At 39.9% G+C, this 60,948-nt stretch overlaps 2 protein-coding genes, 1 non-coding gene and 1 pseudogene across 3 annotated transcripts; 1 reads left to right on the forward strand and 3 right to left on the reverse strand.

Moving 5' to 3' along the window:
* Positions 1–6,724: 6,724 nt before the first annotated feature.
* LOC103695791 (beta-glucosidase 13-like) lies at positions 6,725–19,784 on the reverse strand. The gene is made up of 13 exons (XM_017847026.3): positions 19,487–19,784; positions 19,325–19,394; positions 10,780–10,838; positions 10,589–10,664; positions 10,417–10,494; positions 10,246–10,333; positions 9,465–9,720; positions 8,958–9,073; positions 8,624–8,841; positions 8,501–8,532; positions 7,478–7,580; positions 7,258–7,366; positions 6,725–7,088 (listed from the first exon to the last, which is right to left on the reverse strand). Exons 1-13 carry the CDS (start codon positions 19,661–19,663, stop codon positions 6,917–6,919), a joined length of 1,554 nt encoding a protein of 517 aa, XP_017702515.2. The 5' UTR covers positions 19,664–19,784; the 3' UTR covers positions 6,725–6,916.
* A 6,798-nt stretch (positions 19,785–26,582) lies between these two features.
* LOC103695787 (beta-glucosidase 12-like) lies at positions 26,583–34,906 on the reverse strand. The gene is made up of 13 exons (XM_008777200.6): positions 34,712–34,906; positions 34,559–34,628; positions 30,477–30,535; positions 30,289–30,364; positions 30,057–30,134; positions 29,870–29,957; positions 29,437–29,692; positions 28,876–28,991; positions 28,525–28,739; positions 28,391–28,422; positions 28,038–28,140; positions 27,735–27,843; positions 26,583–26,866 (listed from the first exon to the last, which is right to left on the reverse strand). The coding sequence occupies exons 1-13, from the start codon at positions 34,877–34,879 to the stop codon at positions 26,698–26,700; spliced, it is 1,539 nt and encodes a 512-aa protein (XP_008775422.3). The 5' UTR covers positions 34,880–34,906; the 3' UTR covers positions 26,583–26,697.
* A 9,311-nt stretch (positions 34,907–44,217) lies between these two features.
* On the reverse strand, positions 44,218–47,376 carry LOC103695790 (beta-glucosidase 12-like; annotated as a pseudogene).
* Positions 47,377–58,902: 11,526 nt separating this feature from the next.
* Positions 58,903–59,008, forward strand: LOC120106152 (small nucleolar RNA R71). The gene has a single exon (XR_005508377.3). It is a non-coding gene; the product is annotated as a small nucleolar RNA R71 (small nucleolar RNA).
* Positions 59,009–60,948: the final 1,940 nt, after the last annotated feature.

A 60,948-nucleotide genomic window follows, 5' to 3' on the forward strand; every position in this document is an offset into this window, starting at 1 on the left:
TTTCTTAAATACTGAAAATGCTTCATCTTTATGAGCTAAGAACATGAGCCATGTGTATCTAGAAAAATCATCTACAATGACAAGTCCATACTTGTTTCCACCAAGACATGTGGTTTCAGTTGGTCCAAATAGATCCATGTGTAGTAGTTCAAGGGGTCTAGTAATAGTGACACAATTTATGGATTTAAAAGAACTCCTAGATTGTTTACCATATTGACATGCTTTACAAATTTTATTTTTCTCAAATTTTAGTTTTGGCAAACCTATTACAGAATCTCTTTTAACTAGTTTTGATATTGTATCCATACTTGCATGATCTAACCTACGATGCCATATCCAACTTGCATCATTAACCTTAGTATCACTAGCTACTAAGCAAGGGTTATTTTTGGCAAGATCTTCAAGATCTACTATGTATACATTTCCACGTCTTATTACTTTGAATACTAAGCTATTGTCAATTGAGTTGGTTATGATGCATAGGGTTGGCTTAAACAGAACATCAAAACCTCTATCACATAATTGACTTACGCTAAGTAAGTTATGCTTAAGACCATCTAGAAATCGTACATTATCAACAAAGGTTGAAGAGGTGATTTGTACTTTACCTATACCAACAACGATGTGACCTTGGTTATTGTCCCCAAATGTCACAGCACCTCTCCTTTTAGGCTCTAGGGTGAAGAATTGCTCCTTGTCGCCCGTCATGTGTCTTGAGCAGCCACTATCCAAGTACCAACAGTTTTTGTCGACTTTGGCTGCAAGACACTCCTACACAAGGAAATCATACAATTTTAGGTACCCAAGTTTTCTTGGATCCTTCAAGGTTAGTAATGTTGGTTCCTTTTGGAACCCAAATCTTTTTATTTTTTTTTTAACTTCTACTTTCCTATGGTCACACACATTAGCTTTATGTCCTTCTTTTCCACAGCAAAAACAGGTTATATTCTTAGTTTTACTTTCTCCTGCTTTCACAAAAAAGTTTCTAAAGAGCTTTTGCTTATTCTTAGGTTTATACCCTAAACCAGCTCTATTAAACACAGCTCGTTGATTATTAAGTATCATTTCTAATTTTTCAGAACTATATGTAAACTTTTCAACAATAGGTTTGTATCTTTCAAGTTCTTTTGTTAGCTTTTGTTTTTCTGTTTTTAGTATATTTAAGTCTTTTATGAGATTATCTTTTATAGTTTGTTTACCATTTTTAAGTTCGAAAATTTTCTTGGTTAGTTTTTCGTTATCTTTAATTAAGGTATTAGTTTTTTGAATTAACATTTGGTTGTTTGTCTTAAGTTCCAAATTTTTTTTAACGATAAAATCCTTGTCCTTAATTAATTTATCGTATTTATGTAAGTGAGATTGATTAGTTAGTTTTAGTTCTTTATTCTTAAGATTTATTGACTTATATTCATCCATTAGTTCATTAAAAACATCATACAATTCATTAAAGGTAAAATCTAAATGCGTTTCAGATGTTACCTCATTTTCATTCGCCATAAAACAAAAGTTGGCCTTTTCCTCTTGTTCCTCATCTGATGATGATGATGATGAATCGGAGTCCGTCAAAGTGGAGACGAGGACTTTCTTTTTCTTATATTTGCTGCCCTTCTTCAGTAAGGGACAGTCAACTCTGAAATTTTCCGGCTTCTTGCATTCATAGCATCCGATTTCTTCATTTTCCCTTTCCTTATCTTTATCCTTGTTGTAGGAACTTGAGGGACCTCTCCTCTGATGAAAGGACTTCTTCCGGTTGATGAATTTTCTGAACTTTCGCACGAGAAGAGCCTCATCATCGTCTCCCTCATTATCTTCTTCTTCGCTGCTGCTACTGCAAGATGGATCTTTGTTAGAAGAAGTAGATTTGAGGGCTATTACCTTTTCTTATGAGAGGATTCTTCTTCGCTGTGTTGTTTCATCGTGAGGTCATGCGTCATAAGGGATCCAAGAAGCTCCTCAAGTGGCAGCTTGTTCAAGTCCTTGGCTTCTTGGATTTCTGTTACCTTGGCTTCCCATGACCTTGGCAAAGATCGAAGAATTTTCCTGACAAGGTCACTGTTAGCATAGCTTTTGCCAAGACTTTTTAAACCATTGACAATATCAGTAAATCTAGTAAACATGCAAGTGATAGTTTCATTAGAATTCATTTTAAATAGTTCATACTTATGAACTAGCATGTTTATTTTAGATTCCTTGACTTGATTCGTGCCCTCGAGGGTCACCTCAAGTCTGTCCCATATCTCTTTTGCAGAATTGCAAGTAGAGACTCTCTTGAATTCATTGCGGTCTAAGGCACAATAAAGCACATTCATTGCTTTGGCATTTAGTTGTGCCTTCCTTATATCATTGTCATCCCAATCTTTTTCAAGTTTGGGCATAGTAATACCATCTACAAAAATTGAAGGAATGAATGGTCCATTAACTATGGTGCTCCAAATCTCATAATCTTGAGCTTGGATAAATATCCTCATCCTAGCCTTCCAATAGGTGTAGTCGGTTTCATTGAAGAATAGAGGTCTATGGGTGGATTGCCCCTCAATAAGAGAAGATCCAAATGGGGTTGTCATTTTGATCTTTTACTCTTTTGATATAAGAGTTCCTGCTCTGATACCACTTGTTGCCTAAGAAGACAACCCAAGAGGGGGGGGGGGGGGTGAATTGGGTTTTAAGTGATTATTACAAATAAAAAGATAATGAGTAACTATTTAAACCTTATTGCAAGCGGATTAATTAGTTTGCTATATGTAGTGAATGAAGGGGATGGAGGAGACAATGAACCAATCACAAACACAAGAGATTTTATAGTGGTTCGGAGCTAACCCTTACTCCTACGTCCACTCCCCAAGCTTCACTTGGGAGTTCACTATAATCCCTCGGATTACAGCCGGTTGTTTTACAAGCTCACAACCCAACTTGTTGTTTTATGAGATCACAACGAACTCGGTCGGTTTTCACAGGCTCACCGACTAGAACCACCCGATTGTTTTTCCGGGATCACAATCGAACCCTTACACCATTGGTTTTACCCTCGGCTCACCAACCAACCTTAACACCCTTGATTCAATTTCCTGATTGAATCAAGTAAGAGAAATAGTTTGGAAAGAGTACAAGGATAGCTTCTTAAAAAGCAAATATGAACAATATGAATAAAGTAGAGTTAGAAGCCCTCAAATAGATTTTTGAAAGGGGAAGAAGGGGCTTCTCGAACTCTGAGACTCCTCTTTGAGTGTGCTGAAGATTTGCTGTCAGAAGGGGAGCCTTGAATGCGTGGAAAGCGTTTGTAGGATGGAGTTCAATGCACTTCTTCCTTCTTTTTCTTGTATTTTCTCTTGAGAGCCTTTGGTAGGTGGAAATCACTTTTTCTTTGAATGGAATCTCTCTCTTGATGTCTTTTACTGTTCACTCTGGCTATTTAAGCAGTCCACTTTGAAAACTAGCCGTTAGACACCAATTTAGAGCCGTTCTGCACAATCTGCAACTCCTGATAATGTGTCCGTTGGGATCGGAGTCGACTCGCTCGATCTGGAGTCGACTCGGCTATCGCTGGAGACGACTCATGATTTACTGGAGACAACTCGCCCACTGTTCAGGATTTGAATTAAAGTGCTGTCCCGTTCTGGAGTCGACTCGGCCAAACTTGGAGTCGACTCGCCAGTATCCGGAGATGACTCGGCCCTCTGGAGACGACTCGTTTTCAGGATTCCAGAGATCTTTCTTTCAGGTTTACTTCCTCGAGTCGACTCGGATTCTCTTGGAGTCGACTCGCCTCTCAGAGACGGAAAAATCGATCTTCTGTCTTTGGAGTTGAACTGCCTCGAAGTCGACTCGGATCGTCTTGGAGTCGACTCGGCTCTCAGAGCCCAAAAACTGATCTTCTGTCTTTGGAGTTGAACTGCCTCGGAGTTGACTCGGATCGTCTTGGAGTCGACTCGGCTCTCAGAGCCCGAAGTTGGTTCTCTGACTTTTAGTCTTGCTTTCCTCTGAGAGTTGACTCTTGCTTGTTTAGGAGTCGACTCCCCAAGCGTTGGAGTCGACTCGAATTCTTCTAGAGTCGACTCGGTAACAGGGTCCAGAAACCACTTCTCTGTCTTTCTGTCTGTTACTCCTTGGAGTTGACTCGGAACTATCGGGAGTCGACTTGGCAAGCATCGGAGATTCATCTTTCTGTCTTGCTGTCTGTTCTCAGTCGGAGTCGACTCGTAGTGTGCCGGAGTCGACTCGAGCCTGTGCCAGAACATCTGAAACACTTGGAGTCGACTCGTAATCCTCCGAAGTCGACTCGAGTTTCAGCCTTTGACTTAAGCTGATTTCCATATGCACTCAAAAGAAGATTCTCACAAATTTTGCCTGAGATACTGGATTGAATTCATTAGTATAACATAAAATATACTCAATTGCTTTGTGCTTATCAAAATCAAATAGGGTTATGATCAATCACTCCACAGGCTTAACTTCTGGGAGACCGCAAAAGAACTGCCGGTGGTCTGGCGGTGGGTGGTAGAAGTGTTTACAGGGTGACAGATTGTGGGAAGGGCCCGCAGGCAGGGGTTTTCCCTTTGCCTCTAGTGTGAACCGAGAGAGAAAGAGAAGCTAGATTCCGGGCATTGGCAGATAACCTAGCTCGCGGCTTTGGCAGCAGGGGCAAAGTCGACGGCTCTGATACCAAGTTGATGTCGAACCAGGAGGGAGAAATGGCTGCAGTGATGAGAATGTACTATTGGGGTTGCTGTACGTTGTAGCTTTAAGAAGGAAACAGAAGAAGAGGGAGAAGGGAATGAGGAGGAGGAGGAGGAGAGAGAAGAGAAGGAGGAAGAGAGGAGGGGACATGGGAGAAAAATTATAAAACCTTCATTAAGCCCTAATTATGAAAATAGGTCCTTATATATAGGGCCCAAATACACAATTTGCATAAATCCCCTTACACAGAAATAAATCCTAATAAGTCCACAAATAACACAAATAAGCCCTAAAATGCGAATAAACCCAGAAATAAAAATAAAACAAATATGCAAATAAAATGATGGCCTAGCTGATGTCTCCATCAGCCTGTTCAAAAGCTTCATCTAGGGACGACGTGGGAGTAGTAGAGGTGTTCACTTGCTGGCGTGGGAGACGATCTGTTAGCCGACCAGCAGTGGTGGGCTGGGGATTTACTTCCTGATTGAGTGGCAAGAGATCCTCGCTACCAAGTTGGCAGTTAGATTTCTGTTAGAGCCGACGAGTCTCTCGAGCTCCCTGATGAGGACCAAGTATGGGGATCCGGTCTACCTAGCAGTCTTCCGCATTGGTCGGCACAGCTCCTTCATTTGGAGAGAGATTTGCACATGTGCCCCTCTGGTTATTTTGGAAATCACATGAGAGATTGGTGACATTGGAGCTATTGACGTCTTGGGGGATAGATGGGTGTTTGAGGTGCCGTCGTGCAGTTGACCCACTTTGTTTGGCCCCGGATGGCTGGAGGGGCGTAGAGTCTACGATCTATTTGCACTAGGAGAGTGAGGTTGGAACGAGGACCTCGTCCGGTGGGGCCTTTAGGGAGCAGGTGGACAAGCAAGTCTTGTCACTACTGATTCCTGCAGGAGAGGGTGAGGATAGGAGGGTTTGGAGCGAGACTGGCAAGCCAGAAGTGAAAACTAGGGACTTACTTAGGCTGGTTAGGAGGATGTCAGTCTGGCAAACTGAGGGGGCTTGGATCTGAAGGTTGCGCATCCACCCTCGAGTGGCCATGTTTGTTTGGAAGATTATCTGGGGCTACTTAGCCACTAGAAGCATACTGGCTCGGCAAGAGGTAAGCATCCCCCTAGGTTGTGTAGTCTGCCCGTAGGTGGAGGAGTCTATCTCCTATGTTCTCTCGGATGTCCGCAGGAAGCTCAGATCTGGGAGTGCACCTCGGCCTCCTTCAACACGAGTCTAGGGTGGACGTTGACCGAGGATTTTTTGATCTTTCTGGAGGATTCCTCATGGAGGTCCGGCCTTAAGGAGTTGGGGATCAGGGCGGCTTACTTGGCTTTCTACCACTGGCTGGATAGAATGCCCAAATCTTTGAGGATAGCAGAGCGCACCCGAGGGTGGTGGTAGATAGAACTCTCCTTCATGCGGCGAAGGTCATCGACATTACTGTGTCATTGTCCCTTGGGGTGGCTAGAAATATCTAGGTCTCCCATTCTACTCCCGTAGCGTCCAGAACCTTGTTCATCTCCTGGGAGCCCCCACCCTCTAACTTTCTTAAGGTGAACTTCAACAGCAGTGTCGACAAGGGAGGGAGTAGCAGTGGTGTGAGGTTTATCATCAGAGACCATGAGATCAGATTGATAGCGGCCGGGGGTCGGCAGATATTTAATCAATCTGTCGATAGTATCGAGTTCAGAGCCGCATGGAAAGGCACCACCTATGCGAGGCATATTTTGGATACAAATCGTATTCTCTTTGAGGGGGACTCAGCTACGGTGATTGAGTGGATTCAGGGTCGGGGTATGTTGCCGGCGGGTTGTGACTGCTACACGATATATGCAGTCTTTTGGATCAGTACGTCTCCTATCGAGCTACACATGTTTACAAGGAGGCAAACAGTGCTACAGACCGGGTGGCATCGTATACGGCTCATCACTCTAGAGGTTTTTTTTTTTTGAGAACCACGCGTTTGTCCCTTCTCCTTTGCACTATTTCTTTTTTTCTGATTTTATGGGCTACACCTACACTCGTTGTGTGTGAGTCGACATTGTACCAAAAAAAAAAAAGAGATTGGGTTTTATTTCAAAGGCTCCCATGCTCAAATCAGTTTATTGAATCAGCAAACAATGATGTCTTTCAGCAAGGAAAAACTTAACATACACTTTATTGCAGCATCAACGATCTTCTGCACTCCTAATGAGGAAAATGACAGTAAAATGGGATGGAATTTATTTAACCGCAGACAATTCTATGTTCTTTTGAGGAACTTGCGAAACCAGTAGGCAGATTTCTTGGGGTACCTCTTCAAGCCATCTTTGTAGTCCACGTAGTGGATGCCAAACCGAATTGTGTAGCCGGAGTTCCATTCGAAGTCATCCAACAAACTCCACGCAAAGTATCCTCTCACATCTGCCCCTTCCCTGTCAAAATAGACCAAACGTTATTTTTTTGAGGCGTTTGAACACCAACCATTAATTCCAAGCCTATATAAGTTCCCCAAGAATTTTAGCAGTCCTTTGTGCGTCAGGATATGTCAACAGAGCAGATCTTATGAACAAAGAGTACCCAAGTACGGCTCATAGTACTGACCTTATAGCTTTGTTCACGTACAGCAGATGCTTACGGTAGTAGTATATCCTGGTATCATCTTTGAGCGCCTCCTTGAGTGATAACGTTCCATTGTTGGCCTCTGCAACCCCTGTATGTCAAGAGACACGTACTTAGATCAGCTCTCAGTTTCATAATTTCATTACGTGAAGCAGCAAAGAATGCTGATCACCAAAAAAACCCATTGGACGCCCAGTCTTACCATTCTCGGTGATGTAGACGACTGGGTTGTTGTACTTGGTCTTCGTGTACAGCAAGAGATCTCTTATTCCTTTTGGGTAGACGAAGAGCCAACTCAACGCAGTCTGTGATGCACGTCTTGCACGCATTACTAACAGGAGATATAAATAATGTGCATGTTCGTGTGTCATTTATCTCTTACAATATGTATGCCCACTTTCTTTGCAGATTTTGTAGCTTTTATAGGAGCTGGATGTTTTAGCTTATCGCCTAAAACATGCCATATATAAAATTGTACCATATTTTTTATTCTCTTCGATAGTATTTAGTTTTATGAATAATGTTCATATTTAGTCCTACTTGATGCGAAAATATTAGACACCTAGACCTCAGACCAGATCGATCTTCTTGACCTCGGACATAAATCGAGGTGAACAACTTCAGGCCCAGCAGAGGAGACAACTAGCCAAGGAAAACAATCAACGCGTGTCGATAAGGACTGACAGTCTTAACAACCGATAACCTTATCCGCCCACAGTCGTGGCAGCACCACGCTCTGCATCAGACCTGCGCTACACGCTGCCTACACGGGCTAACTTCTACATCGCGGTCATATTACCGGCCATTACCTAGCCATCAGTGCAAGCCATGTCAGCCCAGATAACAACAAATCCGACCCTCCTATATAAAGAGGCAGTCCAGGGGACTTCATGTACACATACAATATTACTCACAGAGTCACCCTCTGCTGAAACCCTATCGCGTCTATATTGTTGCCTCATTATTCTGACTTAGGCATCGGAGGGTCTCTGCTGGAAACTCTCCGGCAAATAGATTTCTTGCAAGCTACCAACAGAGGAGACCAGCACCCGACACGTCAACCAGCCTAGTCGAATCACCTCTGGCCGACCTCAGGATCGACCGAGCTGCGTTCCGACTTTAGTCCAGATTCGGCCTCAACACTACCAAAGCTACATCCCTATGTTTACTCAAGCTTACTAAATCGAATTTTGAAGAGAGAGTTGTGCATTGTGAAGGCAATTACCGCTGCACCAATGGGGACTCCATCACGTACTCCTGTTGAAAAGGACAAAAAAGTGAGAGAAAAAAGATTGTTGGATATTAGGGAAATAGCATAATTTAAAACTTTGGTTTAGTAGGGGCTCACCGGTCGTGTTAGTGTAGGAATCCGCATCGTAATTTTTGGTTGCACTATTAGATATGGGAGTGCTATATACATAGCTTGCTGTATAGTAATTAAGTCCTATAAAGTCGAATGACCCTTTAACCAATTCTGATTGCTCTTTAGAAAAATTGGGTAACCGGTCTCCAACAAGCACCCTCATGTTGAAAGGGTAATCACCTTGAGTTAAGGGTTCCATGAACCTATACAAGTCAAAAGAGATATAGTCTTAGTATAATGATCAACTTCAATTATCTTGGTTTAAAATCTTTAAAACATTTTGAGAGCTCTAGGAGGACTTGGTTCGCCAATAACTTACCATCCATATGCGAAATCTAGAGCTCGTTCCGCTGCATCATAATTAGTCTTGGTATTAAATATTGGCACAAACCATTTAGTAGTCAGGGTTATACCTATTTTGCCCATCTGAGGCCCCTGCATGGTTAATGTAACAAGGTTAGGTCTTATAATCAAAGTTGCACTGTTTGATAATTGTGTTTTCTTTTTCTTTTTCTCTTTTTGAGGAAAAAAATTGTGATAGTTGAACCCTCTCTAGGACAAAATAAAAAAGATGGGGGTACGAAAGGTAAGGGCCAACATTGGTCTTAACTAGGTGGCTACTTACGTGGCCAATTATATAGAAACTACACTATGCGACACTACTTCTGCTCTCTCTCTTTTGTCCAGCTTATGAATTTTATGTATTCTGACTTTTCATGGATGTGTGTATATATATATACATATATATATATAAAAGGAAAGTATAATATCCTTTTTATCATAAAAAAAGAAATAAAAAAAGAATGGCATGGACCAATCTCTTCACCTGGTACTTGTTTTTGTATAACTTCACTGTAGCAGCATGGGCAAGGAGCATGTTATGTCCCACAATATAAGGTTCCCTGCCTGAGTCCCCTGTGGGGCAATTGCCAACGATCCCAGGAGTACAACGCCCTGGTGCAAATGTGCCGGACGCGTAGCCCATAGCCGAGAAAATAAGTGGCTCGTTGAAGGTGATCCAGTGCTTGACACGGTCTCCAAACTCCCTGAAGCAAACCTCGGCGTAGTCAACGTAGTCGTTTCTGTAGAAAAGAGCATTAGTGCGCACCATAAATTTAGGCTATATATCAGCCATGACCACATTTTAATCAAAAGCGCTGTCAATTCGAGCTGAAGTTGGTGATAGTTAGGGCCCATAAAATTTTGTAGGCCTATCAAAAGGTGCAAGACTCCTGGAGAGATTGAAATCTTGGGGTGGTATAGACCTTGATCAAATTTAGGCCAAAATATGTGGCACAGTACTACTGCTTCTGTGAAGCAAAACATTTATATCAATCCGAGAGAACTAATGATTTTTTTTTGTTTGTGATGGTTTGCAAATTTTGTAGCATTTACAGATGGCTGCAGTGCAACACTAGGGAGAAAAAGCTTAGGTTAAAGACTTGACAGAAAAGCTCAGGTACTTGGCACCCCTCTCTACTTAGAAGTGTAAGGTTTAATTAAATCTTGATGGGTTTTAATATCTTTATTTTAAAAAATAATAATGAAAAAGACATGAAGATAAAAGCCTTGCTGTCGAAAGAAGGTTGGTGGTATGTGAAAATCACATGATATTAGAACTTAAGAAACCGCCATCTTGGTCTTCTAGGCTTTGAGGCAAGTCCCAATGGAAGATAGTCACAAAGGGCTTCAAGCCTGCCAATTTAGAACTTTTGATCAGAGAAGGGGAGCATGGAAACAATAACAAAAACTAGAAATAACGTTGATGAGACTATGACCATTGGATATAAGCTCGTTGATGAGGTTGTTGTAATACTTGACACCCTCATTATTAACTCCCCCGCTTAGGCTTCCATCTATCGTAAGATAAAAATGAACAATTAAAACATGATAAGAGAAGAATTTATGAGGAATATAATCTTGTTACATTTGAAAAGTAGGCATTATTACTTGGTAGGATTCTTGGCCAAGAGATACAGAACCTGTAGGCATCTAGTCCCAGCTCCTTCACTATTTTTACATCTTCCTGTAACACAAATCAATCAATAACCAAAAGATAACAACGAAGAAGAAAGACATACACGCGTTAAAAAAGCGTTCTAAAAATGATTAAAAGCAGAGAACCGAAGGCCACAAGTTACCTTATAACGATGGTAAGAGTCCAGTGCTACATCCCCATTACTTTTATCAGCAATCTTATCTGGCCAACAAACTCAAACTTTGTAACTGGCTGACAAGTACGATTCATAATAATTGCAGTTTTTTCTTCTGAGAGATATAAACTCTACGTACTTAAAATTATTTATTTTAATATTTAGGAAATTCAATATTTGATTATTCTTTTCTTCTGTTTCTTTCCTAGCACCTCACTATTAGCTCATCCACCATGTATTCGCCCAGCACGGTTACAACGTTTCAAACTGAAACGTTTCAACAGTTACAACGGATTCTGGTGCTGTAACTGTTAGTTCACCAGAATCCGTTGGGAAATACCTCACTGTCCTAAGCTCTATATAAACTCATGTAACTCAATGATTCTGGGGTGGAACGCGATACAGAAATGATTACTATCATTCTCCCTTGAGTCTTCTCTATTCAACCTTCTTCATGGTATCAGAGCTCAAGATCCTGTGAGCTCTCTCTATTATTCCCATATCAGTATGAAAGACATCTAACAACGGATGTCAGAGAAATCAATCGACCTTGAAGTTCATCTACCCATGATCTCTCCCGGATCTGTGCATGCCACAGGAGCTGCTGAAGACTTCCAATCTCAGGATGGTCAAGTTATCCCTCCAAAGCTCAAATTCTTGCTTAATCAGATACGATCCTTAGTACCAAATCAGCTCACCTCCGACAACTACCTCACATGGAGATCTCAAGTCATCAGGATCTTCAAAGCCAGTGGTTACTACGGCTTCCTCGATGGCTCATCTACACCCACCAGAACATCTGGTACCTTAGAGTCAACAGTATCCGAAACATGGTTCTTCACGGATCAATTTCTTGCCACAGCACTGAACTCCATCATTTCCTCCTCTGTTCTCCCATATGTAATTAATCTAGAGCATTGCTATCAAATCTGGGCAGCCTTGGATTGCAGATTAAACTCTGCTACTAGAACCCACATCATCCAGCTCAAAAATGAGCTGCATAATATCAAGAAAAGAGATCTATCAATGTCTCAATATCTTGACGAAATTAGATCCAAAGTTGATGCATTAACTGCTGCAGGATCACAGATTGACTCAGAGGATGCTGTCCTCTATGTTCTCAATGGGTTGCCATCTGCGTATGACTCCTTTGCAACTGCTATTCGGACTCGATCTTCCTCAATCTCCCTGGATGAACTCTATGCACTTCTCTGTAGTGAAGAGATTATCATATCCACGAGGGACAGAGATCAACCATCTCCAGATTCCACGTTTGCTCTAACTGCTGTTCAAGGACAAACACACCAACCAGACACTCTTCCAAGGACGCTGCACTGAGGGACTGTATCCGATCCCATTCACCTTTGCTCAGCAGTCTTCTCAGCCTTCAGTTCCACCCAAAGCACTTCTATCCACCACTTCTTCCATCAATCTATGGCATTCTCGTCTGGGTCACCCGGCTGACTCTGTCATCTCTCATATTGCCAAACACTCCGCCGTTCAACGCTCCAGGAATCCCGCTGCCGTGTGTCCCACCTGCTGTATGGCCAAGAGTCACAAACTCTCGTTTCACTCCGTCGGCATTCTCTCTAAACATCCTTTGGACCTTATTCACTCGGATGTATCCTCTTCTCTTACACCAACCTCTGTCACATCCTCACCCTCTCTTCCTGGTTCTATTCCTTCAAAACAGCCTGCTTCAACACACCACATGGTTACAAGATCTCAAACAGGCTCTCTTAAACCCAAACAGATATTCTCCTTGCTCAGTCACTCCACTGATTCAGAACCTACGAGCTTCACTTTGGCTCATACCAATCCTCAGTGGCGCTCAGCTATGTCCGAGGAGTTCAATGCTCTTCTTGAGCAGGGGACTTGGGAACTGGTTCCTAGGCCTTCGAATCAACAAGTTCTGGGCTGCAAATGGACATTTAAAATCAAACGTCACTCCGATGGTTCCATTGCTCGCTATAAAGCTAGGCTTGTTGCTCAAGGTTTTCATCAGCAGTATGGCATTGATTATTTTGAAACATTTAGTCCAGTGGCCAAGTTCCAAACTATTCGAGTTCTCATTGCACTGGCAACTACACTCTCCTGGCCCATTCGACAAATTGATGTGTCTAATGCCTTTTTACATGGGAAACTAGATGAGACTGTATTCATGGAACAACCAAAAGGATTTCTTGATCCTCTTTACAGTAATCATGTTTGCAAATTGAAGAAAGCTCTTTACGGGCTCAAACAAGCTCCCAGGCAGTGGTTTGCCACCTTCACATCCTTCCTGATTCAGCTTGGGTTCACAATCAGCACAGCTGATCCTTCGCTTCTCTTATTGCATCAGGATTCCATCTCTGTCTATGTCCTCGTATATGTCGATGATATTCTTATAACAGGAAACAGCAGCACTGCAATTACCAAGCTTCTTCTTCAACTAAGCAATCAATTCAAGATTAAAGATCTTGGAGTTCTGTCCTACTTCCTGGGGATTCAAACTCTCTACTCGGATGCTGGAGTTGCTCTCAATCAATCCAAGTATGCTCAGTCTCTTCTGCAGAAGGCTGGTCTATCCGACTGCAAACCTGTGTCTACTCCTTTATCAACCAAGCAACATTCTTCGGTGGTCTCTGCCCCATTTTCTAACCCAGAGCTCTTCCGTAGCTTGGCCGGTTCACTTCAATATCTCACTATCACTAGGCCAGATATTACCTTTGCCGTCAACTACATCTGCCAGTTCATGCATTGCCCTCTTGAGGTTCATTATCAAATGCTCAAACGGATCCTCCGTTATATCAAGGGGTCAATAGATCACTCCCTTCATTACACGCCCGGCTCTTTCGATCTCTCTGCATTCAGCGACTCTGATTGGGCAGGGGACTCCTCTGATCGGCGGTCCACCACTGGTTATTGCATATTTCTTGGTTCAAATCTCATCTCATGGATCGCTAAGAAACAACCCACTGTTGCACGGTCTTCTACTGAAGCTGAATACCGGGCTTTGGCAATCACCACATCCGAAATCATCTGGCTCCGACGTCTTCTTCATGAGCTGCAACATCCGGCCACTACATCCACAGAACTGTTTTGTGACAATGTCTCCGCCTTATCTCTAGCTACGAATCCCGTCTTCCATGCTCGCACGAAGCATATTGAGGTTGACTACCACTTTGTGAGGGAAAAAGTTCAGTCCAAGGAAATTCGTCTTGCTCATATCTCCACTGAGGATCAACCGGCAGACATACTTACCAAAGCTCTTCCTGTTCAGAGGCATCTCCGCCTCTGTACCAAGCTTCGAGTTCTACCTCCGAACTCAGCTTGAGGGGGGATATTAGCTCATCCACCATGTATTCGCCCAGCACGGTTACAACGTTTCAAACTGAAACGTTTCAACAGTTACAACGGATTCTGGTGCTGTAACTGTTAGTTCACCAGAATCCGTTGGGAAATACCTCACTGTCCTAAGCTCTATATAAACTCATGTAACTCAATGATTCTGGGGTGGAACGCGATACAGAAATGATTACTATCATTCTCCCTTGAGTCTTCTCTATTCAACCTTCTTCACTCACTACTAGTCTACTCTAATGTAATATGGCATACATCTAATCCACCTATCATGGCTCATGGGGCGACATATGGTGCACATTATGAAAAAATTTGAATTCGAAAAAAATTGAATTCTTGATGGAGATCTAAATGAGGAAGGAGGTTATGATAGATTTGAATTTTTGCTGGGATCTAAGCAAGGAAGAAGATTATGGCAATCTCTTAATGTCCATCTCGAAATTGCAATGGATCCATACTCCCTCCTCCATATAAATAGGGCTAAGGGGCAAGGTAGAAACAGCCAGAGGCTCTCAAGCTCTAATGTCAGGAGGCTTTCCAGGAAGTGGATCATAAGCTCTCATGGTGACAAGTACTTATAGTGACGAGCTCCCAAGAAGAGGCTCTTAAGCTCTCATAGTGAGAGGCACCCAAAGAAAGACTCTTTAAGTTTTCATGACGAGAGGCTCCCATGGAGAGGCTTCTTTGCGCTTGACTCCTCTTCCACTTAACTGCCCCCGAGCATCACCTTCCCTTTGTATGAGATGCACATACTTGGAGACTAGGACGCGAGTTCCTAGAGGCCGTCATTCCATGCCACCTGAGTCACGGGCACTGTGCATGTAGGACGCACGACGTCCTTGGTGACTAGAATGTGAGTCACTGGAGGCCTCCCTTCCGTGCACCTAGAGATATGAGCGTCTTGCGCACGGAACACGGAACACGTGATCGCTGACTAGAAGGCCGACCCGAACCAGGCCGAACTCTCCAGGTCGAGCATTCCAAGCCAAGCACTCCAAGCCGAGCCCTCCAGGCCAAGCATCCCATGCCGAGCCCCCAGGCCAAGCATCCCAAGCCAAGCAATTTAAGTCAAGCACTCTAGGTCCAGCAATTTAGGCCGAGCTCCCAATGGCCAACCCTTCGATGGCTAAGCTCCTGATGATCGAGTCTCCGATGGCCGAGCTGCCAAAGACTAAGGCCAAGCTCCCAGGATGAGCATTCCAGGCCGAGTACTCCAGGCCGAGCATTCCAAGCCGAGCACTCCAAACTAAGCAATCTAGGCTGAGATTTTGATGGTCGAGCCTTCAATGGCCGAGCTTTCGATGGCCGAGCTTTTGATGGCCGAGCCTTCAATAACCGATCTCTTAATGGTCGAGCTTCCGATGGCTAATCTCCCAAAAGCCAAGGCTGAGCACACCAGGCTAAGCACTCTACGCGAGTCCTTAGAGGCCGCCCTCTCATGCAACGCAAGACACAAAGCCTATACGGGAAGCGAGACCGCCGACCAGAAGGCAAATTAGAATCAAGCCAAGCAATCCAGGCTGAGCAATATAGTTCAAGCACTTCAAGCTGAGCACTCCAGGCTAAGTAATTCAAACTGAGCAATCCAAATCGAGCACTCAAGGCCGAGCAATTCAAGCCCATCAATCCAAGCTAAGCAATCTAGACGAAGTACTTCAGGTCGAGCAATCCTGACCGAACACTTCAGGACAATCAATCTAGGTTGAGCTTTCGATGACCAAACTGAGTCTTCGATGGTCGAGCTCCCAAAGGCCGCATCCAAGCTCCCACGCCAAGCACTTCAAGCCAAGCACTCTAGGCCATGCATTCTAGGTCGAGCTTTCCAAGCCAAGCACTCTAGGCTGAGCAATCTAGGCGGAGCCTCTGACGGCTGAGCTCCTGACGACCGAGCCTCCGATAGCCAAGCTCCAGATGGTCAAGCCTCCGATGGATGAGCTCCTGATGGCTGAGCCTCCAATAGCCGAGCTCCTGATGGCTGAGCCTCCGACGGCCGAGCTTTGGCCGAGTCGCTGATGGTCGTGCTCCCAAAATCCAAGGTTGAGCTTTCAAGCCGAGCACTTTGGACCGAGCACTCCAAACGAGGCAATGAAAGCTTAATGATCTAGAGAGATCACTGTACTCTGATCCTTTTCATTATATCTTCTCTTGCTATTTCTCACTGTTATTCCAAAGCCTTGATGGACTTAAGCATCGAAGGAGGTCCTACAGGAGCCACATCGGTGGATCTTTTTCTTCTCTTTGTATACAAATCCGTAACTCTTCACGACAGATAGGCGTTCCATCTTCCACCACCATGAATTGATCATCAAATCATGAGATCGGGCAAGATTTGGGCATCAATACCTACAGTAACCAGTTATCTACTTCCTAGATAGTAAATCCCGTGGCTACTATCATCATCAGAATTATCCTCCTTGCCACCGCCGTCGTGGTCCTCGATATTTTTTATTCTTTCTTTAACATTTTTTTTTTTGAACCATTGATCGAGCACCAATAGACATGCCATGCAAATGGTAGGAAATTGCACATGTCAAAACTTGTAGAACACTACACAGGGGATCAAATTGCTGGGTAAAAGTGGGCAACTATCTAGGTTACACCATATTTGCCTAATCTTCATATTTTTCTCTGCAAATCCGATAATTTCAAATATCTATACTTTGTTATGGGATGTGGAGTAATTCAACTATCCCCCGAACCAAACTAGGCACGGTTTGGGCTTTCAGGGAGTATATTTTAGATGAATGCATTATTTTTTGGATATAGGATTTTCCTGCTCTTTTGATAGATTTCTGAAGATATTAATATCATATCATTGCTCTTTTTAACTTTTTCTTTGGTTGCCAATTAATAAGAAAGGACTAAAAAAAACAGAAAACCTATAGATAAAATTTATGTTATATAACATGTCCTGCTTGGAGAAGTATAAGCTAGTCACGGGTGACTAATTTTGCTCTTCCCAATTATATATCACCTTCCACGCAGTGCTATGACTGAGGCCCTGTTTGGGGGAGCTTTTGGAGGGCCAAAAAGCACTTGCTGGCCCTCCAAAAGTACTTTTAGATAAAAAATGGTATTTGGTAAAATTTTCGGAAAGCTATTTCAGCTTTTGCGGGAAGCTGAAAACAGCTTTTGGGGAGAAGCTCCAATTTGGAGCTTTCCAAAAACGCTGTTTTCAGCTTTGTCAGTAAGCTGTTTTTTGGACCAAAATACCCCCATTTAAATCATCCTTTTCCCCCCAAAACCATCGTCTCGCCTCTTCCTCTCTCACCCATCCTCTCCCTCTCCCTCTCTATCTTCTTCTTCCTCTCAACGCCTCCGCCTCTGTTCCTTCTTCCTCTTCTTTTTTTTATTTTTTTATTTTGGGAGCTCGTGGTTGCCCATGGTGGCAGCCACCATGCTGACCACCACCCATGGCCGGCGACCCCTCTATATTTCCATGAAATAAAATAATAAATAAATAAATAAATAAATAAAATAATGAGTGAGTGGCAAATAATCTGACCTGAATAAATAAATAAAAATAAATATTAGTAATTATTTAACCAATTTTATCACCTAGCTAGAAAATTTGTTAGAGAGATAAATGGTCATTAGAAGGATGAAAAATTAATTTACACTAATAATTATAATATTTTATATATTTATTATTATATTATACTATAAATATAATATTATATTACATTATATCATAATATATTGATATGTTATATTAAATAATTTAATATTATATTAAATTATTATTCTATAATACATAATGTTATAGTACTATATTATAATAATATTATATTACATTATATTAATATTATACTATATCATATATTTATGTATTAATACATATTATATTTTGTTATGCTCTGTTATATAATACTGGTAATATCCTTTATGGTCATTTTGTCACATAAAAGTACTTTCTCAATTTGTTCACCAAACACATGTTAAAGTGTCACAGCACTTTAGAAATGTAGTTACCAAACAGCAAACAGTTTTTTATAAACGCTCTGCTTCAAACAGCTCTACTTTCAACAGCTCTACTTCTAAAAGCTCTACTACTAACAGCTTCCCTAAACAGGGCCTGAGTGGACTTTGGCTTTAGTATCAGCCGATGTGGAAAAGTTTAATTGCTATGTTGGGCAGGTGGACCCACTTTGCACCTTGCACAAATTTTTAAATACAAGGTAGGATCAGTTCATCGCTCGATGCTTTCCTTAATAAAACCTAAAATAAAAAACCTTTACGATCCCAATCAGCATCTTGGGTGAGGGAAATGATTCAGATTTATTTCTTTTTAAAGAAGTAAGAGAAAAATCTGTTCATACTATGACCATCTAGGTTCAAATAGAAATATCTACAATTATATTATTACAGACTAGAATCTAGAACTTTGATAGCTAAATACTGAGGTGTGATGTTGAGACAAATCCCATTTTACCATGTATTGTAATGCACTATATTTGCAATTGATGTTTATATTACACTCTCAATCCAATTGATTTTGTGGATCAATGCTTTGGATAAGAGACAACAATTGTATTCCACAGCACGGGCCAGTAATAAATTGGCAATCGCGATATATTATAATCTGAATTGATTTGTTGAATTAAAGTGTTAGCTTTTTTTTTAAAATTCATTTCACCGTAAAATGGCACGCTATGTAGAGTAGAACGACCATGTCGATCCAAGATCTAGAAAAAAAAAAGAAAAAGAAAAAGAGAGCCAAACAAACACCAAATGAAAAACAAAAAACAACAAAAAAAACAAACACCAAATAAAAAACAAGAAAAATATTTAAAATAATTAGAAGAAAAAATATTTTATTAAAAAAATGAGCCATAAAAAAAGGGCTGACTCTCTCTCCGTCTCTCACTTTTCTTATGCCACTTCAAAGGAAATAGCAATGGTCCCTTTAAATATAGCATGGGTGAATGTTTGATTCTTACTCGATAACTATTCTTAAAAAAAAAAAAAATAGAATAAAATTAAAAATAAAATTTTAAAATTATTAAAATTAATAACCAACTAAATAAAAAATCTAATAGATTTAGTATTTGGCAAATCAATCCCAAAATGGTCCATCCCAACGCAGAACATGAGGATTGGACACGTAGGGTGTCCAGTTGAATCCCATGTCCAAAATGGAGCAGCACCGCAAAACGATTGAGAGAAAGAGACAAATTAAAGAGAAAGGGACCTGGGTGCTTGTGTGTGAAGGTATCCCAAATGCTCGGCCCCCTGCCACCTTCCTTCACAGCGCCTTCATACTGCGAACATGCATGAGGAGCCAAAATAAATTAATGGCCAGTCTTGCCGAGAAATCCAGATAGTTTTAGAAAGCTAAGACCGAGAGCTAAACCTGGTAAGCCGAGGAGGCGGCGCCGAAGATGAATTCGTCAGGGAAGGCGGCCCTACTGAACTCAGCGCCGCTCTCCCGTGCCAGGGCCCCTTCCTGACGTGACCCGGACATTGCCACGAGGAACAACGCGAGGAGGAGGAGGGAAGGAGGAGGAGGAGGAGGAGGAGGAAGAGCCATTTACCCAGAGCTAGGAGTTGAGCAGAAGTCGGACAAGGCTTCGGCCAAGATTTAAGGTCTGGGGGCCGCCCCGTGGCGGTGGGGGAATAAACGAGTTGGCTACAGGGTTTGAACAGGGAATAAACATGATGGCCGGTAATAGTGCACGGCGGTGGAGGAAGAATGTTTAATAAAACGACGAATTGTGAAGGCAAAATATGAATTCTGAGGGACTTACTATCTTTTGTATTTTACATTAAAAAAAAACTATCTTTTGTATTAAACTAAAATAATTTAAACTTGAAACGACAAATACTGTAGCCCGGGCTATGACAACTCGGTTACCGACAAAAGCTTTACAGCTAATCTTGTTAGTACTAGGCAAGTGGCATGAAAAGATACAGTACAAGAAATTATAGGTTCATGATAAGATTTTAGTATATTTTTCATAAATTTTCAGATATAATACTTTACCCATATTTATGATAATCATTTTTCATATAAAATCCAAGATATTATCATAGCAATATTTTTAAAAAATTATTGAGAAATAATATTTTGCCCCATATTTATAATAGATTACTGAGATCAATCATAGATACCCGATGATGAAGATGTATATGGTTACTGAAAATGCTAACTAGTAGTATGCACTAAATGCCGGTTCAGTTTCAACCCAAATAAAGGTATGCAAAATTGATTTAACTGTCTCGATGACATGATCAGAACAAATTTTATATTAAAAATATATTAAAAGTTATAAATATTTAAATAAAACATTATATATATATATATATATATATATGATCTTATTGTTACTCTTTAGTTGTTGTATAAATAGAATAATCTATATTTTAAAAAATTTGTGAAAAAATTATATACAAAAATAGGAATATATTAAAATTATTGATATTTTTAGAGTAAATTACAAAAAATGTCCTTGAGATTAAGGATAAATTATATTTACACCTAATAGTGCAAAAAAATCTATACTTACCTCCTAAAGTTTATTTTTATCCAATACTTTAACCCATTACTTAATAAAATATTAGTCAAACTGTTGGCTTTTAATAAGATTCAAATGCTATGCCAGTAAAATTTTTAAAATGACCAAAATAACCCTATACGACATGACAACCACTTAGGGACATAAGAAATATATGAATAAATTATAGAAACTCTTATGAGGTTTATGTTTATTATACTTACATTTAATATTTTGCAAAATCTACACGTACACTAAATAAAATTGACAATGTTAATAAATCGTTTATTTATTGTAAAAAGTCAAAATTATGCCTATAAGAAAATAAGGCTCCTCTTTTACTTTTCCGACTCTCCATTCTCTTCGATGTCTTTCATCTTCAGGAGTCTTTTTCTCTTCAAGATTGAACATCTAGGGTTTTCTTCTTACTTTACTATCCCACCACAAGCATCCCTTTCCGACGAACAACTGATGATAAGCTTATAATTGGTTGATCAAAGAAAATTAGCATATTCCAGAGTAGCTTATGTTCGGATGAGCATTTATCTTTCTGAAAAATTTTTATGAAATACTTATTATATCCTTAATAAAGGAAAAGACTATCCATAGCTTTTGATAGCTTAAAAATACTTTTCGAAAAAAAAGATCCCAATTTTCAATCAGTGGAAAGTAGCTTTTTATGTCTTCCATGAATTTTTCTCTCCTATGAAATAGCATTATGATATTAAAACATTTTATTATAGTGTTAAAATATATTTTATGCTAGGAATATTGTATATGATATATTTCTTGTCATATTGCAGTATTTATATAATATAGTAACATTAATTTCAAAGATCTAAAAGGGTGAAATGCGTATAAGTTGGACATGGGATTGGTGTGCTCTCAACTTGGAAATTTTATTTGAGGGGTATAAGATCCCATTTTAGTCTTATGCTCCAACAAAATACTACATAAATCTCTTAGTTCGGTAGATAAGACTCGGTTTTACATAATTCCCATAAGAGCAAGTTAGGCTTGAGAGAACGATTGCCGATGATTTCATCCTTGTTTAAGGACCGAACTCAAAAAATATAGACGTCGACATGGCATTACAGCTAAGTGATAAGACCTGTCTAATCCTTGCAACGACAAGACAGCTTCATGTCTTCCAATAAAAGAACATTAAAATACCGGAGCCCAATGTATGGAATAATAATTTCTACTTTCACCAGGTTGCAAGGCGGATTGTTGCTAGATATTCCAGTCCTCCTCAGGGGCAACTATTCATTCTTTAATCCAGTCCTATTCTTGCTGGAAGACAACTACCTTATGGATGAACTCTCCAAATCCACCAACTTGGTGGCGAGCTTGCCGGACCACTGCCGTCCCATTCTTTAGTGAGCTGAAGCACAGCCATCTTATCCACTGAACTAGCATCAAGCTATTGCTTCGGGTCGGAAGAAAGACGATGTACAGGATACGAGATCCTCGTAGTAGGCTGGACCAAAATCCAGCCAAGAGAGGACAGCCTTTAGAAGCAACAGGTTGGGACACCAAGAGAACGCTTCGCGCTTTCTTATCTTCTTCTTGTAGGAGTAGCACAAAAAGAGGGAAATGCATTATTGACCCCATGAGAAACCACTAACACCTTCCTCGTTGGGGCTCCGCGCATTGGGAAAAGGCTTCCGCGACGGGAAACATCTCAGATTCGAAGAGGGGAAGGGCCATTTCGCCTATTTCGACATAATCCGATTCGACGGATGCTAGTTCTTGACCCACAATTAGCATATGGTTACTTGTACAAGTAGGTTTAAAACACCTTGACATTACATATCCATTGAGAAGGAAATAAATTGTGATAGGAGCTCCTCAAACTTTTACACACCTAAACTTCTAAACTCGGTCTGGATTGAGGTTAAGTTTGAATTAGATCCATTCCTTCCACTATTTTGACTTGAATTTGACCGATTTTTGGATGAGTAGATTTTGGATATAAATTTAGATCCACCATCCTCCATGGATCCGGGGCTGAACTAGGAAGTACCTAATGTTGAATTAAATTAAATATTTTAAAAATTTGAAAACTAAATTAGTCAACAGTCAAGTGGCAAGCATCCACGTATAAGCAAAGGAGCAAACATGGAAAAATTTCCAAAAGAAGCAAACCATGACAAGTGTCATGCATCCACACGCAAGAACAAGCATGAAAAAGCCTCTCGAAAAAGAAAGGAATCACGAGCGGCCAAGATACAACAAGCCGCATAATCAAAGAAGCACAAGAAGACACGTCATCAATCTGCGGGAGGAGAGTCTACTTCTTTTGACGAGCCTGAACCTATATAAAGGGTTCTAGGGATCATTTCAAACTACAATAAAAAATTTTCACTTCTTCCTATTCCAAGAATCTATATAAAAAGGGCTCTAGGGGTCATTGGAAAGAAAAGAAATAAAGAAAAATTTTCTTCTCCTCATAACTTTTTTAATTTTGAGCTATCTGCAAGTGTGAACGTGCTCTTCTTTCTTCCCTGGAGGCGCACTGATGGGGAAGACATGGTTCTGTATTGGGTCGTCGTATCTCTAGGAGATCTGTACCAGCAGATCCGTGTGTGTGGGGCATAAACTTTTCTAGGACAATGCATCAGCGTGCTTCGATCCACAGGCCATCTTCTCTCTCTTTCTTCATTTTATTATTATATTGTCAAGTTAATTATTTGCTAGTTTATTCTTCTTATTTACTATTTTTAAATATTAGAAATATTTAATTTATCAATTATATTTGTGCATCTAGGCTAACACCTAAACCTCATCAACTTGACAACACCCCTAGATCATATCATAGCCGATTCGATACAAAAATTAAGGGCCAGTTGGGTAATCTAACAGCATTAGAGTGAATTTTCTATTGGATTAGTGAATTGCACATCCTATTTGGACAAGGCTTTCATAACCCAACACCTCTAGACTGAATCCCCTAGGAGAAACGAAAAAAAAAAAATCTTCATTGGTCTTTTTTTTCCTTCATATGATATCCTCTCTTGATCGTTTGATCCTCCATGCTCTCTCTCCCCTTCTTTCTTTCCTTCTGCGTATGCCTCCTCTTTCTCCTAAATTCCTACAGGAATATCCAAAAAGTTCATAAAAGGGTAAAACCTTGTGAACCAGTATGTTGACCAGAGAGTAATTCCATCCTATCAACGCAATTTTGTTATCTTCTGCCTTTGAGCCTTTTGTGATTGAAAAACAATAAACTAAGAGCTGCTTAAATGACATTGTAGGTTTGGCATGTTAACGCCTATAATATTGGGCATCATGCATTGGTTGTTATTGAGAATGGTCTAGAGTTCAATAGTCTATTGGATGGTCTAGCATTTAATAGTCTATACAAGACCTGTTACTAGCCCGGCAGCCTGCTAGTTCTGCTCAAGCCTGAAATCTTGTAGATGAGCTCGAACCAAAGATTCTAGATCTAGTGGGCTGGGTTGGGCATAAATAGGTCAGGCTCGGGCTTGAGAATTAAAGCTAGTCCAACTCTCCTTTTGTCTTCATTTATTTATGTTTGATACATAGGCTTAGTTGGCAATTGTTGTTGATATGTGAACTATATGGGATAATAGACATATTGTAAGTTATTGGCAGTTTTTGATTATTTATATTAATCATTTTAAAATATTTCTTTATTTTTTAGTATTTTTTAAAAATTTAAAAAAGGGTCATAAAGCTCGAAGCTTGGGATTGAAAGGTAGGCCTAAACGCCTGGCCAAGACAGGCCGGGTCTAAATAAATTTTGTTGACCTTTGGGTAAAGTCCGGCCCGGCCCAGCCCATGAACAAATCTAGTCCACACGTTCAGGTACATGAACTTGCAAGGATGGAATGAATTTCCTATTTAAGGTTTAGGTTCTAGTCATTTGTATTGTATTTTTTTATCTTTTCTCTCCAATTTCTCTCTCAAAGTGATTAGTGTCATGGTGCCATACTAATTAATAAAGAGGGTGCCGCATAGATTTACTAACATCGGCCGATCCTCCTCCTAACCGCTTAAATTTGTGGATTGTAAATGTTTAACATTAGGCACACCTAATCGTTTCTCTTTTTTTGAAAGATGTCTCGTATTAAACTTTTATGATGTCATTTATCAGCTTAAAGTGGCATCCTCCATGGTACCCCACTGTGACAATCAAAAGATCGAAATTAAAAAAAAAGAAAAGGGATTTGTTCGACCAAATTTCAGTGCAGGGAAGCAGTCATGTGAACCTATAAAGTACTTTGTCTTGCGAGTTGTTCTCATTTGATGTGAGGAACATGAGCCTGTACGCTGTAGCGACAGAACCAAAGAGATATTTTATTTCACCAAATTGCAGGGGGAGACCAGGCCTGGTTAATTCATAAAGCATCTTGTCTTATATTATGTTTGCATATGATTTACATTGCATGAACTGGTCATAACAGACACGAATATGAAGCCAGTCTGGTCAAAAACCAAACGCATCATCAGACCAAGCATAAACAAAGGCAGGAGAATTACTACATCCAAAGAGCTGGAATGTCTTAAAAAAAAATCCAATGCAGACAAGTTGTACAAACCTTTTTTAATCAAGTTATTAAATTTAGGCTCCATTTGGGAGAGCTTCTGGAGGGTCAAAAAGTACTTTCTGGTCCTCCAAAAGCACTTTTAAATGAAAAATGATATTTGGTAAAAATTTTGGAAAGCTGTTTTAGCTTTTTTAGTAAGCTAAAAACGGTTTTAGAAGAAGCACCATTTTGGAGCTTTTCGAAAAAGTTGTTTTGAGGTTTGTCGGAAAGTTATTTTTTTGACCAAAATACTCATAATAAAATATAACAATTATATACTTTGTCCCTTTATAAACTTAAAAATATGCTGGAGCCCTAACAAAAAATCCTAGCCGTAGATCAAGCTCCCTTCCGTACAAAAAAAGATATTTTATTTCCTATTATTTTATTATACTATAAATATAATATTATATTATATTATACCATAATATATTAATATGTTATGTTAAATAATTTAATATTATGTTATATTATGAAAAATTAATGTACATTAATAATTATAATATTTTATACTTTATTATTGTATTATACTATAAATATGATATTATATTACATTATATCATAATACATTGATATGTTATATTAAATAATTTAATATTATATTAAATTATTATGCTATAGTATATACTGTTATATTACTATATTATAATAATAATAATATATTATAATAATATTATACTATATCATATATTTATATATTAATATATGTTATATTTTATTATGCTTGGTTGGATAATACTATGCAATGTTCTTTATGGTAATTTTGTTATATAAAAGTATTTTCTCAGTTTATTTACCAAACACATATTAAAGTGCCACAATACTTTAGAAATGTAGTAACCAAACAGCAAACAACTTTTTATAAAAGCTCTACTTCAGAAAGCTCCACTTCCAACAGCTTTATTTCCAAAAGCTCTACGGCCAACAGCTCTTCCAAACAAAACCTTAGTATCTACAAAGGGGTTAAACTTCTGTAACACTATAAATTTTGCCTATGATACATCTCATGTAGAAAAAGATGGTAAGACTATATTCTGGAATTCTTGAATAAATTTTGCCTCTTGTACATTCCTCCCTCTGTTTCAATCTTCATTTGCTTCTCATATTTTGACCCTGAATGATTCTTCTGTTGGGCTTGAGGAACAGTGCGGTGCTTTTAGTAGTAGACTCATAAATTGTAGTGTTCTGCGCGGCGAGAGCTGCTGGGTTCCATTCTCAGGGGTGGTTGTCCAAAAAAAAAAAAATCTAGTTAACTTGGCCTGATACCCCGTTATATGTGGAATGGACAATTTGTAATGGTTGGGGTTATAACATATTGATCTATCTTTTCTTAACAGGATAAAGTGTTGAGAAAGGATGAGACTACTGTTTACTCTGATGCTAGCTAAGGCACTGTAAAATCTTAAACCCAAAAGCAAATCTTATACATAATTATCCAAACGTATCGTTTCATAAATAAGCGTATCTTTTGGGAAGGCTTCATAGTTACCCAAAAATACTTCAATTCATAGATAAGCTTATTTTTTGAGAAAGCTGCCAAACCAAAGTGCAGAACTCTTGGGGTATCTCTTCAAGCCATCTTTGTAATCCACATAGTTGATGCCAAAGCGGACAGTGTAGCCATCCACCCATTCAAAGTTGTCCAACAATGACCATGCAAAGTATCCTCTCACATCCGCTCCTTCCCTGTATTAAAATAAGTTTTTAAGGGTATGTGATGATACCAAAACAATCCCTTTGAAAAAAAAAAAAAATCAAGGTTACCAATTAATATGTAGTATTAATATTTGATCATATTATAATTATTAGAGATGTTGGTCAGCTAGTGCATCCACATTCATTAAAAGATAGGCATTTGTGGAATTATAAATGATGATATCATTTGTTGATATTATTAGAGATGTTAATCAGCTAGTACTCTAGTCATTATAACAACACCTCATTCATTGGATATAGATATTAGTGCATCCACTATCCATTAAAAGCTAGGCATTTGCGGAATTATATATGATAGTATCATTTCTTGATGTGCAGCAAACTTTAATAACATGAATACTGAAAACTCCTTGCAGATTCCTGATTGGCCTATCAAGAATTTTCAGTGCTCTTGATTCAAGAGCCTTAGCCCTTGGACTCAAGGCCTGTTTGATCTTTTAATACTTGAGCATTTTTTTGAAAGCTTATACTACGATGGGGACAAATGGTAATGCTGTCTCTCAGACTAGTTTCAAATATCTGTGACAGCTTGCCGCTATTGGTTGCATTTTTTTTTCCTACCGTTTGGCCTCAGGTGTAGTGAAAACTGTAGTGTTATTCTAGGTGGTGAAGAGCATGTTAAACCATTTGACTTTATATTTTTTCGCTATCCTACAAAACTACCTTTCTAGCATATACACAAGACAAGTTCGATCAGAAGAGAAAATCTGAGATTTAGTAAACTTATATTACATGAACACAAACTAGAATTAAAAGGAAAAAGATAGGTGCAGAGACTCGTTCATGCCTGCCCACATATTAACTTCTGTTTTGGATATATATGCATATGTTAAGTTACCTGATAGCTCTCTGAACATAGAGTAGATGATGCCTGTAGAATTCCACTCTTGTATTGTCCTTCAAGGCTTCTTCAAGCGACAGTGTTCCATTGTTGAACTCCGAGACACCTGCAATACAAACCAATCTCTGCTCAGCTCTCACACACTCACTCTCTCTCTCTCTCTCACGCACACACACGCACACAAATGTTTAAAATAGGATGGTCTATCTTGATTTAATTAAGAAGATCTCGGTTCTTGAATTGTTACATTTGCCTTTAACAAGGAAGTGGCACGCACTTAGAGGTTGCAGACCATCTTACCATTCTCTGTGATGTAGATAATGGGATTGTTGTATCTAGCCTTTGTGTAAAGCAAGAGATCTCTAATTCCTCGTGGGTAGATGTTGAGCCAATCTGAAGCAGCCTGTGATGCAATTATGTCAGATTTTCTACAGAGTGCATTTTATATCAGAATATGTATTAGATGTCACTCAAATGAAGGAAACGTGTTACAAGATTCATAGTTTATTTCTTTAGTATTTTGTGCACCACATGCACCAGATTTATAGGCTTTGTCTATAGTTTATTTCTTTATTTCTTCTGAAAAGCCAAGGAAAAAGCACAAACTCCTTTTTGAGAGTAGAAAAAGAAAAGCGCATTCAAAGGAGCCTTACCCTTGGACCAATGAGTTGCCCATTTCGCACCACTATAGCATAAGATATGCAGAATTAGCCAACAATAATAAAAGTATTGTTAGAAGAAAAACACAATGGAAAATTGATATCAACTTAGAAGTAAAGCAACTTACCAGTCAGATTAGTGGCTGAATCTGCATTATATGTAATGTTTATGGTATTAATTGGAAAATTTTTAGCATATCTTGATGTGTAGTAATTGAGCCCAATGAAATCAAACGACCCCTCGATCAATTTAGACTGCTGCTTTGAAAATTTTGGCAACCGGCTGCCAACCAATGCTCTCATGCTAAATGGGTAGTCCCCTTTAGTTAGAGGTTCCATGAACCTATTGGATTTGTAGAAAAACAACGTTAAAGGCATCATATAGATACATGGAAAACATATGGTAATGTTTTAAGAAATGCGAGTTGATGGTATGAAACCAACAAAGTTTATTGTGCTAAAATAAGTCAAGAACTCACCATCCATACATGAAATCCAAAGCCCGCTCTGCTGCATCACTGTTGGAATTGGAATTAGAATATGGAATCATCCAATGGCAAACTAAGGTTATACCTATTTTTCCTTTCTGCGATTCCTGCAAGAAAGTCAAAAAGTAAATAATAATAATAATAATAATAATAATAATAATAATAATAATAATAATAATAATAATAATTATTATTATTATTATTATTATTATTATTATTATAACATGTTTGTATATGATACAGAAATAAAAGCTTGAGAGCATAAGCAACAAGCAATTATGCTCACCAAAGTTTTCTAGTAGTTAAACAATTTAGAATCTTATACAAGTTCAATTTTGAAATTAGAGCAAGTGCCCTAGTACTTGCTACTATTAGTATTTTAGTTGGAGTCGACCCCCAAGGGTGAGATAGAAATAAGATAGAAAAGGTGAAGATCAGCCTCTCACTGTTAGAATATGGGTGAGTACTACTAATCTTAGAGCATAAACTGAGCCTTGAGTTGGGCCAGAATAACCAGGCAGCGATACATGCTTGTGGGCTACGGCTCCTCACCTGGTATTTGCTCTTGTATAGTTTCACAGCTTCAGCATGGGCTAGAAGTTGGTGATGGGCCACGATGTAGGGCTCTCGACCCGAGTCCCCAGTGCTACATTTCCCTTCCTCCCATGGCGAGCAACGGGCAGGAGCAAAAGTACCTGAAGCATACCCTTTGGCACTATAAGTCCACGGCTCATTGAAGGTGATCCAATGCTTTACCCTGTCGCCAAACTCCCTAAAGCACACTTCTGCGTAATTGCGAAAGTCATCCCTGCAAAATTTGGCCCAGTTCGTTAAGATTGGGCAACAATATAAAGCTCAAGGCCTGCTTAGGCCCAATTGTTTCGGACCTCAAAGAGAACTGCAGACCAATTGGTCAAGGCCCAATACAAGGCCCATTTATAACACATTAAAGAAAATGTGGGATTAAATGCGTGCAGGCACTCACACGATACGGTGGCTTAAGTAACCTCCATATTGGTCTTCCAATCCTTGGGGAGAGTCCCAATGGAACAGGGTCACAAAGGGCTGCAAGCCTGCAGAAAGTTTGGAAGCAGATGATGACATGGGCAGAGATTTAGATGATGAGAACTATGTGCGCTCATTCATTGTAGATATGATGGTGAGACATGGACCGTTGGATATAAGGTCATTGATGAGATTGTTGTAATAATTGATGCCTTCTTTGTTAATTCCCCCGCTTAGGCTTCCATCTGTACGTTTATCAAATAAATAAATAAACAGATACATATACACATATGAAATTATCATATTTCTATACATGCATGCATGCATGCAAACCTATATACAAATATATATACAACGCGTATATGCATATTTTTTTTTTGGAAAAAAGAGCGAGCTTACTAGGTAATATTCTGGACCAAGAGATGGAAAATCTATAAGCATCCAGGCCCATTTCCTTCATAATAGCTACATCTTCCTACAATTTCACTTCATCAGCAACTCAAACAAATTATCTTAAACATGACTATTAGAATTTAATTCAAAGGAGTAAAGTAACTATGTAGATGAAGGCCGAGGCTTGGAAATACCTTATAACGATGGTAAGAGTCTATTGCTACGTCCCCGTTGCTTCTATCTGCTATCTTTTCTGCACAACATAACAAGTGTACAAATCAGCTTAGAAAACATTTATACAAAATTAAAAATAGAAATTTGGCAAGAATCGATATCACTGTTTCAATTGAAAATGATTTTAGATATTCTCTTATTTATTTTTTAAGAAAGCCATCGAAAAGGATGAGAATTAATTTTTACTACTGTAGAATCTTTCCAACAAACGCTACACTAACATATTAATATCGTCATAGTTAGGTAGAACATCCTAGACATTTTGCCAACCTTATTTGGATGTACTTGAGAGCCGACAAATTAAAACAAGCGAAAGTTGCTACCTAGATTAGCTAGTTATTTTACTCACACTAGGTAACTTTGTGGTATTCCTAATGATTTTGCTTTGCACTATCTTGTGTCTCTTTGTTAATGCCCGATGATTGCTTTGCAGTGCCTCGTGACTTTGGGATTTCTCTAGGTTTCGCTAGCCAACGCGGGGTCAAAGTTCAAAGTTAAAAAAGATTAATGCAGTTATAAATTTGCTTGAGGGACATAAAGTGGTATGTCTTTTCATTAAGCTTGAGATAAAATAGATTCAGATTTCAGACACATATATGTTGATTCCAAACAAGAAGTCAAAAGCACAGTTTTGTTAACTATTAACAAAACGAAGACAAAGGCTTTTTTCTTTTTTATGTAAAATGTCACTCTGTGGCTTTTTCTTATTATTTTAAAAAAATTAATCAAGGCATGAGAATGAGACCTAGCACCAGAGGACATCTATAAGGTGGGTCCTAGTAACTGGCTCTATGGTGTCAAAATACTGTGCATTCTTGGATGGCCATTATTAAAAAATGGACGGTCGTCAGATAACACACGTCATATGGATTGCTTGATTGATAATCGTGGATTTTAGCTTCTTAGCTAGACGGCTAAACCTACACTAGAGAAAAAAAAAGTAATTGATTATTAACTACTTTTATTATCTAGAAAAATATTTCAGCTAGCACTTTTATTCCTTACCATTCGTTGATTGATGGGACCGTACATAGGATCCACCCATCACTCATGTAACCTCATACATGTATATATATACATACATACGTGTGTGTGTATATATATATATATATATTCATACACACATCATATATATATATATATACACACACACACATACATACATACATGCATACATCATATATATATATATATATATATATATATATATATATATATATATATATATATATATATATATACACACACCACACTAAAATTTATAGTAAAAAAAAATATCAATTTTAAAAATCAGGAGGTTCAAATTCTTCCGTCCCCAGCAAAAAGTCTACGCCACGCCGGCCACGTGATTGAGTACTGCACTTTATTGATAGGGATGTTACTGATTTGGATAGATTCCGGCAACGTCTAAATCAGGATCTAGCTTTGATTTTAACTGTTGAACTAAATCTACCCACTATAGATAAGATGGAATCAATAATTTTCTTGGATTGATGATTTTTAATTCTTATTATGACTAGGACGTATTATAATATAAGCTCTCCAGGAATCACCAATCCCCACCTTTTCTCGGTTTAAACTAAACTAACGGGTATCAAAAATATCATGTTTATCATTTATCTCACAATAAAGAGACAATAAATATATTATCCCATCTTTTTTTTTTGGTACAATATTATCCCATCTTTTGTTAGCTTGTGGCGGCCGCTACAAATCCTTACCCCCGGGTCCAAAGATTTAGTGGACCGCTGGGTGTAGGTAGGATAACGACCATGCAAAGCAATACAAGTTGTCTACTTGATAGTGTCGATGATTGTGATATCTTGTGCAGAGGATTCCAACTTCAAGGTCTAGAAGAATAAATCAAAAAGGTTTGTTTTCTCCATTGTATATACTTTCTCTACCACAAATTGTTATACCCTATCCAAGTTTCATTTATCTTAGATTACTATGTTTCTTTTACACAAAAGGAAGAGTGGCTGATGGTTTCTATTTCTTATGGAAATAGGGGGGTCTGCTTTGCCGGGCTCTTATACATAGGGTTGCAAGTGGTTTGTTGGATCAGGCATAGGCTCACTCAGATCCGATCTTATATGTAAATCAGGTCAAAAAATTGAATCTAAATATAATTTAGTTTCCTTGGGGTTGGATCGGATTAGAGTTGATATTAATTTTACTGATCCATTGAAATTTCGGGTCAAATTAGATTAGAAATAGTCCCAAATACATAGTAAACTTATATAAATTGATTATTTAATTATATCACAAGCATATTATGCAATAAAATAGATGCAAGCAATATATAAACTCGTCAAAAATATTTTTTACATAAGATTTGATTGATTAACATATAAATATAATCAACTATATAAATTATTGGCAAATATATCAAAGACTAATTTCTCATGTTCTAGAAGCTAGGGCTTTGAAACATACTTTATGCTAGTTTTGAATCAATTCATGTCGGTTCAGGTTTGAGTTGGTAATTTAAGAATCCAAATTCAATCCACATCCGAAATGGGTCATGTTTCTGAATGCAAGCCTAATCCAAATTGGGATAGCTTCAAGATTCGAAGCAGGTCAATAATACACTTGCACCCATATTTGTATGGGTGGAAAGCTTGGATCCTTTGGCAGGTAAGGCTGCTCTTTTCTGTGTTGGGATCTATCATGCTGGCTGGTCCCATCTTTTTATCTCTTAAAGTCTCACAACTATTAGGTTTCATTCTATATTTGTTGTTTTCATGCTCTGTGTTTTAAATTTTTAAAATATGCATTAGTATCATCAGATTTGCCAATTATCTGTTCCAATATAATGGTCAATGCTTAATTGGAAAACAGTGTTGTTGGAAACAAATTTCCATTCAATAATTCCCACTTCAGACGCAACCATGAGCCAATTTTATTCAATGCAATTTTATGGAAAATAAGAAGGCTCGTGGATCAGGCGAGCAGCTTTGTCAAGCTCATATGTTCTTCTACTATTATTGTTTACAATTTTTATGGACTCCATTAGATAACGGCTATCTTAGCCATTTGTCTTTTGTTCATCATTTTTTTTTATTATTTTAGGAACAGGACTAGCGAACGTCCAGCCAAAAGTAAGGACACAAACGAATTTTGGACCCTTGTATGAAACTAAAAGACTTTACAAACTTAACAACTTGGCATCCTCAAGGCTTTCCCAACTTTAACTTGGTATCCCTCCCTGTCTCTCACTCTCCCTCTACTTACAGAACATTAGCTTTCACCTCTTTCATACAAGCCCTGACATACGTATATATTTTTAATAATTTAGAACTCACTTATTTCTTCGCAAAGAACAATGAATTATATGTTGCTACTACTTTGATGTTGATCAGACATACTATCTCAAATGCAAATGTTCCTCAAATGCTGATGCACCTATTTAGATTTAGACAACAGTTTACATATGCACCTTAGCAAAAAGAAATCAATGAACATATGTCAGGCACCGAATAGGTGCAATATATGGAAGGCTTCCTCATGGCTTCCGAGTATGTAAACTTTCAAAGCATAGCAAAGTTAAAGGATCAATGGGCATAAGGAAAAAAAAAACAGGAATCGTTTTTACATTTTAGATTTCTATTTGAGAGAAGTTTTTTATATTTTAAATATTTAACCAAGTTCAACAACGGTCAAATTAGGCTCTCCTTTCTTACCAGTAAAAATGAAGGATGATTTACAGATTTAACAGTAAAAGCATAAGAGGTGGAAACCAATGGAAACTCAAAAATAAGAATATAAGCATCAACACCTTCTGAACTCAAATTAGACAATCTTTTTCAGAAAGGATGCCTGACGTTCCTTGCACTTTTTGGCAGCATGAAGAGCAAGAGAAGACAACCAATAATTTGTAACTTAGAAACAAGAAAAGAAATGGCAAGAAAATAAAAAAGAAAGGAGAGTTCAATGCCTTCTAGAAATCAAAATCTCAAGAAATATGGTGCAGCAGTAGATCCACCAGAACCATCCAGATATACATGAGATAGAACTATATGGCATATTTTCTGAGAGAGACCTGGATGCTCGTGGGTAAAGGTATCCCATATGCTCGCTCCCCTGCCACCTTCTCGAGCGCCACCTTCATACTGAATATGTATATATAACCATATAGCTTCATAAGCAGCAACATAAAATGGCTTCTTATCTTCTAAAAGTTACCGTAACTTGCCTGATAGGCCGCGGAGGCAGTTCCAAAGATGAATCCAGCCCGGAAACCGCTCCGGTTGAGCGGCATGCCACCGTCGCCGGCGAGCACCTCTCCAGTGTGTGGCATCCATAAACCCACAAGAAAGAAGAAGAGCAGTGGAAGCGCTCCTCCAAGCTCCATTGGGGTCATCACAGTGCAACCTCGCTTCACGCCCACGGGACTTTAATAAAGGACAAAACGGACGGACGGATGTTCAGAAACGAAGGCATATTGACCCCAGCATGGGACGAAATTCCCTTTTTGTCGCATACATTGCCAGCTGATGGATTCTTCGTGGCCCTGGCCACTATGTCCTGCTCGCAAAATGGGCCGGCCCTTTAGAACGGGGGTCTTTCCGTTTAAAATAATAATTCTTATAACAATTTCACAGGGGACAAGGGAATGGTGGCCAATGGCCGTGGCATATTTTTGTTATTTAGTAATGGTGAAAAATGTGAGCGTTGAATTAAATTAAATATTTTAATTTTTTTGGACAACTGTGCCGCATTTAATCTCCACCTTTTTTTTTTCTCGATTTCTTGCCCATTATATAGGCCTAATGCCCATGTGTTGAATAAGCTTATTGGCGGCAACAATTTGAAATTCAAATAATCTTCCTAATCAGCCGCAAGGGATCCAAACTAAGTCAGATTCCTTGCGGTCATGTGCTGAATTTGCTGGCTCCCACGAATTGATAATATATCTTCTTGTGCTCCTTTGATTCGGCAGCTTGTTGTATCTTGGCCGCCTATGCTTCTGCTCGCATGGCCTTTATGGAAGAGTTCACAGATTCCTTTATGAATTCTGCACGCGTTCCTTTCTTCTTTGACTCCTTGCTTGTGCTTGGATGCTTGCAACTTGTGCCGTCCGCATGCGATCGTGCGCGGTTCGCGCGATTGGGCCGCGTCAACAGGCTTCTTTCTTTTTTTGGCCAGATTCTGTTTTTTTTAGCCCGCGTCTGCTTCTTTTGACGCGCCTGTTACCTTTTTTGGATGGCCTACGAGCCAATATAAAGAGCTCTAGAGATCATTTCAAAAACACAAAAAATTCCTTCTCCCTCCTATTTTTATTCACTTCTTATAATTTCAATTATTGTTTTGAGTTTCTTTTGAGTTATCTGCAAGCGTGAGCGTACTCTTCTTTCTTCTCTAGAGGCACACTGATGGGGATGATGTGGTTCTATACTGGGTCGTCGTATCTCTAGGAGATCTGTGCCAGCGGACCCGTACATGAGGGCTATAAATTTTTCTAGAAAAGTGCGTCAGCGTGCTTCGATCTACAGACTATCTTGTTTCATTTCTTCATTTTATTATTTTATTGTCAAGGAAATAATTTGCTAGTTTATTCTTTTTATTTACTGTTTATAAATATTAGAAATATTAGAAATATTGATTTATTGATTTATATTGAATTTGCCAACAGTGAGGCCGTTAAAAGAGGAAGGGTGCGATGGAAGTACTCCAGTGGTGAGATATCCATTAAGCTACCATAGCCATTTGGACGGCATTTCGGTAGTTTATAGTTGGTCTGCTGGCTGCTGCACGATACTCGCCGGCTATGGAATTCTTTTGATGAGGTGGGAAGTTGACAAACTAGCCTTCGCTGAATTGTCGAAAATGACGCTCGCGCCATGGCGGAAGTGGATATCTTACGCCGTTTACAGTTCGAGGGCTGGATCTTGAGTTACGAACAGAGTGCTAAGGATCATCCTGCAGTTCAAGATTGGAGTGACCTTGAATTAGGCTTTTGCTTGTTCTGCTTTACTTGTAGGCAGCTTGAATTTTAACTTAGACCTAATTTACATTTGACAATGATGTATTGACTTGACATAGTCAAAGGGAATACCGGTCTAATGGATAAACATGAAAGAAGATCCGGCAAGCTTGGAACTTTTTCTTTCCGAGTTGTGAGAAGCTAACTATCACTGACCTAATAAACTTTCAGCCAGATGTTGAATAAAAACAAGTAAAACTCGGAGACAGAGAGCTTTACGATATAAGCTTTGATACATATCAAGAGCTTCTTCTATTAGCTTTTCTTGGACTCTTGGTTAATAGAGCAAATGATGGCTTGTTGTGGTGAAAAATTTTATGAAAGTAAAGGCAATTGGAAGTGAGAAAGATATTAGTGATTTTATTTTGATGTTTAGTAATGATAATTATAAATAAGTAGTACCCTCAAAATTCCAACTGTAAATGGTTATAGGCAGCAGTGATCATCGATACTAGTGGGTAGTGGTGAATATCTCAGTTGGTATTGAGCAGTAATGGAGATTGCTCATAATACGCATAGAAGGACATCATCGATGGTGGTGGGTGATGGTGGACATCATCGACGATGATGGAAGACGATAGAATTCGTACTTGTTGATAGTGGAAGGCGGTAGAGATCATTGACGAGGGCAGTGATCGTTGGTGGTGATGGGGATTGTCGGTGATGATGGTGGGCTATGATGTAAATTGAAGGCGGTGGTAAGCAGTGGTGGACATCAAGGGCGGTGGTGGAAGGTGTGAGGGAGCACTAATGGTGGTGCATGATTATAGAAATTGCTGATAATGGTGGATAGAGGTGTGATGGTGGGTGGTGGTAGGTAGTAGTGATGGCGAGAGAGAAAAGAATTTTCTTTCTCTCTCCTTTTATCTCTCTAAAGCTATCTATTTTTTTCATATTTTATTTTTATAAAATCACATTTTTTATAATCTTGTTCTCTCTCTATTCTAAAGGTTATGTGATCAGAAAAAATGTTGAAGAGATTAATAGGCTTCAGGATAAGCTTGCTACTTACCTTGAGATGAAGAATTTGGGTGAACTTGGTCACTTTCTTGAGTTGGAGGTAGAGAAGAACGTTGATGATATTCTTCTCTCACAAAGGCAACATGCTTCTAGCCTTGGTGGAGTTAAGCTTGAAAGGAAGCAAGGCTTGTTCGAATCCAATAGATCCTAATTTTAAGGTACGGAAGGATCATGCTACGGCTCTTCAAGATCCAAGGCTCTTTTGGACTCTTGCAGGAAGTTTGTTTTATCTGTAATAATCCAAATTTTTGGGGTTGTGGGCCGGCCCAAAGTGGCCAGGCCCGACCCAAGCTGCCATGTCAACCTATTAGACCATGGGCTGGTCCGGAGTGGCCAGGCCCATGACCCGTGATACCTCACATGCGTGGCACATGAGGAAATTAGGGAAGAAGACTACTAGCCGGAGTCTTCTTCCTCCCGATCATAGAACCTTGTCACGCTGAAAAATCTGGCGATTCCAAGCGAATTGAACTAGAGGTCTTACTTATTTAAGATCCCCCATCCTCCTCATTGAGATCCATCGAAGATAAGCTAGAAATCCTCTGATTCCTAGTGTTTCTCTTCAAGTTCTTCCCTCGATTCCTCGCCGGAAATGTCGTCAGATCTTTATTGGATTAAGGTAAGAGCCCTCCTTCTTCTAACTATGTTTTGGCTTTTGTTTCGCTTCGATTTGAGCTGGCAATCACCGGATTTATATTGTACCCTGTTTTGGTCTTCATCGCCCTGTTTCTCCGAGGATGCGTCCGCCGTGGCAACCGTTGAGTGGGGGGTGAGCCACCATGGCCGCCACCCCCTTGGTCTTGCGAGGGGGAAGGGAGGAGGGTTAGGAGAGAAGATTTCTTCTCTCTTCTCTCTCTATTTTCTCTTTATTGGTGTCTCTCGCTAGTTGACCCGGGTAGATGGTAATAGGGTCTTGGGGGACCTGATGATGAACCCCTAGTGGACGCCAGCAGGTAGTCTAGGTTACTAGTCCACTGTTTGACTTTCTTTTGATAATCGAGTTTGATTATGTAGAGGGAGATTCATCTGCGCAAGAAGATTTTGATTGAGATACTTTGCATCCCAGCTCATAGATCCTAAAGTGGGTCAGTGATCATTGTGTTAGTTAATCTTCAATAGAGATAAGAATCCCCATATCTAGTCACCAATTATATATATATGTTTATTGGTTTGTATCACTGGATTTGCATCATGATATTTGTATCAGTTTGGCATGTGACGATATACTTTTATATAATTTTCAGTACAAATATATTTATGTAGTTATTATACGGATCAGATGTTGAGAACATGATTATATGAACAAAGATACTTTGAATTTGAGAGACATTCATTGTATATGTGATAAACGATTTGACAATGGTAGCAGATAAATCAGATGTATAAGATATTGTTTGGACTAACCTCGTCATAGCCACCATGTGCTTATGCGTGGAAGCCACTATGAGTGTAATAGCTGCCACGAGCTATAACGTGGTATGGTATCAGTCAAGACCCTTGTAACTCCAAAGTTAGAAAAGAAAAGTGATAAGAAACCTAGAAATCAGGTTAATGGGAATGAATAACATGACTTAAGGAATTGTTGTTGAACAATGGATTAGATAAGAAATATTTATATATGTTTCGATGAAAAGATGTTAATGAGAACTTATTTGCATGTTATTTAAGAGTTTTCTGACTATTGATATAATATTCATTTATCTGGCATTATTAATTAATTATTTTTTTATTAATTATGGTGTAATAATTTGAGATTCTTACTAGGCTACAAAGCTTGCAACCTCTTTTCTCTTTTTCTTTTTCAGAGTTGCAGGTTGCATAATACATTGCTATTGTTGAAATTATAGGTGGAGGGGATGATTAGATCGAGCATCACTGATATTGGTTGGAAGATTAAATTTATAAGCAGAACAGTTTTGTTATCTATTATAAAATGAGTTCTTTTTGGTTCACGGATATTGAAGTTGTGATAAATGTTTAGACATAGCATATTCTCTAAGACTCTGCCTTAGAGAGTATGCGGCCGTGTCGCATTCTAGACCTGGATGCTGGATTCTCAAATATGTAAGTTCTTCTCTTGATTTTGGTCTTCTTTCTTCGACAAATGTATACGTGAGAAATTTGGAATCATTTTCGTAAATATTTAAAGGTCGAATAAAACTTGTTTACCAAAAAAAATGGGTCAAACAAAACTTCAGAAAATTGTGGCCAGACATGGGCCTATAATTGTTTGTCTCCTCCTTCCTTCTTTCATTTTCATTTTCTTTTTTTCCCTTTACTTCTGGCAGCTTGTCTACCTTCTTTTGTTATCATTTCTTCTTCATGAAATGATGTTAGCCTTAGTCACCGTTTTTTTCACAAGGAAAGAAATTCAGAAAAGATTCTTGTTTCAGTTAAAACCGACCAAGCTAGCGGACTACAAATACACCGAAGTTGCACAGCTAATAATCTGCCGACGTACAGTTTCCGGTGAAAAAAGAAGTCTGCATTTAGTGAACTAGTGGTCCACAGATTTATGTTTCATGTATTTTGGTATTTACTACTTGAGTATGGTGGCCTCTCATTACTTTTTCCCATTTGAAAAAGAAATATCAGCCGTTTTTTTCTTAAATAGAAGAAAGAGAGAACCATCATGGAGCTGTACAGTGACCTCGCACACCTGTTGGCGTCACAAGAAATAGATAATGCAAACCCAAAGTTGCAGCTCATGCAGCTTCCATTAGTATGGTCTAGGCTTCTTTCTGTTTAAAGTTACTGGAGTTGCAATTTTGTTGACTATTTGGTGACTCGAGGAACTGGCCAGACGAGGGCATTCTTTCTGTTAATGCAATAGCACAAAGAAGTATGAGGACTTGAAAGTGCTTACCTAGAGGATCCTCCGAGATTGGTTTGTACATATGTGTCGGTGCTTGTTGCTGAAAGATAGGCATCCGAATCGGCCATTTTTGGTAAGCCATGATGCATCCGAAAAATTATATGTAGACATTTTGCTCGTGCATCACACTTGTGCAGGTTATGGTCGGTTCTGAAATATATTAGAACCCAAACCATAATAAGTACAGGTTCGGATTGTGCAAACCCGGACCTGAGCCAACCCAATACAACCTCTCCTGCTTCTAATATGTAGGCCTGTTAACGGGCCGAGCTGCTCGGGCTCGGCTCGGTAAAAGCTTGGCTCGAGCTTGCCTCGTTAGTCAAACGAGCCTGAGCTCGAGCTCAAAATGAGGTCCGTTCAAATTCGAGCCCGAGCTCGAGCAGCTCATGAGCCTAAATGAGGGCTCAGTCCAATTAACAATTTAATTGGGTTCAGACCCAATTAAACTTGGATTCAATCCAATTAAACTTTATTTGGCTTAATCAATTTAAATCCCAATCTGATTGAACCTAGTTGGATTTAGATAAGACCCAACCCGAGCTAACCCAAATCTATTTAATTTCTTTAAATCGGATTGGATTAGTTCGGATTCGGACCCAACCCATTAACCCGAACCCAACTCGTTAACCCATTCTCTCCTTCTTCTCTTTCTTTTTCTTTTCTTCTCCTTTCTCCATAACCTTCCCAAGTCCCTTTCTTCTCCCTTTCTCCCCGTTCTTTCCCTCTCTTTCCCAACTCCTTCCCGTTCTAACACGACAGAGGAGGGGAGGAGAAGCCCTCCTCCACCGGCGAATTAAGGGAGGAGTCCCTTGAACGGGAGGGTCGGGCCATGGCCGGCGGCGTCCTTGGCCGTGCCTGCGGCCGACGTCCGTGCCAGCGGCGCTCGCAGCTGAAGCCGGTGGCCGCCGCACGCGACGACGAACCGGTGAATCCTTTCTTCTTTTTTCTTCTTTCTTTCTTTCTTTCTTCTCTTCTTCTTCTTTTCTTTCTTTTGTTCTTTCTTCTCTCCCCGGCCTGCCCCATCTCCATCCCCGAGCTCGGGCTCGGGCTTGAGCTCGTAATTGAAACGAGCTTTACGAGCTCAAGCTCGAGCCTTTGTTGTGCCGAGCAAGTCCGAGATCGAGCCTAATACAGAGCTCGGTACCGAGTCCGAAACCGAGCCCAAACCCAAGATTTTGTGAAACCAGCCGAGCCTGAGCCTCGGCTCGTTAACAAGCCTACTAACATGTGCTCTTTTTTTTTGTTTTTGTTTTTGTTTTTTCTAGTGTGTATAAAACGGAAGCCCACTAGAAAAAGTACAACCTCAAGAGCATCTGCCCTAACCAAATGCATTAGATTTGGGCAGAAACGAAGAGTGCAAACCCGATGATAAAGAATAGAAGAACGCAGATTTTCAAGTCAATATGACAAGAGATGGTCATGGCTGTCCATAGTAGCAAACCAAAGTATCATGATTCAGACTGTGGCTGACAATTCATAACACGGCTACTCTAAATCCTTTTACTCAATCATCAAATCATTCAATTTTAGCCTTGACAAATGAAACATATTTTCTTATTATATTTCTTGTCCAATTTCAAAATCGCCAACCTCATATTCCAAGCAACCAAAATAATCAATATGTGATGCATATGTACTAAAGCTGATCATGGATTGGGCTTGGGCACAAAAAATGTCAAATTTTACATAGGCCTGGCCCGAAGTATGATTAAAAATGAATAAAGTTTAGGCCCGAAGCCCGGTCCATAATCAACTCTAATATGTAAAATAAAGAATTATTTATATATTTATATAAGCAATCATGCGGCAAAAAATCATCTGATGCAAACCAAAAAATCATCATACATGAAACAAAACTATATATATACATAGATACATATAGATGATCATGTATACGGATCCTTACATCAACTAATAACAGACTCAAATACAGCGAATACCGACCTACTCCTCTATCTACAAATTTGGGGGCAAAGTGTCTTGCTCAATACCTTCTTGCTTAGATGGTTGCTCCCATACGCGATTGAATCTAAACATCGTAATAAATTCATAAAGTAGAAGTTGACAATTCAGAGTACACTACCTAGATCAAACTAGAATTCATAGGGCAGAAACTTAGGACCATCCACTAAGTCCTCAATCTAAGTAGAGAGAGAAAAAAGGAAAGGCTAGAGAGAAGAGAGAGAGAAAATCATGGAGGTCTCTCTCTTTCTCTTTCTCAAAATAGAGGATGGGATGGGGGGAACCAGATTTAGGGTGGCGGTGGCGCCTAGAAGATGGCGATCCACAGTGGCAATAGGCCACAACAACGTGAACGATAGCGGGATGAGGGAAAAGGATAAACTAGATGTCACCAAAGAGAGAGGGATGATTGATGCTTAAAGTCAAAAGGCATGACAGTTACTTAGAGTATATGTAATATCCCATGGATTAAATCCAATGGCTACCGTTAATCCAACGCCTAATTACACATTCAGAGGCTGCTAGGGGTTCGGGTTGTATTTTCCGCACAAAAGAATGGTTGATCTTATTTTGCGATGTGGCCTATTGGATCGCTTCTTGCACAGCTCCCAAAGCACTCTGAACTTTTTCATTTATCAACCTACATAGATCTCAAAGCAGCTATTGCACAATCCAATGGTGGGTTTGTGCGAAGAAAGATGAATCCTTCTTTTGTGCTGGCATACATGACTGGTACCCTAGAAGCTATTGGCTCTAATACCAAAGAGAATGACGTGCCGGAGGTGGAAGCCATGCAACCTGCGGTCTCGATGCACATAGCATGCCTTCTTCTTAATGCAACTAGTTTGCTTCTCGAGCCAAAAAGCTAGGTGAGATTAAACCTTGCCTCTTTGGCAACGAGGAGGGGTTTGATTTTAGTTGGAGTCCATCCTCGGAGTATAGGACAGAATATGGACATATTGGTCCCTTCTAATTTCACAAAAGAAGCTACATGGCCAAGATGCATGTCAGCAAAGCCACTCATCCTACCATAGTAAACAGGGATGATATATCACACCATTTCTGTTGGCCCTTGAATAAACCATCCGATGTGTAGCATTATGGATGTATCCATATACCCTCCTCTTAGGATAAAGTGGGATCAACAAGACTGCTAATGGATCGGGCCGTTCTGATCAACCCGGAAAACCTAGCAAAAAAAAACAAATACACTTGCACTCATATTTTCGAGCTTCAGGTCAGGCTTGGGTTTGAAAATTAGAGCCTAAACAATTCTCAGACCACACTCAAAGTAAAATTTGATGAAAAACAAAAAATCCAGTGGGAGCCTATTCTGAGTCTGGCCCAGCTCAAAACTTTCAAGCCTGACGGGACGTTTTCAGGCCTAGACCTAACTCGGCCAGTTCAGGCCTTATGGATTATGGATTTCTACGGAGAACAGAGGAAGAGTGTTGAAAATGGAAAAATAAACTTTTGTCTTTAGTTTTCATGCAGAGTGACAAAAAAAAAAAATGATGGTATTCGATGTTTAGACACTTCAAATTTTATTGAGGCTACTTTAACAGTAGCACTAAAACCATGTTTCCCTTTTCTACCAATGGTGTCTATGCCTACATAGCTACTTTTTTCAATCACATAAATACCTTCTTTCTTTGAGAAAAATATACGTGATAAGTTTGGACTAGGTTTCTTCCCATTTACTAGCATTTTCCTTATCCTCCTTTTCATTTGAGCAAACAGCGATAAAAGTCATCACCATTTCACCTGACATATATTTGAGATGATAAGTAGAACAGAGCCTAAGGCCCTTGGCACAGGCCCAAAACCAAAGCCCCCAACCTCAGTTATCCATAAACGTCCCAACTCAACCCACAGGGTGCGGTCCGAAACAGAGCATACCAAGACCCTCCCATTCACTAAAAGTCTAATTTCCAAGGAACTTATGAAACCATAGGGCAGATTTCTTGGGATATCTCTTCAGACCATCCTTGTAATCTACAAAGTTAATCCCGAACCTGACGGTGTAGCCAGACGCCCACTCAAAATTATCCAGCAGCGACCATGCAAAATATCCTCTGACATCAACCCCATCACTGTTGATAAGAAATAAAACTGTGTGAAGTCCCTTTGAATATACAAAAGATTAAGATATATTTTGGATAATAGCTCATGGATTATATATGATCATAAGCAAGATATAAAACTAAAACCTCACATCCATAACATTCCATGCACCCATGTTACTGACCTGATGGCTCTCCGAAGGTACAAGAGATGATTGTGATATCATCCTTCAGGGCTTCCTCAAGTGGTGCTGTCTTATTGTTGAACTCATCGACACCTACAAATCAAGAGAAGCAAGCTCAGCACCTGACCAGAGAAACAATGTTTCACTGCAGCATTGAACACAGGAAAGCCCTGAGAAACCACTTGACCATTTTCTGTGATGTCGATGACCGGGTTATTATATCTTGTCTTGATATAGAGCAACAGTTTTCTTATTCCCGGTGGGTAGATATAAAGCCAGTCAGAAGCAGCCTGCGATACATTTCAAGTCTCCATCAGTTATAGAATACAAAGACTGATTTTGCCAACCAAGTTAGGAATTGTCAGAGGATAGTTCTAAATTTGATTAAGAAAGCACTTACTTTAGGACCAATTGGGATCCCATTGCGAATGGCTGCATGCCACAGATATTTGAAAAGTTAATCGAAAGATGGAATTAAGATCACATATAGCAACAGCTAAAATATGACATTTAGGTACTCCATGTAATTACCTGTTAATTCAAAACGTGCATCTGTAATAAAGCTTGTACTCGCGTTGTTACAGGGTGGAACATCATATGCATAACTGGTGGTGTAGTAATTAATCCCTATGAAATCAAGAGATCCTTTGAGCTCTTCAGACTGCTTTTCGGTAAATTTGGGCAGACGATCTCGCACAAATGCCCTCATGATAAATGGATAATTTCCTCGAGTTAAGGGGTCCATGAACCTATACAAGCCAAGAGAAATGCAGCTTTGTGGATTAAATTTTTGGGTAGGGGTTCCATCTTTTACGCAAAAGAATGATTCGCATTGGTTCTCACGAATCCACCGATGGATCATGCAAACATTGCTTCCAGAGCTGTGCAGATTGATGAATAAGAGAGTTTGAAGTGTTTTGAGATCTGTATAGGGTGCAATCCAACCGATGATGTCACAAAAAAAGAGCAAGCATTCTTTCGCACGAAAGATACAACCCGAACCCTCTTTTTTCTTTTGGAAGAAATCTTGCAGGTTAAGGTTAATGAGAATAACCTATGTGTTAAACTTGTTGATGACTCACCATCCAAGTACAAAATGTAGGGCTCGTTGTGCTGCAGCATGGTTGGACTTGGATCCGGAGTAGGGTACAAACCAGTTGCAATTCAGGGTAATACCTATTCTTCCCCCTTGCTTTTCCTACATTAGATTTACATAGTTCAGAAGATAATGAAGGAGCCATGCAGAGACTGGAACTTGCCATATATCAAGCTCACATCTCTTTTTTTTTTTTTTTTAAGTATCAAGCTCATATTACTTCTATTTTTGAGCTGTTTTAACTGAAATTCGTCAATGAGCTAATGAACATTGGATATACAAAATAAACCCAACACATGGCAGAATAATATTATGTTCTGAATGCAGGTGAGGATGGATCAGTGCATTACCTGATACTTCTGCCTGTATAACCCTACAACAGCGGCATGGGCTAGTAGCTGGTGATGGCAAGCAATATATGGCTCCCGGCCTGAGTCTCCGGCACTGCACCTCCCCTTCCCCCAAGGAGAACATCGGCCTGGTGCCAAACTGCCTGTGGAATACCCTTGACTACAAAATGATGCTGGCTCGTTGAATGTGATCCAATGTTTCACCCGGTCGCCAAACTCCATGAAGCAAACATCTGCGTAGCCTTGGAAGTCCTCACTGTACCATTGGACAAGAGAAACTTTTCTTAAAAAAATAGAGGCATCTAGAGTAATTAGAAGGAGCCAGATTCGTTTCTGTAATTTAATTTGGATAAATGAGCTGAGATGTGCTTGCATAGTACAGACCTTGATAGAACTCATGCTATCATGTGTTTATTCTTGCTTTGGATACTTATAGAGGGCCAAGAAATCCAAATACTATATTCTAGTTAGACTTTTTGTAGTGACAAATGATACCAGAGTGAACGAAGCTTGTGGTAGGATATTGCAGCAAGGTCTAATAACCAAAATAATACCGAGTCCTCTTTCTTTTCTTTTTCTTGCTTGCAGGAAAAACAGCCACATGGGCTGGGCTTAAGAAAAGCCAACTCCAGCCTTCACGTGGGTTGGGCTCAAGAAAACCCCACGTCCAGCCCAGAAATCTGAGTCATTTGGAGATACATATAGTGCAAAACTGACCTTATCGTATCCTTAATGCCACATAATTGAAGATGATGATGCTCATTTGATTCTAGTAGTTGTTATCCTAACTAAAATTTGTGATTTATTTAAGGTAGACATTTCTACTTACACAATATCTTGGCTTAGGAAACCTCCGTATCTTTTTTCAAGGGCTTGAGGAGAGTCCCAATGGAAAAGGGTTACCCATGGTAGCAAACCTACACATTTGGAAAGACAGTATTAGCAAATTACAATGGTTTGTTCGCTGTAGTAGGGAGAATATGATGGTATAAGTTTCGACCATTTGATATAAGATCATTGATGAGATTGTTGTAATAGTTGATGCCTTCTTTGTTGACTCCCCCACTTAGTCTTCCATCTGTAATTAGGTGATTTTTTTGTAGATTTGAGGATAAATTAGATATCTATTTCTCACTAGAAAACAATAGTATCAGTTATGAGAGTAATTGATTAACCACACCTAACCATAGGACAGTTAATTATCCATAGCTCAGAAGTGGAAATGTATAAAGATTAGGGATGCCTACTCGGTAGGATCCTTGTCCAAGAGATGGAAAATCTATAAGCATCCAAGCCCATTCCTTTCATGATATTTACATCTTCCTGCAGCTTAACTTCATCAGGAGCTACCACATAAAAATGATTTGTTCATAACTATAATGCAAAAATTAGAGAAAAAAAAACGGTGGAATATCTAACAATGGCTAGATACCTTATATCAATGGTAGGAGTCTATAGCCACATCATCATTGCTTCCATCAGCTATCTTATCTATACAAGAGAAATATGTAAGATCATCTCTTTTCTTGCATAATATTCAGAAAATGGGCTATTTTTTAAACCCAAGTTTATTTCCCAAATTTAGGATGGAAGGTAGACCCCAAAGGCCTAAAAAGCTATTTCCAACAAAGAAAAAAAAAAGCAAAAAGAGGCCATATGAGAGGCTATAACCATTTAAACTAACAACCTATTGCGCAAGTAATAAAAATCTACCAGATAACTGGATCCTATGAAAACAATAAGACCCCGGCTAGCCAACACAAAATACCTTATTTGATGCAACATATGTATCACATGAGCCACTGATGCAAATGCAATATAGATAGTTAATTAGATCATCTGAAGCACAGACAATCCTCACTTGTCCAGTTGTAGGATAAAAACTATTTTTAGCTATGCTAATTAATATATCCACTCCTAAACCCTAGTATCAACATGCTCTTGAGAGCATGGTAGTAATATTCTTCTATTTATCGAAAACAATCTCAAATTATTCTTGAATTTTTACTTGGTTGAATGATTATCTAAATTGTTGTCCATAAATTAATCAATCAAAAACTACTAATTAACTATTCACAACTGGTCCGCGGAATTTACAACTTATCTATAAATTATTCATGAATATTTCAAAAAATCTTTGTGACTTATGAACTAATGATAATATACATAATGTTGTGAAAGCTTTGCTTTTTTTATTATCCACTATCATCGTCGCTCTAGAATTATTATTACATTTCAAAATATTAGACTTTATTCTTTATTTTTATTTTTAATTATTAAACTCTTTCCAAATCTTCAGTGAATTTAATTATTTTTTTTCGTTGCAAACCTTTTTTATGGGGCCAAATTGTTCCCAGATGCGATGCTTGTGACTATATTACGGCTAAACATGCGTATGTTTCGCTCAAGTAGTGCATGCGTGCGTACATGCGTGTGCGTGTGTGGGAGAGAGAGACCTGGGTGCTCGTATGCGAAGGTGTCCCATATGCTAGCCCCCTTGCCACCTTCCCTGGCGCCACCTTCGTACTGTAACAAAAAGTATGACCTTTAGTTTCTAGTTTCCTAAGCCTCAAAGATGGACAACCTGAATCACCTGATAAGCTGCTGAGGCGGCGCCAAAGACAAAACCAGCCGGAAAACTGCCCCGACGGAGTAATTTGGTGCCGTTCCCAAGCTCCAAGGTCCACCCGCCATGTACCATGGCGGTGACCACAAGAAAGAGGAGATAGAAAATGGCCACCAGCTGCCAACGCCATAGGAGTGGGTCGGAACAACTCCGTCACAGCCTCCTCACTTTATAGAGACATCAGCATAAGAGTCATCTAAGTAGGGGCGTGGGAATTTGGCCAGTGCCATGGGATTTTAGACTGCACATACGGGAAAGTACTGTAGCCCTCAGTGGATTATATTAACCTAATTTAGTTTTTTTTCGTAAACAGCAGAACTTGATCTTTACAGATGTATGGTGTCGCATCCACCATCATTTCATTAGGATGCGAAATTGCTGTAACGAGGAGTGTCTGGTAAATGACGAAAGGTAAAATAAAAATTCAGATAATTGTGGCCAGACATGGGCCAGTTATTTTTCTCTCTCTCTTTTCTTGATCTGGTAGCTTGCCTACCTTCTTTTGTTATCATTTCATCTCCTTCATGAAATGGTGGTGATCTTAGTCACCGTTTTTTATTCAAAGAAAAGAAATTCAAGGTAAGATTTTTGTTTCATTCGGAACTAACCAAGCTATGCTAGTGCAAGTACGCCCAAGTTGCCAAGCTAAGAATCTGCCATCGTAGAGTTTTAGGCGAAAGATATGGTTTGCATTTAATGAGCCAATCAATTGGTCAAAAGATTTCTGTTTTACGTATTTTGGCTTTTACTACTGGAGTAATGACTGCAGCGATATCGGACGCCCAGGGGCGGGAGGATCGAGGTGAGGTGCTTACGGAGGCCGATCTGGCGGACCTGCGGCGATCATTAGCCTCTCATCATTCCTTGTTGCGTCAGCAGGAGATTTTTTGGAGACAGAAGTCCAGAATTCAGTGGGTTAAGGATGGTGACCGGAACACTAGCTTTTTTCACCGATCGACAGTCATCAGAAGGCAGAAGAATATGATCCGCTCCTTGAGGGTTGGGGTGGGCCACCGTGTGGAGGAGGACTCGGCTGTTAGGCAGGGTTTATTTGAGTTCTTCAGGTCGAGATGGACTGAGGATGGGGGGATACTTGAGACTGGACTTCTCCCACGGTCGGAGTTCAGAGTGGAGGAGTCAGAGAATACAGCATTGATTCAGCCAGTGACGGAGTTGGAGGTGCAGGAGGCAGTTTGGGGTCTTGCAGAGGATAAGGCCCCTAGACCGGATGGTTTCCCTCCATTCTTCTTCCGTAGATATTGGTGCATTATTCGGAGGGCAGTGGTGGAGGCGGTACAGCTTTACTTCAGCCGAGCTGGCATGGTAGATGATTGGAAGGTCACCTTCATCACTTTGATACCGAAGCGTCCCGATGCTTCGGAACCGAGTCATTACAGACCCATTAGTTTATGCACCACCTTGTATAAGGTGGTGGCGAGGATCATGGTGGGGAGGATGAGCTACCTTATGCCACGTATCATTAGTCAGGAGCAGGGAGCCTTTGTGGGAGGGAGGAGCATCTCAGACAACATTCTGCTGGCCCAGGAGATGATGGGGGATCTGCAGCGAGCCTCGAGGAGGCAATGCTTGATGGCAGTGAAATTAGATATGGAGCGTGCCTATGACCGGATCCGGTGGGACTTCCTACGGCGGGCACTAGAGAGTTTTGGGTTCCATCAGGTTTGGATTGATTGGATTCTAGGATGTGTGCATGGGCCTAGCTTCTCCATTTTGGTCAACGGCACACCATCGCCCTTCTTTCGTGCCACCATGGGGCTACGTCAGGGATGTCCTCTGTCCCCGTTTTTATTTATTATTTGCTCTGATGTGCTCTCCCGAGCTTTGCATGCTGCTTGTGGGAATCGGGAGCTGGTACCCTACTGTCCATCCCCGGGTTCCCAACCTATCTCTCACTTACTATTTGCAGATGACTGCCTTCTACTTGCTAGGGCGAGGGTGTCGGACGCCAGAGCCCTCCAGGGCGTGCTAACAGAGTATTGTGTGATGTCTGGGCAGAGAGTCAATCTACACAAGTCCGCCATCTTCTTCAGCCCTAGCACTGTGGGGAGGGTGCGCCGGGAGATCAGGGCGACACTGGGGATACAGGAGCAGACAGGGGCTCTGGTGTATCTTGGGGTTCCCATCACAGGGAGGAGATTACGGGTGGCAGAGTGCTCTACCCTACTGGAGAGGGTGCGGAGCAGATTACAGGGATGGAGGGCATCTTCACTTTTCATGATGGGGAGATTGACATTGATCAGGTCAGTTCTATGTTCCATGCCTATTTATCTGATAGCTCATGTGAAGACCCGAATTGGGCCCATCCTAGGGCCCAACAAACTGAAGTCGGCAAGGAGTGCCGACTTCAGTTGAGTCATCGTGGTCTCCCCACGATGACCACGCCGGCCGAACGGCCAGCGAATCCCCCGCAAGCCCCCCCCTCTTCCCTCTTTCCCTCTCCCTCTCCCCCTCTCTCTCTCTCTCTCTCCCTTTCTCTTTTCTCTGAGAGCCCATCCCTTCCTCTTCGTTTTCCCTCTTTGTGAAAGGATCGCCGGAACCCCATCACCGCCGGAGCCGCCATCACCGTCGGGAAGCCACACGTCGACGACCGGAGGTGAGGAAGATCACTAATTTACTATTTTTATAGATTTAAAGGGGAAGGAATGAGGGTTGTTAACTGGTTTTCACTTCCCCTGTTTCGGGGAAGTTTCTTTTGTGGGATTCGGCCGGCCGACGGTGGCCGGCCGGGGTCAATCCGGCCGAAACGGGTTCGGCCGGAGGTGGGCGAACGGGGGCCGGGCTTCCCAGCCCCGGTCCCTCTCTTTCCTCCTTCTATTTCCTCCCTTTCTTCTTCTCCTTCTTCTTCTCTTCTTCTTCCCGTCCGGCGCCGCTTGTGAAGGGGGATGGCCGACGGCGGCTGGCCGAGCGCCGCCGCCGAGGGCCACGGTCGACCGCCGAGGGCCGACCGGAACCACCGGCCGCCACCCCCCCTTTTTCTTCCTTTCCCTCTTCTTCTTCTTCTTCTTCTTCTCTTCCTTCTTCTTCTTCTCTTTCTTCTTCTTCTTCTTCATTCGGCCTGGGTTTTTCCTGGCTTTGAGATCCGTGCCTCAAGTGGGGATCAGACCATGAACCGGTTTAGATTATGAACCGGTTCCACCTAATTCTTGTATTTGGTTTGATCTGGATTTGAGTGAATGGGTTTGGGTTATGGTTTGGATCTGAGTCAGAAATTTAGGTTAGTCTGACTTGAGTCTCATCTGGTCTGATCAGACCTGGTTTGGGTTGGGCTAGGGACCTGTTTGTGGGCTGAGTTGGGCCTGATTGGATCTGTGGGCTGGTTTGGGTTGGGCCCGAAATCTGATCTGAACCTGTTATCTGGTTTGGTTCAATTGGGCCTAATCTGTGTTGGGCCACAATTGACTTGGGTTTAAAGGGTTCTGATTTTAGGGTCTATGTTTGATCTTAGGGGCCCATTCTTGGATCTATGAACTTAGGAGTTTAAGAAATTGGAAATAGTTTAAAAATTATGTTTCTTAGTTAATTAAATAATTAATGTTTATGTTTTAAACAGGGGTTCGTGATATCTGTGGCAGGGATTTTTAAGCGATCCCAGGTAGGTAACCTTACTCAAAGTATGATTTACATGTATTATGCATATGTGTATGATTATTTCCAGCATATTGATATATTTTATATTCTTGGCATCATTATTATTTAGAAGCATGTTTTTGACTGGAAATCGATCATCTGAAAATCTATTATGTAGATATTGGTTTTGAAAACTTATGTTTATATTAAGTTTGATTGTTGGAAATTGTGGATGTGATTTTGGAGACCGCGTGACTATTGTCTAGGATTCCCGCCAATGGGGTGGAAACGTTGGCCCTGTCGACTTGTACTGAGGAACTAGTTCCGACACCGCGACCACCGGTGATAGAATAGTGGCGGCACAGGGGTGCGTTTTGCTCTTCGGAGCGGCTCAGTGGAGCGTGAGTTTGGCACCAGGGGGTGCGGCACAGTGGTGCGTTGGCTCAGTAGAGCGGCTCTTCGGAGAGTTGTATTGGCACTTCGGTGTAACCATGCCACTGGGTGATGTGGCCGTAGTCATGCGGTTGAGATATTTTGAGTCTCGGATCGGGTTTACAGATTATTGTGTGGATTTTTGGATTTATGAGTTTAGCTGCTTTTATATGCATTATGACATGTTATATGATGACTTTATTGCATGATGTTGCCTACTGAGCTGTTAGCTCATTCCTACTATTTACATTTTTTACAGGTGATGATATGTGACTATGGGGATTACGGGGTGGAGTGATCATGATGTAGTTAGCTAGTAGATATTGACTTTTTCTTTTGACTTATGTATATATGGACATTTGAATTGAAAATTGGAATTTATCTTTGTTTAGCTATTGATGTGGAATCTGATTCATCTGCCTTGCGTGCCTGCGGGGTTCGCCCTGCAGGTGCGCGGCGTCTGCTCGCGCCCCGGGCCACGGGTTCGGGGCGTGACAGCTCATACAGTAGTGCCGAAGACTGTGCTGGTGGGGATTGAGCGACTCATGCGGAGCTTTCTTTGGGGCTCCTGGGGGGGCATGGGATACATTTGGTGGCCTTGGAGAGGGTGTGTCTACCACTGCGGGAGGGTGGGCTGGGGGTGCAGTCACCCCTGGTGCGACGTGAGGCCCTCTTGGCACGGAGGGCGGCACAGTTTGTCTTGGAGCCGCATGGTTACTGGAGCCAGGTACGGCCGAGTGGGCCTTGAGGGCCAGGGGATAGCCCGGCGGAGGAGATCCTTTATGTGGCGAGAGATTGAGAGGCACGTGCCTATGACCCTGGCGCATTCGAGGTGGCTGATCGGTGACGGACGGAGTATTGATGTGCTGGCGGACTGATCGGTTCTTTTCAATTTCAAAAATAAACCACGCAATAGCACGTATCCTGTAGGATAGTGATTACGGGTGTCGGTCCACAGGGATTGGAGACAAGTTACTTTTCCTAATTAAATAATTACTTCAAAGGGTATAAGCTAGAGTGAATGATAAAAACTAAAAATCAATATGGATGTAATAGTATGAATTATCTATGGAGAGAGATGTTTAGGGCTAGAGTCCACCGATAGATTTATATTCGTGACGCTTTCAATGATTGAGTTGTATTTAAGACTTGATTGCTTCCGACTACAAGCCAAAGTAATCATAAAAAAAAATTATAACTAATTTTCAGCATGAATCATCTAAGTCTAGCACAAACCATCTACTCTGCATGACCTGTCTAACCTAGCATGATGCATCTGATCATTAAGTCATTAAACATGAAATCGATGTCACATGAATATCTCCTCCAAACCACAGGTGTTGGATTCGATGAAATAGATCAATCTATGTAAAATATTTTATGCAAGATAAATGATTCACATAAATTGGATAAATCATAAGATCAATTGATAAATTCTTCATCATGCAACCATCTTACAATACAAACTCAAATCAATAAAAATGAAACGAATACTCCTCTATGGCTTCATCAAACCCCTAAACCGAGGCTCAGCTGCTCATGGTGCTTGTCATCTCCATTGGTTGGCTGAAGAACTCCTTTGCCATCCGCCTCAAACCCTCTTTATTTTTTTATTCTCTTCTCTTTTTTTTTTTTGGTTTTCTTTTTTTTTCTCTTCAAAACAGAGCAAGCTCTGTTTTTTTCTTGGAACCGTGCTCTCCCTCGTTCTTCCCAACCGAGCTCTTCTTATAGACTGCTGAAGACCCAGCGATGGATTCAGGGCGTGGTCTGAGGTCTTCGATCTCGCGGAGGCTTGATTCCTGTTGCACGCGAGGGCGTGATGCTGGGAGAATGGCTGGATCTCGGGTGAAGGGCGTCAATCCGTGATTTGGGGATTTTGAATCCGGAGAAGATGCGGACGGTGATGGCGAAAAACAGGATGCTGGTCGCGATTGGGAGCTGAAATCTGGGACGCCTCGGTTGTGTTCGAAATGGAAGGATGGCCGGAGATTCGCTGCAGCCTTGAATCGTGCCATGAACGCGTTGAAGACGCTTCGGACGAACGCCTGATTCGCTGGCTGCAGGAACGACGGGAGGCTGATGGCGGAGGAGCTGGATCTCGGCTGCTGGGAGGTGGAACGGGCTGCATCACGGGCGGATGGCATGCGGTTGATGCGGCTGGCACGGGCGGCGGATCTGCTCGTGGGATCGACGGGAGGAAGGTGGACGGCCCTGATGCAAGGAGGGAGGAAGAAGATGAACAGTGGGATTAGTTTTATTTTTTTTTGTAACACTGTTCATATGAACAGTGTTTTCACGGGACACTGTTCATATGAACAGTGAATCATGGATATTCAATTATTATTATTATTATTATTATTGTTTTAAAATTATAAATTTTATATGAAGGCAGGTAAGGAATTGGTTGGGAATTGGCTTTGGATTTGAGGTGGGTCATGATCGTTGATTTGCTTGAAATTGTTCTCGAGCCCAATGTTATTTAAATTTAATTCTTGCTGAGCTGCTTCAGATCGAACTCGACCAGACAAGACTAAAAATCGGACCGTGACCTAATAAAAAGGGTTAATCAAACCTTTGCCCCATACATAATTAATTATAACTTTCGATCGAATCAGGACCAAAACCTATTTAATTATAACCTTAGCTTGATTACAACTCCATCAGGTTACCAAATCGGGTCAACACAATCTCCTCCTTATATGTTTTCATGAAAGATTATAACTAGGAGAGAGACAAGTTTAGAGTCTGTTTTGAGAAAAGAATTATTTACCTCTTACCATATTTTAAATTCATTTCAATGTTTATTTAATTTTATCGTAAAATATATATTTATCAGTTTAAAAATATTGATAAGTGCTATGGAAAGATAACTAAATTATAGATTATTAAGCACTTATCACACCCCCAAACCTATGTTTTGCTAGTCCTCAAGCAAAATAAAACTAGAAAAGAAGAATTTTAACTTCGCAGGCATCGCGGTTACATTTACCATATGTAACAAGGCTTTAAATCCCTAGGTTACCCTAGTGGACGAGTTGTAGTCTCGTGAGAATTTTCAGTGAAGATACCCACAAACTTCTATTTATCATTATTATTATTATTAATTTCTTTTCTTTTCTTTTCTTTTCTTTTAAAAAAAAATCAATTGATCTATGAGGTAAAAATCAAATTCCAAATGCATATTAGCTAAGAATTTCGAAAACTCTCTTCTTCTTCTTCTTCTTCTTTTTTTTTTTTAATCTAATTTAAAATACATAAATGATAAGAATTTCAAAGCACACATGGTTTTATTTACTAAGTCAGCCCAAATCTTAGGTCAAGATGCAATTCAAGTTGAAGTCATTAAGTTTTCGTTAGGGAGTTGTAAGACTTAATTATACTGGAGTGCTCGGTGAAATCTGGACCGTACACAAGCTAAGGGTTCGGATCAACAAAATATTGCAAATACTAGTAGTTTCCAAGGATTGGTCGAAAGGACCTGTTCACTGATTCAAAATCATTTTATCTGCAGGATTTCGAGAGTTGTGGATATTTACTTTAGTACCTCACGGGCTTTATCTGTAATATTCCAGTTTACTCGAATTTTTACAACGACGGCTTTCACACTATTGTCTTTTTCAAGGTCAATACAGAGTTTTTTTTTTCCTTTTTATATATATATTGTGCACTTTTACTCTTGTGGTGATTTCTCCGTGTAACGAGCAATCAGTCGACAACTCTCACACCAGTTGGCATAAGGTGTCGGGCATCAAGACTCCCCTACAGACTTATGATCGGAGTTTTCATCACAAGCCCACTTGACCTTTGACAATAGGTAGCCCTTTTCAATGTTCCTGACTAAATCCATTATTATTGATGATTTTTTTTTTTTTTTTTGGATTAGATAAGTATGATTCATCAGGGTCCAAGGTTGCTACTATACTATCAATATAATGTCGAGCCTAGACCTTAGAAGTGTCGGCCAGTGTGTAGTAAAATTTCGAAGTATTAATTAGCTTACAACTCCCTAAGAGAGACTTAATGAAAAGAACTTAAATTTGTATTACTTCCGACTAGTCATTGGGCTTTTTAGATTTTATATACCTTGTGTGTTTAGCATTCTCGCATTAATGTATAGAAATGAGATTTTTTTTAAAAAAAAAAACAAAAACTTTTTTTTTAATTTTTTTTATTATTATTATTTTATAAAAAATGAAAATGAACACATTTTTTTTTAAAAAATATTTTTATTTTTTTATTTTTTTATTTCTTTTGATAAACCTCACATTATGAAGTGAAAACGAATGCAAGAGATGCAAACAAAACAAAAAATGAAAAAATACTTAAAAATACCCCCAAACCTAAACCTAACATTGTCCTCAATGTTAAAGAAATCTAAGAGAATTGGGTTGCCTCCCAACAAGCGCTAAGTTTATTGTCTTCAGCCAGACACAGTGAGATAGTTTTTGCATCTCCTTTTATGAGGTCATCTATTTTGTCTATCATAAAATACTCAACTTCCCTCGCGGGTTGGTCGGCCGCATTGAACACATTTAATTTTACCTTAATGTTCCCAAATGATATGTTTATTACCCCTGTTCTACAATTGATGCATGCATTGGCTGTTGCTAAAAAGGGCCGCCCAAGGATCACGGAGATTTGTTTATTAGGATTGGGCTCATGTTCCATATCAAGGACAATGAAATCTACTGGAAAATAGAATTTGTCTACCTTGACAAGAACATCTTCAATTATCCCACGTGGTGTTTTTACAGATCGATCAGCCAATTGAAGGGATACCGAGGTTGGTTTTAACTCACCTAAACCAAGTTTCTCATAAACTGAATAAGGTAAAAGGTTGACACTTGCCCCTAGATCTAAGAGTGCTCGATCAATGAAATTATTTCCTAAGACACAGGAGATCGTGGGAGCACCAGGATCTTTGAATTTTGGAGGGGTGTTGTGTTGGAGAATAGAACTCACTTGCTCAGTTAGGAAGACCTTTTTAGGCACATGTGTCCTAGATTTTCGCTTTTGTGTACAAAGGTCTTTGAGAAATTTGGCATAGGAGGGAACTTGTCTGATGGCATCAAGGAGTGGAAGGTTGATTTTAACTTGTTTGAAGACCTCTATCATCTCTTCTAATGAAGTTCCCTTTTTGCCAAATGGAGAGGGTGAAGTAAGAGCTTCAGGAAATGGGGCCTTTGGGATGTGAGTTTTGGCAGAAGATGGACTAGCCGAAGAAGAAGAAGGAGGTTTTAGATTTTCATTTGACACATTTCTATCCTCTTCTTCACCTTCCTTATTGTTGTCCTCCCCAATCTTATTGTCTATTATACGTCCACTCCTTAGGGTAGTCAAAGCATTGGCTTGTTCATGATGAATTGCATTTAATTGATTTTCTTGAGCCATGTATTGTCCCCTAGGATTACTTAGTGGTTGGCTTGGAAGCTTTCCTTCCTCTCGCTTGTTCAGTGCATTAGCTAGTTGCCCCATCTGGGATTCTAGCTTGGCGATTGATTGCGTGTGAGAGTGCACCAATTGTGTAATGGTTTCCAAACCTTGAAGGGCGTTCAACACTTTCTCCTTAAAGGCTGTGTTTCTTTGGGGTGGAGGAGGAGTGTGTTGAAATTGAATCGAGGGACGGTAGGGATGAATATTTTGTGGGGTTTGAAAATTCTGAGGATTTTAAAAATTTTGGGAATAGGGTTGGGCTGTGTTCGAAGCTTGCTGCTTCCAAGAAAAGTTTGGATGATTTCGCCATCCCGGGTTATATGTATTGGAAAATGGGTCATTTCCTGGTCTAGGCTGTGTTTGAGCAGCATTGATGTGTTCTTGCACGAGTTCGGGGAATTGGGGCGCTGAAGGGCACTCATGAATAGGGTGGGATGGGCTAGAACAAATATACACACTTGTGCTTGGGAAGAGTTCATGTAATGCCCACCTATCATCAGTTGGTCAATCTTATGGGACAATGCATCTACCTTGCTAGATAGGTCCATAGAATGACTTATTTCACAAATGGTCCCTTTTCTTTGAGAACTCAGGGGTGCTTGACGAGAACATGAAGCATGGTGGAGAGAGTTTTCATTAAGATTTTCAAATAATTGCCATGCTTCATGCTCATTTTGAAGCATAAAAGTGCCCCCGCATGCAGCATCGATCATCTGACGGTTTCGTTCTGTCAATCCGTCATAAAAACATTGCACTAATTGCACTTAGGTATTTGATGATGAGGGCATTTACAGATTAGGTCCCTAAATCTCTTCCAAGTTTCATAAAATTCTTCTCCCTCAGTTTGGGAGAAGCTTGTAATGGCACGTCTAAATTGGTTCGTTCTTCCTATGGGAAAGTATTTTTTAAGGAATTCTTGTTGCATTTGATCCCAAGAACGAATCGAGTTAGCTTCTAAAGAATTCAGCCATTGTTTGGCTCTATCTTTAAGGGAGAAGGAGAATAACCTAAGTTTCAGGGCATCATCAGTGAAGTTCTGAATCTTGACAGTGGTGCAAATCTCAAGAAATTCATCTAAATGTTTGTATGGGTCTTCGTTGGTGAGCCCATAAAAAGATGGGAGCATTTGGATCACACTAGACTTTATTTCATATTGTACAGCTGCTACCTCAGGTAATCGAATGCAAGATGGGGAAGTGTAAATAGTGGGAGTAAAGTACTCCCTCAGGAGTTTGGGTTGTTCTTCAGCCATCTTAAGAGGTGGGGATGATCCTAATATTTTGATCTTAGCTCGAATGTTCCTAAGGGTTCGTTCTATTTCAGGGTCAAAAGGTAATAGGTTTCGTACTCTAGAATGACTACCGTGCATACACTAGTACTCGATCAATCAAGCATGCAATAAAAGAGAAAAGCATATCAATCCTAGTCTTTGTCCTAAAATCACTAGACAGCTCCAACTGGTTTGAAGAGGGCACCTAAGCCTCCAATCCGGTCTAATGAACCGAGTTGACCAGGTAAGCTCCCAGGTAAGTGGAGGGGTCACGATGCGTTCGCAAAGGTCCCGCTTAAAACCCACTTGCCTCGAACAGATGAACTGTCTCCCTTATAGGGACAAAGCTTGCCTAGACATCAACTAAGCCACAGAGCGAAATTGGTGCAACTTTCGGTGATCTTCGTCCTATTGAGCTCGAATGTCCCTAGGGGCCAATGTCTAATTGATTTTAATTAAAGTGACACTATGTGAGATTGAGTTCACCTAAATTAGGCAAGAGTCCGGTGATGAAATCCGGCTCTTATCTTGTTGGGGTGATTGCCCTTACTAAGTGCAAATTAATTGGTGTATGTGTATCAGGCATGCATTCACACTTTTGCTGAAATTAAAATCAAACAATCACCACAAAATTTCAAGCTAATACTTAATTTAAATAAGAAAGGTTTAGAGGTTACCAAAGGAAATTTCCCCAGCAATTTAATTTTTTTTTTTTGGCAAACCTCTACAGCATTCCTTTTCCAGCAGTTCTCTTTTTGATCATCCCAGATTTTTCCTTCGATTCCTGATCAAATAAGATCAAAAGAAAATTTTAAAAAAAAATAGTAGAAGAGAAAAAAAAAGAGATAAGAAAAGTAACAATAATAGAAAATAAAAAAAAGAGATAAGAAAAGTAACAATAATAGAAAATAATTTTTTTTATTTATATATATATTTTTTTGAAAGTTTTTTTTAATTAATTAATTTTTTTTAATGATAGGAAAAATAACTATGCTAGCAATCCCCGGCAACGGCGCCAAAAATTTGATCGGTTCTTTTCAATTTCAAAAATAAACCACGCAATAGCACGTATCCTGTAGGATAGTGATTACGGGTGTCGGTCCACAGGGATTGGAGACAAGTTACTTTTTCTAATTAAATAATTACTTCAAAGGGTATAAGCTAGAGTGAATGATAAAAACTAAAAATCAATATGGATGTAATAGTATGAATTATCTATGGAGAGAGATGTTTAGGGCTAGAGTCCACCGATAGATTTATATTCGTGACGCTTTCAATGATTGAGTTGTATTTAAGACTTGATTGCTTCCGACTACAAGCCAAAGCAATCATAAAAGAAAATTATAACTAATTTTCGGCATGAATCATCTAAGTCTAGCACAAACCATCTACTCTGCATGACCTGTCTAACCTAGCATGATGCATCTGATCATTAAGTCATTAAACATGAAATCGATGTCACATGAATATCTCCTCCAAACCACAGGTGTTGGATTCGATGAAATAGATCAATCTATGTAAAATATTTTATGCAAGATAAATGATT

This window comes from Phoenix dactylifera, chromosome 2, assembly GCF_051530095.1.
Source record: "Phoenix dactylifera cultivar Ajwa chromosome 2, Ajwa_hap1_PhDact_Kaust_v1.1, whole genome shotgun sequence".
Classification (NCBI taxonomy): Eukaryota; Viridiplantae; Streptophyta; class Magnoliopsida; order Arecales; family Arecaceae; genus Phoenix; species Phoenix dactylifera.

Excerpts from the sequence above, each read along its gene's own strand:
- LOC103695791 (XM_017847026.3), bottom strand. The coding sequence starts at position 19,663 with ATGGCTCTTCCTCCTCCTCCTCCTCCTCCTCCTTCCCTCCTCCTCCTC. Across the intron at positions 10,334-10,416 it reads CAACGAGCTTATATCCAATG|GCTTGAAGCCCTTTGTGACT; the intron begins GTCATAGTCTCA and ends CTAAATTGGCAG. Across the intron at positions 7,089-7,257 it reads TACGTGAACAAAGCTATAAG|GGAAGGGGCAGATGTGAGAG; the intron begins GTCAGTACTATG and ends CTATTTTGACAG.
- LOC103695787 (XM_008777200.6), bottom strand. The coding sequence starts at position 34,879 with ATGACCCCAATGGAGCTTGGAGGAGCGCTTCCACTGCTCTTCTTCTTT. Across the intron at positions 34,629-34,711 it reads CTGCCTCCGCGGCCTATCAG|TATGAAGGTGGCGCTCGAGA; the intron begins GCAAGTTACGGT and ends ATACATATTCAG. Across the intron at positions 29,693-29,869 it reads TACTTAAGCCACCGTATCGT|GGATGACTTTCGCAATTACG; the intron begins GTGAGTGCCTGC and ends CAAATTTTGCAG.